General features: G+C 39.3%; 3 protein-coding genes, 1 long non-coding RNA gene and 3 pseudogenes across 15 annotated transcripts in view; 4 read left to right on the top strand and 3 right to left on the bottom strand.

The window, feature by feature from the left end:
• Positions 1-14,640, top strand: part of LOC104715055 (uncharacterized) — a 15,006-nt gene extending 366 nt beyond the window's left edge. Inside the window, exons 1-3 of the mRNA XM_087465271.1 lie at positions 1-1,229; positions 13,661-14,058; positions 14,560-14,640. The exon at positions 1-1,229 is cut by the window's left edge and continues 366 nt beyond it. Coding sequence (XP_087321397.1) covers positions 1-1,229; positions 13,661-14,058; positions 14,560-14,640 — 1,708 coding nt within the window. The remainder of the gene's footprint in view (positions 1,230-13,660; positions 14,059-14,559) is intronic.
• A 3,216-nt stretch (positions 14,641-17,856) lies between these two features.
• On the bottom strand, positions 17,857-18,365 carry LOC104710592 (S-protein homolog 17 pseudogene; annotated as a pseudogene).
• Positions 18,366-20,362: 1,997 nt separating this feature from the next.
• LOC147937802 (uncharacterized) lies at positions 20,363-26,705 on the top strand. Its single transcript, XR_015566118.1, has 2 exons — positions 20,363-20,403; positions 25,149-26,705. It is a non-coding gene; the product is annotated as an uncharacterized LOC147937802 (long non-coding RNA).
• A 7,929-nt stretch (positions 26,706-34,634) lies between these two features.
• LOC109126364 (uncharacterized) lies at positions 34,635-46,848 on the top strand (annotated as a pseudogene).
• Positions 46,849-50,729: 3,881 nt separating this feature from the next.
• Positions 50,730-51,246, bottom strand: LOC104710591 (S-protein homolog 17 pseudogene; annotated as a pseudogene).
• Positions 51,247-59,016: 7,770 nt separating this feature from the next.
• On the top strand, positions 59,017-60,803 carry LOC104710589 (uncharacterized). The gene is made up of 4 exons (XM_087465144.1): positions 59,017-59,580; positions 59,859-59,948; positions 60,175-60,347; positions 60,443-60,803. The coding sequence occupies exons 1-4, from the start codon at positions 59,274-59,276 to the stop codon at positions 60,635-60,637; spliced, it is 765 nt and encodes a 254-aa protein (XP_087321270.1). The 5' UTR covers positions 59,017-59,273; the 3' UTR covers positions 60,638-60,803.
• Positions 60,804-61,418: 615 nt separating this feature from the next.
• Positions 61,419-65,580, bottom strand: LOC104710588 (uncharacterized). 12 transcript variants are annotated; one of them, XR_015566943.1, is made up of 9 exons: positions 65,358-65,539; positions 64,847-65,104; positions 64,179-64,274; positions 64,048-64,093; positions 63,887-63,969; positions 63,377-63,454; positions 63,158-63,208; positions 62,895-63,051; positions 61,419-62,788 (listed from the first exon to the last, which is right to left on the bottom strand). XR_015566943.1 is itself a non-coding variant. In XM_087467247.1 (9 exons), the coding sequence occupies exons 2-9, from the start codon at positions 65,090-65,092 to the stop codon at positions 61,586-61,588; spliced, it is 1,938 nt and encodes a 645-aa protein (XP_087323373.1). In that variant the 5' UTR covers positions 65,093-65,104; positions 65,358-65,580; the 3' UTR covers positions 61,419-61,585. The 12 variants fall into 12 exon arrangements, 11 of the variants coding, with proteins under 11 accessions (XP_087323373.1, XP_087323375.1, XP_087323377.1 ...); XM_087467247.1 differs by having other exon boundaries at positions 62,895-63,029; positions 65,358-65,580; XM_087467249.1 differs by having other exon boundaries at positions 63,158-63,228; positions 64,179-64,321; positions 65,358-65,569.
• Between the last annotated feature and the right edge of the window lie 6,509 nt (positions 65,581-72,089).

Here is a 72,089-nt window from a genome sequence, read left to right as displayed (position 1 = left end):
AATGTTTGATTATTTTGGTGGTGACGATATGAAATGCGAAGTGTGTGGTTTGCCCTCGGGAAATGTCTACCTTTGCCCTCTTTGTAGATTTATGGTTCATGAGAAATGTGTCTCCCTACTTAATTCACCAGAGATCACTCACTCGTCTCATAGCAGACACCCTCTTAAGCTTGTTACTGAAGGAGCTCCTGGTTACACAGATCCAAAATGTCATCTATGTGAAGAAGACACTAGAAGGTTCATATACCATTGTGATATGTGTAAGTTCAATCTAGATATGGTTTGTGCGATTGAGAATCCTCCACCAGTTGCTCTTTCAAATCTGAAGGTCCATGAGTATCCACTCACACTCATGCCAAGGCTGATCTCCTTTGTTTGTGATGCTTGTGGGACAAAAGGTGACCGTTCTCCTTATGTGTGTCATCAATGCGATTTCATGATTCATCAAACGTGCGCATATTTACCACGTCTTATTCACGTTAATCACCATGACCACCGCATTTCGTACAAGTATCCTGTTGGTGTTCGAGAAGTGAGATGTGGAGTTTGTTGGGAAGATATTGATTGGTCATGTGGGGCTTATTCTTGTTCTCTTTGTCCTCGTTATGCTATTCATTCACAATGCGCAGTAAGGGACGACGTGTGGGATGGGGAAGAGCTCGATAGAGTACCTGAAGATGTCGAAGATATCGAGCCATTCAAGAGGAATGATGACAACACAATCACTCATTTCGCTCATCAACATAACCTCATGAGCCTCAACAAAGACGATGAAGAAAACAGCTTGTGTGGAGGATGTGTTCGTCCCATCGGTTCTTACACATTCTACAAATGTTCAAAATCAGATTGCAGTTTCATTCTCCATGAAACGTGTGCTAATCTTCTTAAAAAGAAACGACATTTTCTGAGCCCAGAGCCTCTCACTCTTTGCCTCCAAAGCCAACGCTACACAGAAGCTTGCCGAGCTTGTCGTCAAGTTTCTTGCAAAGGATTCATGTACTTTACAAATTATGAGAATCAAAACTTTGACTTACTATGCAGTTCGATTACAGTGCCATTTATCTATGGAGGTCATGATCATCAACTACTCTACCTCAAACTACAAGAAGATGACGTAAAGACGTGCCAGAACTGCCTCATCGACGAAGGAGAAGTCGTCATAGGCTATAAAAGATGCGATTACTATTTGGATTTTCGTTGCGCGACTCTACCATTAACGGTAACTGTTGGTGCGGGAATTAGCACCCCAACATACCGATCTATACCCGTTAAAGGAACCGGTTATTTAAACCGAGAGCTCGACCTAAGTTTGGACTTCATCTCTGAAGGCCCAATAACACCGCGAAGCCCATTGCCGAGGTGACGAACCGGCACTTCAACTCGCCCTGCGGCTGACCTAGCAAAAAAAGGAAGGACTTTCCTAATCAGTTCGCCTATAATTAGGAAAGTCAATATATTCAGTGTATCTTCTAATATATTCAGTAGATCTTCGAAAACCTATAAATAGAGGGCAATCCTCTCATTGTACGATCATCCAACATTTAATACAAAAACCCTAATTTCTCTTTGTTCTTGAGAAAAACCTAACTTGTTTCTCAAGTGATTTCATTTCCTCTTTGCTTGTTTACTTTGATTCAAATTCTTCAAGAGATTGTTACTGAATTTGTTTCTCCTTTAAACAAATTCATTGTGTGAAACACCAGTTTCTACAATTGGCGCTAGAAGGAGGGGACCTAAGTTCTACAAAACACTTCTCTTTTAGATCTCATCACAAACAAGCAAGAGCCAATACCATGTCTTCAATCCCCAACAACGGTGCCACCAACGTGACCGCCCCACAGCAAGATGACCCAACCATCCGGGCAACCAACTCGCAGGATGTCACTGTAAATCCGCCTGTTGCTGCATCCACCATGCGCGTCTACGCACGGACGGGCATTCGCCGCACTTCGGACAACCCAGCAGACGAGTCAGCAGCACCTCCTGACGGAGTGGAGGACGTTAAGATACCCCACCACGGGGCCCAGGAACATGACGAAGTGCCACCAATCGATGGAACTGTCGATAGACAAACTTCGTCTGCGCAGGTCGCCCAACCTTCCCAGTTCGTCACCATGGACGACCTCCGTCACATGTTCGGAACGATCTCCAAGGATCTCTTCCAGGCGATCTCCGCAACAAATAAACGGTTGGACACAATGGGGCACAGCGCACCCCCGCCACTTCAACAGAACGAGGCACCATCACAGGAGGTTTGGAGGCCTCTAAACCGTCGCCTGTTCAGCGACCCGCCGTCTTCGGCTTTCCGGTTCCCGAACCAGCACGTACCATCGGTACTCGCCTTGGAGGTACAGCCTCAGCTGGGGCAACCCTCTCGGAGAGATCCGGCCGCACCTTCCTGCCCCGAGCTAGAGGAAATGCACCTCAAGATCAAAGCTATGGGATCCCTCCTCCACCGAGCTGTAAGCTCGGCACCTGAGATCGATAGAATTTTCGAGGCCACGCAGCAAACTCCATTCACCCAGCGCGTCTTGGAAACATACGTTCCGAACGTGAAGATAAGAGTTCCAACTTACGATGGAACGAAGGATCCAGTGCAGCACCTGACCTCGTTAATGGCTACCATCGCCAAGGCTAGGTTCACCGAGGAGCAAAAGGACGCCGGCCAGTGCCAACTGTTCGTTGACAGCCTGATAGGAAACGCACTAACATGGTTTTCCCATATCCCCCCGAACATAATCGACTGTTTCGAACAGCTGTCGATAGCCTTCCTGCGGAATTACCGGGTATTCATACAACGCAGCGCTTCCAGTGCCGAGCTATGGGAGATAGTCCAAGATCCCGGCGAACCCCTGCGGAAGTAACTCACCCGATTCAAGCAAAAGTACGCCACCGTAACAGTCGCCGAGGACGTCGCCATCGCTGCCTTCAAGAAAGGCCTCATTCCTGGCTCCCGACTGCACGTGGACCTCAATATTAGAGAAGCCACTGACCTTGACGAAGCCCTTCATCGAGGGTCTCGCGTCGCTTACGTTGAGGAAGACGAGGAGAAACGAGCCAACAAGATCCCTCCTCCTCGCCCAGCCACGGCTAAAGAAAAGAATCGGGAAACCTATCATGAGCCCCGGAAGCATCACGGCCCGAGGGACCCCAAGCGCGGAGTGGTCAACGCGATATCCGAGGATGAAGGACAGAATACCGCCTCTTCCGACACACAAGAGGAGCTCTACTGCGATTTCCATATGTTCGGTGGCCATTCAACAGCCGAGTGCAAGCACTTGTCCAATTACTTATTTGAGAAGTACCTATCCGGCGAAATCAAAGCTGTTTATCAACCTAAAGCTTCTCGCGGCGGCCGCGGAGGAAGAGGTCGAGGAGGAAGGTTCGGGCGATCCAACCCTGGTCGAGGTCAGAAGGGCACCAACCAATCCAATAATGCGCCAGATACTCCGCAGCTGCCACCTCCCGCCGAGCAGCAGAATCCGGCACCAGCGGAAGTCCTCCTCCCAGCACCATCCAAGCGTCAAAAAGGACAGCAGAGCGATCAAGCGGCACCTCGGGGTGGTATGTCTATGATCATCGGTCAGACCGATGAATGCTCGGACTCCGTCCGAGCCCTAAAAAAGCGAGCGCGCCAGATCTGTAACGTTCAGGCGATTTCCGAAGAGGATGCGCTAAGTGCTGACCCAATCGCGTTCACAGCTGAAGACGCCAAGGGGATCCATCACCCTCATAACGACCCTCTAGTCGTGGAAGTCAGGATGGGCGAGTTCGACGTAGAACGAGTCTTAGTGGATACCGGCAGCACGGTTAATGTCTTGTTCTCACAGACGTTGGAGAAAATGGGTGTCACACCGGAGCAAATCAAACCAGGAGGCAGAACGCTGACTGGGTACGATGGCGTAGCCAAAATGTCGATGGGCGGCGTGAAGCTACAAGTCCAAGCTGGTGGCGTAACACGCAAAACCAAATTTGTGGTCATAGACGCCCCACCAATCTCAACGCCATCTTAGGCTCACCTTGGATCTACTCCATGCAGGCAGTCCCTTCCACCTATCATCTCTGCTTGAAGTTCCCAACGGTTGCGGGAATATATACGCTGTACGGCGATCAGAAGATGGCCAGGACCTGTTCCGTTCTCGAGAAAAACCAGAGGCGGAAGGACGATGCATAGCAATTACAGGGTGAGGGTCACTCCGGCGATCCTCATAACCCAGAGCGAGATCGGCCGAAGGCCACAAGATGCCAAATCATACAAGTCAATATCGACGGAGCAGACCCCTCCCGAACTGTCAGAATTGGGGCCGAACTCGATCAAGGACTCAAGACCGAGCTGGTAGAATTTCTGAAATCGCGATCCTCGACGTTCGCCTGGTCCACTAAAGATATGGTCGGTATTGATCCGTCAGTCACCTGCCATAAGCTAAATGTCGACCCCACTTTTAAACCAGTTCGGCAGAAACGATGGCGTCTCGGCACCGATCGAGCAAAGGCGGTACAAGACGAAGTCGAGCGACTCCTGAAAGCCGATCAAATAATGGAAGTACAGTACCCCGACTGGCTGGCCAATCCGGTGGTGGTCAAGAAAATGAACGGCAAATGGCGAGTTTGCGTAGACTTCACTGACCTTAATAAGGCATGCCCGAAAGACTGCTTCCCGTTACCTCACATCGACCGACTCGTGGAGGCCACAGCAGGTAACCAAATCCTCTCGTTCATGGATGCGTTCATCACAGATAAAGAGACATACTGCTACAAGGTGATGCCATTCGGCCTGAAAAACGCGGGGGCGACCTACCAACGCCTGGTCAACACGATGTTCGCCGACCTGTTAGGGAAAACAATGGAAGTCTACATTGACGATATGTTGGTCAAGTCCCTTATAGCAGAATAGCACATCCAGCACCTCGCCGAATGCTTCGACATCCTGGATCGATTCCAGATGAAGTTAAATCCCACCAAGTGCACCTTCGGGGTGACCTCGGGGGAATTCTTGGGATATATCGTCACAGAACGTGGAATCGAGGCAAACGCAAAGCAGATCGAAGCAGTGCTGGGACTCCCATCGCCATCCAACAAACGAGAGGTACATCGCTTAACAGGTCGAGTAGCCGCGCTGAACCGTTTCATCGCCCGATCGAAGGACAAGTGTCTCCCATTTTATCAGCTTCTTCGGGGCAATAAAGATTTTCATTGGGACGACGCCTGCGAAGCTGCCTTCGGACAACTTAAGGAATACCTGACCAATCAGCCGGTGCTCGTGAAGCCCGAAGAAGGAGAGACGTTATACCTCTACGTCTCCGTTTCCAGCTCGGCAGTAAGCGGGGTGCTAGTCCGAGATGATCGCGGCGATCAACGACCAATATTTTACACAAGCAAGGCCTTCAATGATGCGGAGACACGCTACCCAACCCTGGAGAAACTCGCTCTCGCCTTGATTGTTGTCGCTCGGAAGCTACGACCTTACTTCTAGTCGCACTCCATTGTCGTGCTAACCGACCAACCGCTCCGGACGGTCCTTCACAGCCCCCTTCAGTCCGGGCGAATTGCAAAGTGGGCAATCAAGCTAAGCGAATACGATATTGAATATCGTTCCCGCCCGAGCTTAAAGTCACAGGTCCTAGCGGATTTCATCACAGAACTATCCCCCGACCTCAAAGAAACCATACCTAAGGAGGAACCCTGGACGTTGTTCACCGGCGGCTCCTCTTCCAACCAAGGATCTGGCGTCGGGATTATACTCCGATCTCCAATAGGCGAAGTTCTCGAGCAAGCATTAAAACTCGGCTTCAAAGCATCAAACAATGAGACCGAGTACGAAGCCGTCCTAGCTGGACTACGGTTAGCCTAGGGTATGGGGGTAACTAGCATCCAAGTTTTCTGCGACTCCCAGCTAGTGGTTAGCCAGTTTAGTGGGGAGTACGGCACTAAGAACGGGCGCATGGAGGCATATCGCCAGTTACTCCAGACTCTCTCTGCACAGTTCGCCTCGTTCGAACTAATCAAAGTTCTGAGAAGCGAGAACGCGTCAGCAGACGCCCTCGCCGCCCTGGCGAATTGTTCTGACCCAGAGTTGCGGCGAACGATCCCAATCGAGAGTATCGAAATTCCCAGCATCGATCATACCGATTTAACATACGCCATCAGCGACGCTGCAGAACCAATGGATATCAACCCACCCGTCCAGGATCCCGCGGAGATAGCACAACCCCCAGACGACTGGCAGCTCGAAATAAGAGAGTACATCGAGGATGGCAAGATCCCGAAGGATCACTGGCAAGCTCGACGTTTGAAAGCTCGATGCGCGCACTACGCCATGATGAGAGGCAGCCTCTTCCGACGTAGTTCATCCGGAGTCCTTCTCACCTGTGTCGATCGAGAGGAAGCAGAACGAATAATGATGGAGGTCCATGAAGGTAACGGCGGAAACCACTCCGGAGGGCGTGCACTCGCGTTGAAAATAAAGTAGGATGGACATTACTGGCCAACCATGGTCGACAACTGTGAGGCATTTTCGGCGAAGTGCGAAGCATGTCAACACCACGGACAGATGAAACACGTACCTCCCGAGCTGCTAAACACCGTCACCGCGCCATATCCCTTCATGCGTTGGGCGATGGATCTCGTCGGCCCGCTACCCCCGTCGAGGTCAAAGAAGTTCCTTCTGGTCCTGACTGATTACTTTACCAAGTCGGTGGAGGCAGAATCGTTCAACAAGATACAGTCACTAGACGCCACCAACTTCATCTGGAAGAACATCATCTGCCGCCATGGGCTCCCTTATGAGATCGTCACAGACAATGGAACGAAGTTCACATCTCTCATCACCAGACGCTTCTTAGGCAAATGGGGGATACGTTTGAGCACCTCGACCCCCCGCTATCCCCAGGGAAACGGCCAAAACGAGGCAACCAACAAGACCATCATAGACGGATTGAAAAAACGTCTCGGGCTCAAAAAGGGAGCGTGGGCAGACCAACTCGACGGCGTGCTTTGGTCCTACCGGACCACCCCACGGCGAGCTACCGGGCAATCTCCGTTCTCGTTAGCATACGACATCGAGGCTCTGGCCCCAGCCGAAGCTGGAGTACCAACATTGCGCCGCGCTATGCTGGTCGACGATTCTGAGCTGAACGACAGCATGCTGCTCGACAACATTGACTTCACTGAAGAATTACGCGATCAGGTCCTCGTCCAAATTCAGAACTACCATAACGCCACATCCAAGTATTACAACAAGGCCGTCCGTCAACGACGATTCAACAAGGGCGACTTGGTGCTACGTGAGGTGTATGAGAACACAAAGGAGATCAACGCTGGCAAACTCGGTGCTCGCTGGGAAGGCCCGTATCTCATTTCCAAGGTAATTTGCCCGGGAGTTTACGAGCTCCTGACCATGGAAGGCAAGCAGATCAAAAACTCTTGGAACGCGGCTCACCTCAAACGTTACTACTACTAGATCATTTGATCAGATTCAGTTTTTGAAAGTATGTATACTATGAACTACGACTGGCTTGATCCCAAATTTTGGGTACGTAGGCAGCCCTTGATTTCTTTTAAAAGATTTCGAGGGCACAGCTAGAAAAATAATAAGATTTCTTTTATTCCGAAAGAACTTGTTATTTTGATCTCGTCACATACAAGGAGTATTCGACATCGGCATATCGCCCACCTAAGAAAGATGATAAAAAAAAAAGCTAAAAGCAATAGAAGGTGCCGATTTAATGCTAGGATAGGTCTTGTAGTCTCGGGAAGCAGATGCGAAGTGTGACCCCCTCCTGTGATCTCAACGTCTTCGGCGATTCACAGGCGCAGAGCTCGAGAGGTCAGACTCCAAAGGCTCCTCGACGGCTATACCTTCCAGATATGTCCGCCAACGTCGACGCTCCCGCCTCAGTTCTTCTAGCCGGCCTGCTGCCACTTCTGCCCCCCTATCCGCCATTTCTTCGAGGAACGCGCATGGAACTTCCACGGTATGACTCTCTCGAAAATGGTGATCTGTGGCTTCCAGGTGAAGGATGTAGCGCCGCAACCTTTCTATACAACCCCTGTAAATCGGGATTTCCGCAACATGCAGATTCTCCGATTCGCCTAGCGGCTCGTAGTCACCCTCCGGCAGATCGGGTAACAAGGTCCTGGCGATCTCCCCCTCACATCGGTCACGGTCGGCAAGTAGCCGGGTCATGCGCCAATTCGCCAGATAGAAGCCACTGGCGATGAGATCGTCAAGAACCGAGATGGTTCCTTCCAGACGGCAGAGCTGGTAGATGAGATCGTATTTCAGACAAAACGCCTTGATATACAAACTCATCCGCTGACAGCGAGCTCGGTAGATGCGAATTTCTCTTTGCAGTGGATCCTCCTCAGTTTCTGCGACAAGTTCGTGGGATGGGTGCAGAGCCGCCTCTTCTATGGGAAGAGCGATATTCGACGCTTCCGGGTCGAATCCGCTGACCCCGGCGGCAGTCAGCTCTCGAGCTCGCCTCAACCATGCGGATCGAGTTGTGATAGGCATGCTTTGCAGTTAATCTTTCTGAAGTTTGGATGTGAGATGCTCAGTCATCCTCCTCTTCACCTATTTACAGGGGGAAAGGGGGAGCTAAATGCTGCGTCCCGAAATTTTTCCACCAATTAGATTGCATTGTAAAACCGCATCCGTATTAAATGCAACGGTTATGCCTCGGGAATGAGCAAAAAAAAAAAACAGACTACTACGTCTACTCGGTTCGGAACCGAACTACTCGATATCTTGGCCAGATGATCGACCTACTCTCCAACGTGAGATAAATCGAACCCAGAGAATTCTTTTGGAATTGTTTCGATTATATGTCTCCAATGCGAGGTGCATCGAGCCCAGAGAATTCTTTTAGAATTGTCTCGATAACTCCTTGACGAGAGATAAACCGAACTCAGAGAATTCTTTTGAATTGCTTCGTAAGTTCCAGCTCGGACGAATGTAAGCCGATCCCAGAGTTATAAATTTTGCTTTTCGCTTTCCGAACTGGGGCAAAGAGGGTAAGCCGAGGCATCATACCTCGCCCTTTGTTTAAAGAGCACACTTATGTTTGGGCTAAAATTGCCCTCACAAAAGATTATTCAGTGTAAGCCAGGAGACGTCTCGCCTGAGGTGAATTTCCAAACTAAAAAACGATATTGCAAGAATAAATTGTTTGAACAGGACTAGTTCGACGGAGAATTAAAAATAATAAAGCATAACGAGAGGATCAGATCGCCAAAGCATATCAACCATCCAGATCAAGCTCGGCGGCGATCTTCTGGGTATCCGCTTTAAGACGCTTCGGCATAGGCCATAGGAGCTGAAGTCCCGTTTTCTCCCATTCAGCAAGATGCGACTCCAATGCCCTGATCTTCTGTTCGGCCTCGTCCAGACGAGCGATGGTTCTTCCTCTCTTCGCCCTTAAGGTGGTGATCTCGGCATCCAGTACCGCCAGGCGGTCATCAATTTCGTTCTTTTTCATGCGGTGATAGTACAGCTTGTGGCATTGTTCGCGATGCACGGATTCGAATTTTTTAACAAATTTGCATAGACAAAGTTAGGAGATGCTACCTGACGAACGAAGGCATGAGCAGCAGCAGCTTCAATGTTGTTGGCACGTCGGCTCATATAGAACGTCTTCACCTCGGAAGGCATGAACTCGCCACTCAGAGAAAAACTCTGTTCGCTTGGAATCGAGTTCGCCGAATGATAGCACTCATTGCAGTAGTCGATCAAGCACCGCGGCATGTCTGCCACTCTGTCCAGACCGTTTTCGATCCAGAACCTTGGGTGGGATTCAAGCAGTTTAAGTTTGAAAAGCAGTTCACTTCGCGTCTGCTCTATTGCGGCAAATCGACCACAGTACTCGGAATGGCGTTCTGCGATGCGAGAGAGGAAGGTCTCTAATTCCAATCTCTTCTCCGGACTAACACAAAACATTAGCATCCAGGGAGCTCGGGTATTCGGGTAAAAGGGCATCCCTCGCTCAATGGCTTCCGAGTTTGAAAACGTCGGGACATTGTTCCCAACCTCGACTAAAGAATCAGTACTACCAACGTAACTCGGCATCTTGAAATGTTTCGTAAAAGTTACGGTGAAATCAAGCGTGGAGCAACCATATTTATACTAATCCTAGAAGAAAAATTTCCAATTTCGAAATTGCGAGGTTACCATTTTCATTATCTAACAAAAAGGAGATATTCCATGCAAGTGTAAAAGGGAAATTTCTAAAAAACAGGAGTCGGCCGCAAAATAGGTAGCAATATCACAAAATCTTAAACAGGAAAATAAAAAGGAACACAGCAAACGTTCCCAGAAGACGCAGTCAAGAGGCTACAATCAAAGTTCTGGAGGATCAGTCAGATTGGCTTGGAAAAGCGCGGCGTTGGAACCGTACGGATGTCGAACGGAGTCTGGAGCTGCAGCCCCGGACTGAAGTAATCCAAAGCCGAGCTTGTCTGGAGACATGTTGAGATCGCCTTCTCCGACCTCTAAGAGATCCAGCGCCTCCACCTCATTCTTAGCGACCTCTCGCTTTTCCTTGATCTCATCAATCAGGTTGTCGGGAATGGATGCTCCGTTCTCCAGAAGATAATCCATAATCTCCTCGAACCCGCTTGCCTGGTTGAGAACATCTTCCTTCGGACGGGCCATCTCCTGCTCACGCAGGTAGTCCTTTACCTTGTTAAGACGGCGCTGCGCTTTCCTCATGGTACCTTCGACCTTGGCTTGGCGATCTAGGCGAAGTCGTCTCATCTCCGACTCGAGCTTTGCCCCAAGATCATCGAACTGCCTCGTCAGTTCGGCCTTCTCTTCCCCTAGAACTTTTTCTTGTGATTCCAGCTCGGCAACCCTTTCCTCCAGGTTTTTGCAGTCTTGTTTTTTATTCGCAAGAAGATCCTTCAGCTCCTTGATCCTCTCATTCTTCGACCTGTCCGCTTCTCAGAGATTCTCCAAGCATTCTTTTATTTTGTCGAAATCGGCCTCTGTAGATGCCATCGATTTGACCCGCCTATCGTACATAAGAGTGAGTGTAGACATGTAGGCGGCGGTCTGCATTTCAAAATAGAGCAAAATGAGAATCTAGGTTTGCAAACAGAAAAATGAAAAGGGCGATGCGATTCGAACCTGAAGGGCGGACTGAGCGGCTTGGACGTATTGGTCTCTGAATTCCATTTCGTCAAACGGCGGTAGCATGACTGAAGACACCATAAGTTGCCTGCACAACTCCCCGGCGGCTTCTTTGTTGCATACAAGAGGCGTCTCCTCAAAGTAGTCGAAGTGAAATTGATCATATCGACCAGTAACCCGTTCAACTCGGAAGCGGTCAGAGGATTCGAGTCCGGCCTCTTGCGCAGAACGTTTCCGACCTGTCCCCTAGGCGGAGCCTTTTCCCTTGCCTTTCTCCTTGCTTTTGTCTTTGCCGTTATCCTTTTTGGACTTCTTCTTTTTGGAGCCGCTACTCGGTTCAGAGGCGAGCTGCACTGGGATGATAGGTTCAGTCGGTGGAGGAGGAGATGAATCATTGGGAGCTACGTTTTCGCCCTCAAGATCAGGAGCCGGGAGCTCGTCACCGTCCTCAATATCGATGAATTCATTCCCCGCTTGCTCCGATTCGGGGTCTGCGATTTGTTCCTCGTGTGGATTCACAGATCGGAGCATCTTGGCGGCGACAATTATGGTCGGTGGGACCTCGGAAGTTTGACCCAATGAGCTTGCGAAACTGGCGAACTGCGTTCTCGCCTTAACCATTGCTGCTTCCACGCGACGTCGAGAGATTTGATTCTAGCTACGGTCTGCTACACCGAAAAGAGAATCCTTAACGTGTTCAAATCTGGAAGATAGTCCCCGAGCTGAAGAAGGGCGAGCTGTAAAACACATCAAAATTCAAAATCAGGTCAGAACAAGATTGTCCGATTGAGCGAAATAAGGAACGAGATGATACCTGGCGAATCGTTCCACACTCTTCGGCGGCCGTATATCGGATTTTCAAAAGAGCGGTCATCAACTCGGACAAAGAAATAGCAAGCTCTCAACTTCTTGAAGTTACTGACTTTTTCCCCCGGAAGGAAGTTATGAGCTGGCTTCGTGTTAACCATCCACAATTTGCTACCCTGGCTATTCTTAAAATTTGTCAGCTGTTCAAAGTATTCGATTCCGAGAAAAACCTCAGCTTCGTCCGCGATTGTGAGGGCAGCGACGAAGTTGCAGATACTTCCTGGGGTAAGTTGGCATATCGGAATTTTACGGCGATGAGCGTATTGGGTGAGCAAATTAGGAAGAGGGAACCACAACCGACATTGGGAGAAGAATCCCCCATATAAGCAAATATACCCGAGAGGCGGATTCCATGGACGCTGGTGATCTCCGGGAATAATAACATGGACACCAGAATTGGACAGGCCACATGAATTTAACAGTGTGCGTACCGATTCAGTGGTGCTGGTCGTCTTCTCGCCCCCAATTTCACCTCGGTGATCTCAGAGAGGAAGGATGTCATTGATCATGACGTCATCAGGAGCAAGTCGGACTGTTTCACCATTCGAGTTGTCAGGTGGGAGATCGGAGATTGGTGCAGCGTTTCCGTGACCTTCGCGATCCTCTTCATCGATCAAAGAAGGGATCAGAATCTCGTTGGATCTGAGCCTTGAGGAACATTCGGCCTCGTCTGGTCTATTCGGCATCTCGCCTTGGACCGATCTAACGGCGTTCAGAGGTTCCCTGTTGGAATTCTTGCAGATCAATGGTTTGCTTGTGGTAGCCGACGAGGAAACCATGGCCGAGGTGAAGAACAGTGCAGATCGGCGAAGAGTGTAGAAAAATTGATAAACAACAAAGTAATTAAGGGCGAAGAGAGAGAGAGAGCAAAGTAATTACCTTTGACGATGCGGCGAAAAGTGAGAAAAATCGGTGGATATCGAGTATTTATAGAAGGAAGTGGGCGGCAACCCTACGCGGAGTCATAATTGCCTATCTAACCTACGCGATGCTTCAGCTTCCGAACTGACATATGCGACGCATCGGATACGTGTCACCCGACTAGAGGATGGCGAAGCGGCGCGACGATCAAGGAGATTAGATTCAGATCTCTTTACGGATTAAATCGGATATTCTCTCTTAAAGTCCGGCCATTCGAATTAACTTCTGAATGTACCGAACTGAGGGGGGGACTAATTGTTGGTTCGGGAATTAGCACCCCCAACATACCGATCTAAACCCGTTAAAGGAACCGGTTATCTAAACCGGGAGCTCGAGCTAAGTTTGGACTTCATCTCTGAAGGCCCAATAACACCGCGAAGCCCATTGCCGAGGTGACGAACCGGCACTTCAACTCGCCCTGCGGCTGACCTAGCAAAAAAGGAAGGACTTTCCTAATCAGTTCGCCTGTAATTAGGAAAGTCAATATATTCAGTGTATCTTCTAATATATTCAGTAGATCTTCGAAAACCTATAAATAGAGGGCAATCCTCTCATTGTAGGATCATCCAACATTTAATACAAAAACTCTAATTCCTCTTTGTTCTTGAGCAAAACCTAACTTGTTTCTCAAGAGATTTCATTTCCTCTTTGCTTGTTTACTTTGATTCGAATTCTTCAAAAGATTGTTACTGAATTTGTTTCTCCTTTAAACAAATTCATTGTGTAAAACACCAGTTTCTACAGTAACGCTTCCAAGGTATGATGATCATCCACTTACTCTATGTTATGGTGATGAAAAGGCAAGTGGTAAGTACTGGTGTGATATTTGCGAAAGAGAAACAAATCCTAAGACTTGGTTCTACACTTGTAAAGACTGTGGAGTCACTTTACATGATTTTTGTGTAGTTGGGGATATCAGATACGCCAAACCAGGTGAAAAGGTCGAAGTCACTAATAAATTGGTGGCTAATAATAGCTCTTCACGGCCGCTTTGCGACACGTGTCGTTGTCGTTGCCCAGGTCCCTTCATTCTCAAGGAGAGAAAAGACGTTTTTTTTTGTTCTTATTTTTGTTGCGTAACTCCATCCAGTAAGAGGCACTACGAAGTTAAGTTCAGATGTCCTCCGTGGGTATCAGGATACTATTGATGGAGTCGCGAAACCACCAATCAAAACCACAACGGAGAACATCTAACCGGACCAAATTTCTAAATCGGAAATACATGAAGTTTACGATTTATGTTTTCTTCTCCTAATATTTAAGCAGCCATCTCTCCACTCTTTTATATTTTCCTTGATTGTATTTGTAGGAGTTACGATTCCACTTTGCTTCCTGTTTTGTCTTCTCCTATGTTTTCATGAAACTTGTTTATGCAACTTATCACAATCTTTTATCTTTTCAAATAGTGTCTTTCTGCATGCTGACTGTAGCCTACACCTTCATTCTTTTGTTTTATGTAAGATTCAAAATATATATCATTGAGTGGAAACTGATCAGACTCGTGGCATCAACATAAGTACCTAAACCAACCTTTCCAACATCACTATTCTAGTTTTTGTAACTCAGTGGAACTTTTGTACTTACACTGATGAGGTGGTAGTTAACGTCCGTGTTTGAAAGTAATTTTTTATGTGTTTTATGAGCTTGAATTGATTGCTGTTGTCACTACTCACGAAAATTCTTTGTCTACCTACATTTTACATTACCTGACAACTATAACATGATGATCATATCCTGGCATCCTGCGATCATGTGTATGTTTCCGAGCCTCGATGGAGCTTTGGCTCTGGCACGATCCCTTCTATATATGGTGTTTCCTACGTATGTTAGCCTACAACATCATTCTTTGATTTTTTTTTTTTTTTTGTATCAATCAACAACACAACAATTAATACAAATATTCATGGTATACGTGAAGTTAACACTCATACATTCACATAAGTTGGTGTAGCCTAGCTACGATAACACAACGATCTTGTTTAGTCTATAATCTCCAAGATTGGAAGTCTTCTTATTCCGTTCAAAATGCACTTGTTCTAGCTGTAATAAAGATAATTTAAAAAAGAAAAAGAAAAGATATATAGTCTATTCTATATATAAAAGTAGAAGTTATCTTGATGCAAAATAAGTTTGGGGAGGCAAATTGTTGTACATAGGAATCAAACCCTTTACTTTGAGTATCTTACTTGTGGATCTCTAACCATTTAGCCACTAGATTTATTTTGTTTAGTGTAACAATATTGACTATTTCTATTTTACTGGTGGTATAAGTACTGCACCCACAATCCACAACATGGATTCGCGAATGCTCCTTATACGGCTATACCATCCACCTAAACTTTTAAATGACCAATCAAAACCAATTATCTCAATATTCACATTTATTTCTAAATTTCTTGTCATTGCATTGATTTCATATATAGTATAAAATATTTTTATGATAAGAAACAAGAGAGGACTGAACGAAACCCACTTGAATGATTTTTTTTATATTAATTTCCAAGGCATCATCGTCGGCTCAGTGAACTTTTTGACTTCTTCCTTCGTTGATCTCGATTGATTCAATAAAATATGAATACTTGCTTATTGAGAGTTAAATAAAAAAAGGCAAAATAAGAAAATAAAAGATGTCAAGTAACTAACATGGCAGACAACCTGAACGGGACAATCGAAATTAAACTAAACAAAGACTAACGACTTGCACTGTTGCACACTCGTTGTATTGTATTACTATAGATTCGTCAACGTATATTATAATTAGATCGAGTGTACAGAGGAACAACTATATTGATCCATTTTTTATTACACACTAAACTGAAGTCGGGTAAAGTACTATTACACAAACATTAATTGCATACTCTCCTAACCGCAACCGTCATGACTCATGAGTTCCAGCTTACAAGGACACAAGAGAGCATCGTGTATCCTACTTTTACAATGGTGATCGTTTGGAATGCGAAGCTTGCGATCGATTGCACGATGTTCGCTACTTATGCGGCGAATGCAAGTTTAATATCCACTCCAAATGTGCATTTGTGTTGAACACACCAGAGATATGCGACCACCCTTCTCATGTTGGACATTGTCTCAAGCTTCTCATGACCGGGGTTCCTGATCACACCGGCCCAAAATGTCATCTATGCGGTAAAAACATCAAGCGCCTTTCTTTTTTTTTTTTTTTTTTTTTTTTTTTTTTTTTATATATTTTATATCATTGCTATGATTGTAAACTCAATTTGGACATTGGTTGCATAGTTGATCACATAACTTTCCCGTTCTATTTTTATATACCGTGGCACCACCACCCTCTACAAGACTACAATTATGTTATTTTAGATCATTACGTACTTGCGACTTTTGTAACGAATCTGGTGGACAAGGCTATCTCTGCCTTGACTATTCATGAGCAGTGTCTATTAGGATAATTAAATGGAAAAATCTGATTTGACTTAAAAATAAGCTAAGAAACAGGTCTTCGAGCTTTAGAGTCATGAAAGCTGGTTGGATAACACAGTATTTGATGTAGGGTTGAGCTATAAGATATCAAAGATATTCTTACAAAATTTGTGTGATACATCATTGAGCTATAGCTCAACCCTACATCAAATACTAAGGGATTAGTATTAACTCTGTTATATGTCTCAAGCTTGATTAGTACTTACAAGCTCACTTTATATATAATCTAACGCTAAGGGATTGACATGTAACATACTATGTAAAGTAGTGCAGGTACTTTGAAATTATCTCTTGTTAAGGTCTGTTTATTTATCTGATCTCATACATCGAATCTGATAAATCCTATGTTTCTTTTTGTAGAGTGGGCACTTTTGGTATGGAGGGAGAAGAAAAATTGTTCAACCCTCTGTCCAAGATTTCTCTAGCTCCCAGAATCTAAGGTACTTTCTTATTGTCTTATAAATGGCATGAAATCAAGTTCCCTTCTTAACTAGTTTATTTATTTATTTATTTCATTGTGTGTGATTCTCTAAGCACAGTTAGATATATGTATGCTTAATGTGTGCTCTGGTTTAAAGCAATTATTGTAGGATGCACGCCCACTTCTCTGGATATTGCTGAAAGGATTTATATTCTACAGGAGGAGTCCTTTTAAAGTTTTGAAGATACTTACGGGCAAAAGATAAAAGTTTTGAAGATATAAAATTGTGGATAATATGTTTACATGAAACATTTATACATTTATGTGTAAAATTTATACGTTTGATTAATAGAAATTTAATTTGGTCCACTATAGTTTCTACTTTCAAGGTTTTCGTTGACTACTAATTCTTTTTATATTTAATAAATAATAATCAGAAAATTTAGCAATAAAGAATTGATATTAACACAATGCGTCGGTTTATATAAACGACGTAAGTATTAACGTCAATGAATCACCGACGTTAATTACTTATAAAACCGACGGTAAATTTATGACGTTAAACATAGCGTCACTTGCTAAACCGATGCAAAAAAAGTTAACATCGAAGCTTGTTAAGTCGGTTTGAAAACCGACGTTATATTATTAAAGTCAGTCACTAACCGACGCTAGACATAAAAAAAACCGACGTTAAACGCCCATTTTTTTGTAGTAGCTATGTGGGTGCAACTAGACATCTCAATACCCTTTTCTCAATCTAATTCACTGACTATGTTGGGTTTATATCTTTTTGTTGGCTCGTCATTGCTCGACTTGGATCAGAAATGCACCAAAGCGTATTAAAAGATAAGAGTTACTTTCTAACTATCTCTCCAGAGATCTAAATCCCTCCATAGCTCCAAACTATGATGAACAAACTTTATTTATATCAGTAATTCATATGTAGCAAACTCTCACACCCTTTCATCGAGTATATGCATTCCAAGACTTTTCAATTCTTGTTTGAGTCAATCTGGGTAAATTTCAGTTTTTTATTTATTTGATTTTTAACTAGTTGATAGAATACTCGATATCAAGATACTTTTATATATTTCTTTCTTCTTTAAAAACGTAATACAACAACTTTTGTAAGATATCTTGTTAACTTTTTTAATTTATCCAATCATACTCTTTATGCAGATTAACTGGATTCTGAACAAAATATTCATGTTCTTTCACTAAATAAACTCCATCTTCTTTAGCTCTCCAATCCCATAGGCCTCCGGTATCTAAATTACTGAAAACCTTGAATGCCGTAAAACTCTGATAATGTTCATAATTAGGACCTTGTTTCAAAGTACACATAAAACGCGTTGTACGAAAAAAGTTAATACCAAAATAAAATGAATAATCTTGTCCCATTGGTATTATTTTTGGACCAGTAACATCATCTTTGGAATAACATCTCATCCAAAGATTTTTGTTGAATTTAAGTTCGTTCGCGATCCTGACTCCAGCGCCGGATACATGGTTGAACACGCAGAGACTTAAAACAAATAAAAAGACTGAGAAATTTTTCATACTATTTTTGGAGTAAATATTTAGTTCTTTTGTTTTGTTAACTTGGTTTTTGTGTAGCTGGTATTATATACACACATATGTATAACTATGGTGGGAAAACGTTTTCTTTAGGAATTATTTGTTTCTAAGTTTTAGCATACACGATATATGTCAAATGGCATAATATCTTCCATGATTATTTCATATATGTAAATGTATCCTTAAAAAATCAATATTAGGTATCTGTATCTATTAAAATCGAAGTTTGAAATAAAAAGGATAAATCATATAACTATAATTGTGTATATCAGTTAATGCAATACGAAATACTCCTCTAAGAACATCAGAAGAAAATAGAGCTGTGTGCATAACTATATTCTCAGAGATAAATTTGTAAAATAATATCAGTGACTTATACTGAAATATCAAACATAATCAATTATATATCCGAATTTCAACGTAATCAATGATACTAAGATCTTATATCTTTAAAATATATCTGTATCTTTAAAAATATCAACAAAATCTATTTTCCAAATCCATTCAATTTTAGTCAGTTAATTTTTAAATAAATATTATTTAAAAACATGAATTAATAATTCATATTGACATATATTTATAATTTATATGATAAAAAAATAAGTGAAAAGGGAAAATCTGAAAATGTAATATTTTGTTTCCAAAATATCTTTATAACTAGGTACTAACTCGCAGAAAACCGCGTGCTGAGCTTTTTTTTATGAAAGTTTGTAAGAATTTATTTTGTTATTATTTTATTTATAATAATTTGTGATTAAAAATTCAGTTTGCTTATATTAATACTTTGTATTTTAAAAATGTTTGGTGAAAAACTGTCAATAAAACAGTTGCATGTAATGAATAAAATTGTTTAAACATTTGCCAATTAAACCAATTCTTGTTATAGTTGTGAAGTAAGTAAAAATATATAACTGACATGTAAAAATGGCAACTAAATATAGTTAGTGATGGTTATGAAAAACCTCTTTGAAAACAACATTCATTGTAATAAGCATCTTCAAGCATTAAATATATTTAAATCTCAACTTAGTTTTATTTTTCTAAAAAACGGTGGCTAAAAGAAAAATATAACTTTTTAAAATAGATTAAATACTATATTTATATCTTTTATCTTTTATTTATTAATTTTTAAAATCTAAACCGTTAAACGGGAATGTTATATATTTTATTCGATTAGATTTTTGATAAAAGTTTTAACTCGTGTTTGAAAAGATTTTTGATATAATTTGTAGTTATATAGATTTTATTTGATTAGATTTTTAAAATCTTAGCTGTTAATTTTTTTTTAAGTATGAATTAGTTTTGATTATAATAGATTTTTTTTTTACTTTTCTACAATTTATTTTATTTTATGTGCCCCTAATTTTCGTTTTTAATTAATTATATTTATTTATTTAATTAATTAATCTTAATTAAGTTTTTTTTTAAATGGAAATTGAATGTAATTTTTTACACATTTTAAGATTAGTTTCATATTTTTACTTCCCAATTAATATAGTAGGATAAAGAAAAAGTCAGAACATCATTTTGATTAATATACATATATTATTGTCTTATATGAAGTAAGGAAACAATATAAAATAAAGTCAATAGACAATAGTATATAACTTGAAACTTCGTTTCCGTTGATTAAATTCTTGAGTGGATTTCCGTGTTTGCTACGATCCGACAATACCCACAAGATATTAGTTAAACAGAATTGTATTTTCATTTTGAACCGATGAACTGTTTTAGTTATATATAAGCCAAGTGATAAAGGAGATTTTCGGAATGGCTTGTGGGAACAACACTGATCCTATTGAGCTTCGAATCTGGTTATAATTGTGTTTGGGCGAGAAGCAAGGTTTAACAACATTCCTTTTAGCGGTCCAAAATTTAAAAGATCCTATCAGTTCTAAGTTTTGACTTATATTAACTGGCATAAAATATTATGTGTGAAGATATTCTATGATAATCATACTAGATAGTAGATATATAGATAACAGATAAAATGATAAGAGAGCAATGTGCGAGAAATAGAGGCACGTGATAGGTGGAGCATGCCTTATGTTCCATATCTTAGGTGACTAAAGATATACACAATAAGATATGGAACATATCCTTTTCCTTAACACTCCCCCTCAAGGTGGAGCGTGTAAGTCGAGAACGCCCAACTTGGACCGTAGATACTTGAATTGATCACAACCAAGAGCTTTAGTAAAGATGTCAGCCGGTTGTTCTTTAGTAGGAATGTGAGTAGTAGTTATAGTACCGGAAGTGATTTCATCACGAATAAAATGACAATCACTCTCAATATGCTTCGTACGTTCATGAAAAACAGAATTGGCTGCTATTTGAAGGGCAGCTTGACTATCACTGAATAAACGCATCGGCTGAGTATGATCGACACCAAGGAACTGCAAAACTTCTTTAAGCCACAAGAGCTCCGTACAGGTCATAGCCATAGCGCGATACTCTGCTTCAGCCGATGAAAGAGAGACACGACTTTGCTTCTTTGTCTTCCATTGAAGAGGATAATTGCCAAGCATAACCATATAACCCGTAAGAGACCGTCGAGATGAAGGACACTTGTTGAAATCAGAATCACAATAAGCATTCACTTGAAGAGGAGCCGTGGAAGAAAGAACAACACCCTGACCAGGTGAAGATTTCAAGTAACGAACCAAACGCTGAGCAGCATCCCAATGATCCAGAAGAGGTGTCTTCATAAACTGTGCAAGAATATTGACAACATAACTTAACTCAGGACGGGTGTGGGTGAGATAAACAAGACGCCCAACAAGGCGTCGATATTGACCCGGGTCCGAGTACGGTGCATTCGTAGAGTCCAACAACATATGATTTTGCTCCATAGGAGTATCAGCCGGACACGAACCAGACAAACCACACTCGTCGATTATATCATGACAATATTTCCGTTGTGAGAGAAAAATACCATCAGGTCCACGAGCAACTTCAATTCCAAGAAAATATGTCAACAGAACAAGATCCTTCATCTTGAAACAACGAGATAAATAAGCTTTAAACGATTTGAGAACTGCAGAATCAGCACCACAAATGATCAAGTCATCAACATAGACAAGAACATGAAGAACAACACCACCACGCCGATAGGTAAACAGAGAATTATCTTTGTGAGATCGAACAAAGCCGTAGTCAAGGAGAGCAGTAGACAACTTTGAAAACCAGCAGCGAGGAGCTTGCCGTAGACCATAAATGGACTTTTTAAGCTTGCACACAAGAGATGGATCAGCGGGAAGAAAACCGGGAGGTGGTTTCATGTAGATATCCTCGTCAAGGTCACCATCTAAGAACGCGTTGTGAACATCCATCTGATGGAGTTCCTAATTCTTAACCGAAGCAACACCAAGTAAGGTCCGGACAGTTTGAAGTTTCGCAACCGGAGCAAAGGTCTCCGAGAAATCAACACCCTCTTTTTGGTGATTACCAAGACCTACTAATCGAGCCTTATACCGTTCAAGTGTACCATCCGAATTAAACTTAAGCCGATACACCCATTTAGAACCGAGAGCTTTGACACCCGGTGGAAGACGTTCAAGCGTCCAGGTCTCGTTAAGTTCTAATGCGTCGATCTCCTTGCGCATAGCATCACACCATTCCAATATTTGAACTGCTTGCTTATAAGTAACCGGTTCGTCGACCATTGTTACGGCTGCAAGAAACTTTTGATGGGCAGAGCTAAAATTTTCACAAGAAACATAGTGTGCTATAGGATAGAAACAGGTACCTGAAGATGCTGGATCAGACGAAGGCTTGAGAGAGATGAGGGTTTCAGCGTGACGTGCAGAATAGGCAACATAAGGTTTAAGGCGAGTAGACAGAAACTTTGTGCGATGACCACGACCTAGTGGTTCAGTACCAACATCAAAGTCATCAGAGTTCTCATCAGAAACAGCAGCGAAATCAGAAGGTGTGACAGCCGTAGTAACGGGAGCCGGAGAAGAGTCAACCACTGTAGTAGATGTAGAATCAAGAACCGTAGTAGTAAAAGGAGTAGGAAGACTCCCCCTGGATTCGAGAGGCAGAGGTGCAATTTCATCAACTGAATCATTAGCGGAGATAAGTGGCAGTGACAAAGCCGGAGATACAATTGGCGGATCGAAGACGGTAGAGGAACAGTATGGAAAGACATCTTCGTTAAAGAGAACATCACGAGAAACAAAAATGTCTTCGGTTTCCATGTCATAAACCCGCCACCCTTTTTGATTAGGAGGATAGCCGAGAAAAATACATTTCCGGCCACGTTCTTGAAACTTATCACGACTAGAAGAATGACGTTTGGCAAAGCACAAACAACCAAAGACACGAAGTTGTGCAAAATTCGGAGGAGTAGAGTGCAAAAGCTCATGCGGAGTTTTGCCTTGTAGAAGAGGAATGGGTGTGCGATTAATCAAATACGCAGCAGTGAGAACACTCTCGCCCCAAAATTGAACTGGTAAGTCGGCTTGAAAGAGCAAAGAACGCGCCATGTTGAGAATATGACGATGTTTACGCTCAACTCTCCCATTTTGTTGTGGAGTATAAACGCAAGAAGTTTGATGAAGAATGCCATGGTCTCTAAAGAAATGACGAAGACCAAGAAACTCACTCCCATTGTCACTACAAATTATTTTGATCTTTTTCCCAAATTGTTGATGACCCATGGCCACAAATTGTTTGAGATGAGTAGCAACTTCGCTTTTGGCAAGAAGAAGAAAGGTCCACACAGCCCAGGAATAGTCATCCACAATAGAAAGAAAATAGTGTGCTCCACACATAGAAGCAGTTTTGTATGGTCCCCAGATATCACAATGAATCAAAGAAAAACATGTATCAGCTTTATTCGTACTTTCGGGAAAACCCAACCGTGTTTGTTTAGCTTGAATACAAACTTCGCAAAAATCATTATTATCACTACTATGGTGTGTAGAATCCGGTAAAGTAGATAAAAAACTAGATAGAATCTTCGTAGAAGGATGCCCCAAACGTTCATGCCAAATAGTTCTTGAGGATTTCTTGACATTATTGACGCGTGCTGAAACCGCTCCACGAAAGTGATAAACCCCATCTCTCTCTTCACCTGCGCCAATCAGCATCTTCGAAGTGCGGTCCTGTATAACACACAATGTATCAGTAAATAAAGCGTAGCAAGACAACTCACGACAAAGTCTAGCAAGAGAGATGAGGGTTGTAGAGAGATCAGGAACATAAAGAACACGATTCAATTTAACATGATCTCCAAGAATCATCGTCCCTTCTTTAGTAGCAAAAGTATGTTTTCCATTGGGAAGGACAACGATACTTCAAGGGATGTCATGCGTATCCACAAGAAGATCATCATCACCTGTCATATGATGAGACGCTCCAGAGTCAAGTAGAAACTCAACACAAGAATGCTTACCGGAGAGCTTATCGGAACCAGAAGTTTGGTCAGGTTTTAACAAGTTCACAATGGCAGACCATGTGGCCTTACTGACACCAGGTAAGTGAGGGAGATCATCTTCGGAGAAAGCTTGAGCATTGTTAGCACGGTAGGAAGTAGACGAGGAACGCCCACGACCTCGTCCTCGGTAAGAGCCACGGCCGCGACCGCGAGTAGAGTCTGATCAGGATCCTCCTCGAGTATCACCATGTTTCTCTATCCACCACTCGGGCAAGCCATGAAGTTCAAAACACGTATCAACCGTGTGATTGGTACGGCCACAGTGAGTACATAGTCCTTGAGGAAGACGTGTAGCGGAGGCAATAGCATTGACACCAGCTTTCACAGCAAAGCCAACGGCATCAATACGTTCTTCTTTAGATCGAGCAACAATCAGATGACGTTCTTCAGCAATGACTTCAGAGTAAACATGATCAAGTGTCATGTCAGTTTCGCAGTTGAGACGGCTAAGGATGTTGGTACGTGTAGTACCAAACCGAGAAGCATCGAGACCCATGAGAAATTGGCGTATACGCTCAAGATCTCGACGTGCTTGCTGCTTGAGACGTTGAGGACAGGACGGAGAGTTGCAACAACAGTCAATGAATGGTTCAAAATCATCGAGATCATCCCACATCACCTTGAGTTGACCGAAATAGTCAGCAACAGACTGACCGTCTTGAGCACATCTAGCAATAGAGGATTTGATTTGGTGAACACGAGAAGCGTTCCCAATATAGTAACGAACACGCAAGTTGTCCCAAAGAACTTTTGCATTGTCAACAAACAAGATAACCTTTTGGACTTGAGGATCTAAGCTTGCATAGAGCCAGCCGCATAACATCGAGTTGACTTGAACCCACCGTTGGTAATCGGGAGAATCAGTTGCAGGTTTGAGAAGAGAACCATCGACAAGCCCAAGTTTATGCTTTGCTGCGAGATTGTTGCGTGCGATCTTAGCCCACTTCTCATAATTTTCGCCATTAAGAAGAAACGGGGTAAGGACATGGTGTGGCTGATCATTAGAAGATAGATGGTAAGGAGAAGAGGTAATCAATTCCTTAGTAGTAGTAGTAGAAAGGGCTGAGTCTGTAGCCATCAGATAAGTAGAGAAAATAAGTAGAAAAAACTTGTTTCCTTTGAAAAGAAGAAACGGCGGAGGAAAGAAAAAAATTTAGATTTTAGGGTTTTCTAACTTGGCTCTGATACCATGTAAATTCTCTGAGAAAGTGTTGTGTTTCTTATTGATATGTAAAGAGTATATATAGATACAATAGACTTGATGCACAAGTAGAGAATATTGACTAAAGATATACACAATAAGATATGGAACATATCCTTTTCCCTAACAATAGGAGCTAAAAAGAAGAATTTAGAGTATAAATAGAATAAGAGTAAGATTGTGAACATTATCCTGCGTGATCATTAATGTGAAAAGAGAAATTAGAGTTTATGTGCTCTGTTCTTAGGTGATGAGATTGGAGAACTGTAACTCCAAGCTTATCAATTAGGGTTTGAGATTGTATTGTGGATTGAGAAGAGATAAGAGAGAAGATGTCTTAGTTTCATTCTTATCAATTGGTGCGGTGAAACTGTGATCCACGCGAGTGAAGAATTAGGTTTTGTGAAATTGGGGATTTTGATTGCAATGTGTCTTGAGGGATTTCCCATCTTCGATGGTGTTGCCGATGAACTACGACAATGGATTTCATGGCTGGAGGATTTTTTTGTTCAAGAGAATTTCACGACGGATGAGAAACTGAATCTTGCACATAGTCTTCTCGAAGGTGAAACAGACGCTCATGTTCAATGGCGACAATCGTTTATTCCTTTCCAAAGCTGGGAAGACTTGAAAAATGTTTTGGTACTGGGTTTTGAAAAAAGAGGTGATCCTAAAAAAGTGAGGATGATGCCTGAGAACAAACGTAAGATACAACAGTTCATCAAGAAGCAAAGAGACGATCTAGAGGCTGACAGGAGTGTTGAACCAGAATTTGTGGTGGCTGATATGATTCACAGTGACGAAGACTCGCGTCAGGAGAAGAAAGCCAATCAAGAAACATTTGTTTCCTCTGTTTCCAATGATGTGTATCAACAGCAACTTCTGCTGCAGAAAAAGTTACGATTCACAATGAAGAAGCAATTTTTCACAAAGAATCGTTGGTCCAAAATCAATTCAACCCGCAACATCAGGTATTGATCTTTGACTTGGAACCTAGCCGTAGAGTTGATCAGTTAGGATTTTCTGGAATGGATTCGATTGTGGCAAATGGGAAACTTGGGGAAAAGCACGTTGAGAATCCAATCTTTGAAGATCTAAATGAAGGTTCACATAAGGAGAAGGACTCCTCTGAAGAGAAGCATTTGATTCAGCATGAAGACTCTGTTAGAGTGAACACATTATGTCAGCATCAGGAAGTGGTTGGTGAAACATAATCGTGCTTAACCTTTTCAATGACTGATTCTAGTTACAAAAAAGAATCAAAAGAATCAGTAACTTCAAAATTGGCAACAAATGGTGTTCTCCAATCACAGAAAGTTGAGAATTCAGTCTTAGAGGATCATCGACTTGCATCATTGGATCAATATAAGTCACAACCTGAACTAGTTTCTAATGCTTTACACTCTGGTTTTTGCATAGATATATTGAAAACTCAACAAGAAGGGGTATTAGAAGTTTCAGAATTGCTTGTGTGTTATGAGAAGTCGTCAGAGGTCAACACTAATGATGTTACATTCAAACAAGCTTCAAACTTGGTAATAGCTGGCAAAGGATTTCAGGATAACATCAAGATGGTTTCGATAAAAGGTGGTGGTAAGATGTTTCAGAATTTGAGTAGTACCACAACATATTGTTCTCCATACCAAATGTCCAGGCCATTGTCTACACAGACAGAAAGATTGAAAACAAAGAAGAGAAGGAGAAATTTGAAATCATGGATGTTCAAATACAAGCCAAAGAGGGTACGGCTTAGGAGACAACACGATCATGATTACTCACACACTTGGAGTAAAATAGTAAGTTGGAAGAGATACAAGAATCTGCAACAATTGCATCATATGAGATTACTTGATTTGCAATTTCAAAACAGTTTGGTGGATTCTCCGCAAACGGTGATTGAACATGACAAAGGGAATTGGCCTGTATGTCTTTACAAGAGTGGCATCAAGTATATGATTGTTAGTTTTCTGGTTTAGTTTCCTTGTAGTGATGTTTTACATGGCTCATGTTCTACTGCAACTATAGACAAGATCGACTACTTTTCAGTATGGCATCGTTGGAGAAAGAAGAAACTGCAGAAGACAATCTCAAAACCTGCAACTACGCTATGGTGAAGAGAACTAATGTGTGTGCAGTAGCTCTACCATGGCAACATCGATTGTATTCATTTGTTTCTATCTTCACTGCTACTTCACAGCTTGAAGACAAGCTGTTTTGAAACGGGGGAGTATTGATAAGAGAGCAATGTGGGAGAAAAAGAGGCACGTGATAGAAGCTAAAGAGAAGAATTTAGTGTATAAATAGAATTAGAGTAAGATTGTGAACATTATCCTGCGTGATCATTGATGTGAAAAGAGGAATTAGAGTTTATGTGCTCTATTCTTAGGTGATGAGATTGGAGAACTGTAACTCAAAGCTTATCAATTAGGGTTTGAGATTGTATTGTGGATTAGGAAGAGATAAGAGAGAAGATTTCTTAGTTTCATTCTTATCAATTGGTGCGGTGAAACTGTAATCGGAGGGTCAACGCGAGTGAAGAATTAGGTTTTGTCAAAATGGGGATTTTGATTGCAATGTGTCTTGAGGGATTTCCCATCTTCGATGGTGTTGCCGATGAACTACGACAATGGATTTCTTGGCTGGAGGATTTCTTTGTTTAAGAGAATTTCATGACGGATGAGAAACTGAATCTTGCACATAGTCTTCTCGAAGGTGAAGCAGATGCTCATTTTCAATGGCGACATTCGTTTATGCCTTTCCAAAGTTGGGAAGACTTGAAAGATGTTTTGGAAAAAGAGACGATCCTAAAAAAATGAGGATGATGCTTGAGAACGAAAGTAAGATACAAAAGTTCATCAAGAAGCAAAGAGACGATCTAGAGGCTGACAGGAGTGTTGAACCAGAATTTGTGGTGGCTGATATGATTCACAGTGACGAAGACTCGCGTCAGGAGAAGAAAGCCATTCAAGAAACATTTGTTTCGTCTGTTTCCAATGAATGTGTATCAATAGCAACTTTGTTGATGTAAGCTTGCAATAAAAGGGATAAGGCCTAGTATATTTAGGAGGATCTAAATATACTTTGTGATAAGGTCAATTATGTTTTAGGAGAATCTAAAATATATGTTTAGAGTTATCCAATTGGGTTTTGGTGTTTTGAGTTTTCCTCTATATAAGGATGTGCTAGCTTGTGGCACAACTTGTGAGATTAAGAGGCTTAAGGTTTTGAGTAATTTTCCTTGAGATTAATAAGAGAGTTATTCTTATTAAGTACATGTGCTCTGTTCTTGATTTCTACACGTGGTATCAGAGCTTGATTCAATGGCTGGAGAAGACGTTAAGACTTTGATGGAAGGAGAAGAAGGAAAAATCTTGGCGACAAGAAAAGATGATGAAACCGGATCATCATCATCGACTGAAGGAGGATCTTCCTCTATCAAGTGTCCCATGTTGAACCCGAGTAATAACACTGTGTGGTCCATGAAGATGAAAATCTTACTCAGGGTTCACAAAGCTTGGGACGTGATCGAGAAGGGAAATATTGATGAGACAAAGAATGACTTGGCGATTGCTCTCATTGTGCAATCGATTCCTGAATCCCTCACCCTTCAGGTTGGTGTTCTAGAGTCTGCTCGAGAAATATGGGAAGCCATAAGATCAAGACACATAGGAGTAGATATGGTTAAGGAGGCAAGACTGCAGACACTAATGGCTGAATTTGATAGGTTGAGAATGAAAGGCACTGAAAAGATTGATGAGTTTGTGGAAAAGCTTTCAGCAATTTCAACTAAATCGGCTGCTTTGGGAAAAGAATTGCCAGAACCTATGATAGTCAAGAAGTTCATGTCAAGTCTTCCTCGAAAGAAGTTTATTCACATAGTTGCTTCTCTCAAGCAAGTACTTGATCTGAATAAAACGAGCTTCGAGAACATCGTAGGTCGTTTGAAAGCTTATGAGGAGGGAATCGGAGAAAAAGAGGTAGATCACGAAGATGACCAAGGCAAACTCATGTTTGCCAATACAAACTCATTCGGTAACTACAGAGGAAGGGGACGAGGAGGTCGTTCTTCCAGAGGTAGAGGACGTGGAAGATTTGGCTTTCAACCGAAGGATAAGGAACAAGACTTGTCTCATATTACCTGCTTTCGATGTGATAAGCAAGGCCATTATGCCCCTGACTGTCTAGATAGACTACTTAAGCTGCAAGAGGCTGTCGAGAAAAAGGAGGAGGATACTCACATAGCTGATGAGCTAATGATGCATGAAGTCGTATACCTTCAGGAAGACAAGGTAAAACCAAGTATTTTTGAGTCAAGTATGGATACCAATGACATATGGTATCTAGACAACGGAGCTAGTAACCACATGAGTGGAAATTGAAACTTCTTTTATGAACTCAATGAGGACGTTACGGGAAAGGTTCGATTTGGAGACGACTCGCGTGTTGACATCAAAGGAAAAGGATCCATCAGGTTTCTGCTTGAGAACGGCGAGAAGAAAGCCTTGCATAATGTTTACTTTATACCAGACTTGAAGAGTAATATCGTTAGTCTAGGCTAAGCCACTGAGGCTGGATGTGAGGTGCGAATGCTGGGGAACAAGTTAATGCTCTTTGATCGTGCTGGTAAGATGATTGTGAGAACAACAAGATCCAAGAACCGTCTCTACAAAGTTGTGGTGGAGGTTGAAGGCATCAATTGTTTACAGTTGGTCACTGCAGGTGAGTCATCTACATGGCACGCACGACTAGGCCATATCGATGCAGACACAATGAAGCTGATGATGAGTCGAGACTTGGTAACCGGCTTACCAAACATCAAAGTGGAGAGACAAACTTGTATGTCGTGCTTGCTTGGAAAACAAACAAGGGACCCTTTTCCAAGAGCGACCTTGTACAGAGCTGCTCAGCCTCTAGAACTGATACACGGTGACCTTTGTGGGCCTATCACACCATCGACACCGGCTCAGAAAAGGTATATTTTAGTGATCATAGATGATTTTACTCGTTATATGTGGACAGTCCTACCGAAAGAGAAGAGTGAAGCACTGGAAAAGTTCAAAAGCTTTAAAACACTTGCTGAACGAGAGACAAAGTTTGCAATCAAGACCTTCATTCTTTCTGTGAGAAAAATGGATTAACGAGACAGTTGACAGATCCATACTCTCCTCAGCAGAATGGGGTTGTTGAAAGGAGAAATAGGACACTTTTGGGGATGACAAGAAGCATCCTGAAACATATGGAGCTGCCAAACTTTCTGTGGGGAGAAGCCGTTAGACACTCCACATACTTGATTAACAGAATTGCAACTAGGTCTTTGGTTGATAAGACTCCGTATGAGATGCTGAAAGGACTGAAGCCAAACCTTGATCACTTGAGAACATTCAGGTGCATTGTGTACGCAAAAACAGAGTCTGTGGGGAGAAAGAAACTAGATGACAGATCAAGAGTTCTGGTGCACTTAGGAACTGAGCCTGGCTCGAAAGCTTACCATTTACTCGACCCTTCCAATCGGAGAATCATCGTCAGTCATGATGTACGTTTCGATGAAAGCAGAGGATGGGATTGGAAGAGAAGTGAAACAGAGGAACAAGGGAATTCTGCAGGTTTTTCTGTTAATATTGGTGCGTTTGGGAACAGAGGAGTTCACTTGTTAGGACAAACACAAGGAGAAGAAGAGAACAATAATGAGATCCAGGGTGAAGAAGAAAGCGAGTTAGAACATGGACTTGATAAGGAGGTAGATGGCAGTGAATTGAATGGAAAGGGTAGCATAGAATCGCAACAGTCAATGGTTAGAAGATCAACACGACCTTCTAAGCAGCCAAGTTATCTGTCGAGCTATGTTACACAAGATGAAGAGCTAGATCGTCTTCTACAGTCTTTGAATGACGAGCCCTGGGATTTCGTAGAAGCCTCTGAGTTGGACGTTTAGATAAAAGCTTGCGATGATGAACTCGCCTCCATTGAAAAGAACAAAACCTAGAACTTGGTTGATCTGCCGTCTGGAGTTAAGCCTATTGTTTTAAAATGGGTGTTCAAGATAAAGAAAAATTTAGATGGAAGCATAAACAAGTACAAGGCGAGATTAGTTGCTAAAGGGTATGTTCAACAATATGGAATCGACTATGACAAAGTCTTTGCACATGTGGCTCGTATGGAAACAATCAGACTCATAATCGGTCACTCTGCTTCATATGGTTGGGAGATAAATCACTTGGATGTAAAAACAGCGTTCTTGTATGGTGACCTAAAGGAGGAGGTGTTCGTTACTCAGCCAGAAGGGTTTGTAGTAAAGGGAAGTGAGAGCAAAGTTTACAAGCTAAACAAAGCTCTCTACGGCTTAAAACAAGCACCCAGAGCTTGGAATGCTAAGCTAAACATGACTCTCAGAAGAATGGGTTTTCAGAGGTGCTCTAAGGAGCCATCTTTATACTACAAGAAGAGAAGAGATGAGCTTCTTGTTGTAGCGGTGTATGTCGACGATCTACTGGTCACTGGCTCTGATCGGTCTTCAATTTTTGACTTCAAGAAGAGGATGGCTGAGCAATTCGAGATGAGTGATCTTGGATTACTTACCTTTTATCTTGGCATCGAGGTAAAGCAGCTTGAAACGGGCATTATCATGAAACAAGAAAGATATGCGCTCAGGATACTTGAGGAGACTGGAATGAGTGAATGTAATCCCACTCATATACCGATGGACATGAATCTGAAGCTATCCAAGTCACATGATGAAATGGCTGTTGAGGAGCAAAAGTATCGCAAAGTTATAGGATGCTTGCGTTATTTGATTCACACACGACCAGACCTTGCATACAATGTTGGTGTGTTGAGCAAATATATGCAAGAACCTAAGGAGTCACATGGTGCGAGTTTGAAGCAAGTACTCAGATATCTTCGTGGAACAAGCTCGTTTGGTCTGTTTTACAAACGCGCGAGTAAGGTACGACTTGGGGAAAAGCACGTTGAAGATCTAAATGAAGGTTCACATAAGGAGAAGGACTCCTCTGAAGAGAAGCATTTGATTCAGCATGAAGACTCTGTTAGAGTGAACACATTATGTCAGCATCAGGAAGTGATTGGTGAAACATAATCGAGCTTAACTTTTTCAATGACTGATTCTAGTCTCAAAAAAGAATCAAAAGAATCAGTAACTTCAAAATTGGCAACAAATGGTGTTCTCCAATCACAGAAAGTTGAGAATTCAGTCTTGGAGGATCATCGACTTGCATCATTGGATCAATATAAGTCACAACCTGAACTAGTTTCTAATGCTTTACACTCTGGTTTTTGCATATATATATAGAAAACTCAACAAGAAGGGGTATTAGAAGTTTCAGAATTGCTTGTGTGTTATGAGAAGTCATCAGAGGTCAAGACTAATGATGTTACATTCTAACAAGCTTCAAACTTGGTAATAGCTGGCAAAAGATTTCAGGATAACATCAAGATGGTTTCGATAAAAGGTGGTGGCAAGATGTTTCAGAATTTGAGTAGTACCACAATATATTGTTCTCCATACCAAATTGGCTTGTATGTGTTAACAAGAGTGGCATCAAGTATATGATTGTTATTTTTCTGGTTGAGTTTCCTTGTAGTGATGTTACACATGGCTCCTGTTCTACTGCAACTATAGACAAGATCGACTACTTTTCAGTATGGCATCGCTGGAGAAAGAAGAAACTGTAGAAGACAATCTCAGAAGCTGCAACTACACTATGGTGAAGAGAACTAATGTGTGTGCAGTAGCTCTACCATGGCAACATCGATTGTGTTCATTTGTTTCTATCTTCACTGCTACTTCACAGCTTGAGGACAAGCTGTTTTGAAACGGGGGAGTATTGATAAGAGAGCAATGTGGGAGAGATAGAGGCACGTTATAGGAGCTAAGGAGAAGAATTTAGAGTATAAATAGAATTAGAGTAAGATTGTGAACATTATCCTGCTTTATCATTGATGTGAAAAGAGGAATTAGAGCTTATGTGCTCTGTTCTTAGGTGATGAGATTGGAGAACTATAACTCCAAGCTTATCAATTAGGATTTGAGATTGTATTGTGGATTGAGAAGAGATAAGAGAGAAGAGTTCTTAGTTTTATTCTTATCATAAAACTGATAGGATATACATGACTTTATTGGTTGCAGAAAACTAGTCAAACCCCTAAACTAGCTTCTGAAATGCTCCAGAGCTGTGGTTCTCAATAGCATCGATCAGAATTTGTTTGCTAACGTGCAAATATCATATAAATGAAGAGTTGGTTTTTCAACCTATACATTGGTTTCTTGGGAAAAAAAAATAAAACAAGAAAGCAATTGTGCACAAAAAGGCAGAGATAATTGATTCATTGCAACCACAGTCCCATAAGGTTCTTGAACCGCTTATTCAGCTGTCTTGCGATGATTGAGTTTCTGAAGTTTCGATGCATCCCAGGTCAGCAATCATTGTTGGAATCCCCATTTACCACCGAAGAAATAAGAGAAGCTTTTTCATCACTGCCCAGGAACAAAGCTAGTGAACCAGATGGATACACGCCAGAATTCTTTTGCGGTTGCTGGTCTGTAGTAGGAGGGGAAGTCACAGAAACAGTGAAAGAGTTTTTTAGGACGGGAAAGCTTTTAAAGCAGTGGAATGCCACAAATCTAGTCTTGATCCCAAAAATCCCAAACGCATCCAACATGACTGATTTTCGGCCCATCTCATGTCTCAATACAGTCTACAAAGTAATCTCAAGGCTTATAGCAGGTCGACTTAAAGAAGTCCTTCCCTCCATCATCAACCACTCTCAATCAGCTTTCATGCCAGGCCGCTTGTTGTTAGAAAATGTGCTTATCGCAACTGAAATTGTGCAAGGCTATCACAAAAAGGATGTCCTACCGAGTGCAATGCTAAAGGTGGATTTAAGAAAAACTTTTGACTCAATCAGGTGGGATTTCATTTTTGCTGCCTTAAAAGCTGTTCAAATGCCAGATAAATTCATAGGTTGGATATATGAGTGTATCTCTACGGTCTCCTTCTCGGTTATAGTGAATGGTCAACCGGATGGGTACTTCAGGAGCTCAAAAGGACTAAGACAGGGAGACGCTATGTCCCCGTACTTATTTGTCCTAGCAATGGAGGTCTTTTATGGGCTGTTACAATCTCATTATGAATCAGGCTATATCTCTTACCACCCGAAAACAGCTGAGCTAGGCATATCCCATTTTATGTTCGCAAATGATGTAATGATATTCTTCAATGAGGATAGTTCTTCTCTCCATGGCATTTACAAAACTCTTGAGGATTTTGCTGGTTGGTCAGGCCTCCAAATGAATAGGGAGAAGACTCAGTTGTACCACGCAGGTTTGAGCCATACTGAATCCACCGCATTGGAAAGCTATGGATTCACAAATGGGTATCTACCTATTAGACATCTTGGGCTACCTCTAATGAGCAGAAAGCTGAAAATTTCTGAATATACGATGTTAATTGAGAAGATATCTGCAAGATTTAAGTCATGGGCAGTACGATCTCTCTCTTTTGCTGGAAGGGTCCAATTTATTGTCTCGGTAATCTCAGGAATTGTCAACTTCTAGATCTCCGTTTTCATCCTTCCGTTAGGATGTATAAGGCAAATAGAATCTATGTGTTCAAGGTTCTTGTGGTCAGGGCAGATTGAAAAAACAGGAATAAAAAAGGCTGCTTGGGCCCAGGTATGTTTACCTAAGAAGGAAGGAGGGTTGGAATTATGAAGGTTTGCCTCTTGGAACAGAACCTTATGTCTCCGTTTGATTTGGCTCCTTTTCTCGAATAGTGGATCCTTATGGGTGGCTTGGCATAAGCATCACAATGTCAGTTCGACAACTAGTTTCTGGAACCAAATAGAAAGAAGCTCCGACACCTGGAATTGGAAGTGTATACTAACGCTAAGAGAGCAGGCAGTTCACTTCATCAAGTGTAATATCGGAAATGGAAGAGAGGCAAATTTCTGGTTTGATAATTGGACTCCGCTTGGTCCCTTGATCAAGTTCATAGGTACGGGGGGTCCTCGGAGCTTAAGCGTACCAGCAAATGCCAAAGTAGTTGATGTGTGTAATCACGAGGGCTGGAATTTAGCAGATCCAAAGTCAGAACAAACCCTAGCTCTTCATGCCTATCTAAGAACAATAAACCTGCCTAGTGACTCGCAAGGAATGGATTCTTATGACTAGGTAGTAGATGACAATTCTTGCGAGGGTTTCTCCACACGGAAAACATGGGAAGCACTCAGGCCAAGAGCAAATCCTGTAGATTGGCGCGACTCAGTTTGGTTTAAAGGAGCTACGCCCAGGCACGCTTTTAACATGTGGATAGCAAACCTGGATCGCCTCCCAACTAAGTTGAGATTGACTAATTGGGGATCGATCAACTGTTGCATGCATTAATGCAAGTGTGAGGTTTTCTATCGGTAAAATTGATGTATTTGGTTCATTTTGGTTTCTCAATTTAAATTAGAAAAATAATAAACAAAAAACAATATTAATTAAATTGTTTTTGTGGCTTAGTAAGTTTTAAGATATTGTGTCTTAAATGTCTTGGTGAAGACATTTATTCTTTAATGTCCTATGTTTAAAGACACCAAAATAATTTAATTAATATTTTTTTTTATCTATTATTTATACTATTAAAAGGGAAGCATTTTTAATAAGTAGACATAGAGTTAGAGATTATTACAATGAAATGCCATTCAAATAAGAATAAGGATATGTGTAATCCTTGAAGCCAAACATAAATAATTAATGAGGAAACTATAAAACCAAACAAATATTATATGTGATATGTTTAGCCACAAAATCGGAACCAAACAGATTACTATTTAAGTGTAATAGCCAAACAAATATTAAATGATTATTAATACATAAAAATCGGAAATAAAAAATATGGTAACACAATATTCGTTTGTACATGCCATTAAATCTAAACTACTCTATCCACATAAATTAGGTACTACACTTAAAGAAAAGAAAATCAACCCACGTAATTAGCACATCATACTTTATTTCTTTCCTTATAACATTAGAATTATATTGCTAATATTAGGATCAATCTTATAATATCTTCTACAAAAGTATATATGTGATTAATTAAAAAAAAACATATTTGACAATTTATACCAAAATTTCGGAATTAGAAATATTCTAATTTACAAAATCTTAGCAGCTTACCAAATCTTAGCAACTTACATTTTAAACAACTTTTTTGTTGTTGTATAAATAATGTAGTAATTAAATCATTTTGAACTTAACAAAAACTCTTAAATCTATTTTATTATAAAACCAAAGCCTATTAGCTTCTTGTGTTCTTTGTTAAATATTTTTTTTCCAGATTGTTATATGCATGTTAATATTTTCCGTTTAATCTATGTCTCTCTTTTTATTTATAATTATTTGTTCTTTGTTAGATTTTATTTAAATAAGCTAACGACTACAATGTGTTAATGTAGGTTTTAGAGTAAACATAGCTTGAGAAGCCTAAGGAGCCGTCTCCTAATTTAAGGTCACAAGTTTAAACTTTTGTATACAAAGATTATAACATATGCTAATTTTCAGGGTGATCTCAATTTTCTAAGTATAGGTTTAAGAGCATGAAGAGATGGATTATTTTTGAATAAGACAATGAATTCTGAAAGTATTCCAGAATCTGTATGGGTTATCATTTTTCTATATTATTCTGTTTCTGTTTTTTTATTAAATAGTTTCTGTTCAATTTATAAAGCAGATGAGAAGTTAAGAAAATTAATATTTCTCACCTCTATTTGTATAAAATGGCATGAGCATGCATATGCTTATCTTTTTTTGCTTCCTATTATGATTTACACCAATCAATCTTCACACTTATAAATTCTTTATTAATATGTCAACAAAAAAATTATTTGGTGGATGTAGTGTTTTGATGTTGGGGGATGCTATTTCAGGGAGGATTTGGGTAGGTCACAACATATTGTGGTTTGATTGTGCAGGGAAGATTTGGACAGATAAGTAGTGTAGAGATTGATTCTTTGGATTTGTTTAGAAGTTCTTCAAAATAATAGTTGGTGATATAAATTTATACAAACAACTAAAAATTCCTAAAGTTTAACATTTTTGCGAGATTAGAATGTTAAATGCTGTAATTTTTTCTCGACTTTTTAAAGGTGATTTTTGTGTTTTATTAATTTGTGTGCTTTGTTTTTGTAGATGGCAAACTTTGGATCGATATATTTGACTCAGAAATCAAAGTCATAGGTGTGTTTTACGCATACATTAACATTAAGAATCTAATTATTTGGTATTTGTTATGTCTTATTTAAATTAGCTAATAATTAGGGTGTCTTTATGCAGGGTTCAAGGTCAACATAGTCGAGAATTCTACAGAACTGTCTTCTAATCTCAATCTCATGTTAATAAATTTTTATATTTTAAAAATATAATAGAAATTTTCCAATAAATATTTAAATGGTCGTCACAACCTTCTAAATACAAGTTATAAGTGTAAAGGTTATTGACACAACAATAAAATAGATATCTTATGTTTTTGTAACAATTGGTTATTCATTTCTAATTTATTAGCCATTTAGTCATTTACATTATGTAGTTAAATTATGTTACTTTATGGTTAAACAAAGATTAAATCACTACTAAACCTGAAAATTATGTAAAAATCCAACTCAATATAAAACAAGGATCACACAAGAAGCAGGGACGAAACTATTTTAAAACAGCTTGGGTGCAGTCATCAAATTCACATAACCCCTGATTGTTGAAGGCTTTTAAGGCTTTAAATAAAAGCATTTAAAAGACTTAAAAGTATTTTATTTGCCAATCAGGCTTTTATGATTTTTAAAAAAATTAAGGTTTAACAGCCACATATTTTTAGGTTATTTGCAAACTTTTGGAAATAAACAAAATATATAATTAAATACCTAATTTTCAGATTTATATTATATAATATATAATATTAATACAAGTTTAACACATTACTAATCCGGTTCAAATGCATGCCTATCGTGATGGGTTTGACCGGCTTGAAAATTTAGATCATTCGGTTTTGGAAGTTTTAATCTTTTTGACAATTTTTTAATCCAGTTTTATAGCTTGTACAAATCTGACCAGTCACTAATCCATTTCACATTCTATTCGGATCTATCGTCGTGTGAAATTTAAATTTATGTTAAACTTTTATTATTTCAAACATTGATAAACAATAATTATACAAATAAATATAACATCGTACATATATAATATTTTATAAAATTTAAAGAAAATTTAGTTTTGAAATCAACCCCGCACACGTACGTGCGGGTCCGAATCTAGTTGTTTTTAATGTAAAGACATTTCCCTCTAAAGATGAACATAGTGTTCTTAACATTATTATAGCACAACATGATCTTTTTTAAGTAATGTATCTCATCGACTGCTCAATGTTAGCTGTCGTGACTTTTTTGACTTATTCCTTCTATGATCAAGATTCATACAACTAATGAATGAATAAATTTTCTTTTTATCTTCAGGGTCTTGAATTTTTTTTGTTATTTAATTAAATAGAAAGAAACTTGGCTGTTGAGAATTAGGAAAGCAAAGATAAAGAAAATAAAGAAGTCGGAGTAAACAAACTAACATGGCAGACAGAGGAATCGTTACTAATTTTTATATGGATGAGACTCCGTTCGTCGATGTATTTCGTGGAATACTTGATAGTCTTATTTGGTCGGAGAGTTTTATTTTATTTTATTTTATTTATTTTTTATATATATATTTTTTAACAGTATACATGTTCAAAGTTCAAACTAATTGGTTATTTTGTTTATCTTATGTAATTTTTCTATATAGAGTTGCTTGGGCGTATCGTCAAGGTTGGCACACTGTCAAGTGTTTGAATAATCTGATATCAGTGTCTACAGATATACGTTTAGCATAAAAGACCATGATGAGTTTGTTTTATTATTCCTTCTAATAATTTTCTAAATAATATATATTGAGATATTTGTGTTCTAACTTTTTTTTTTTTTTTTTCTTAAAAACACTTCAAATTAATAGGAAGCGAGTTCTCAAGTGCTGTGCATATATGGAGAGGTTGCTATCGTTTGCTATTAACTTTTTAGATATGTAACTTGTGTTAACGAGATACGTGTCTTGCGTTGGTGGAAAGTGCAACAATTTCTTGAGGGTTCCAACTTCTAAGCACGTCCGTGTCTAGCGATCCTCCATACTCCAAAATCTTGGTTAAGTCTGAAATAAATAAGGCTGAAGTTCTTCAATATATACATATATATACATATATATATATATATATAACATTTTGTTTTTTTTTGGTTGTCAAACATACATACCCACTTTATGTAAAATTCGATGCATATTTAACTTATGTTTGTGGTTAAATCTACAGGTTGGCTTATAGATTCAGAAGAATTCTCGACTAACGTTAACGTACGATCTAAGTCGAGTTTGGCGTTTCATTTTTTATTTATTATTACTACAAGACATTTTGATTATTTTTAACGTGGCATGGACTTATTGTCTTCATTTTCTTACAAGTTATTATCAAATACTTTAAATCCACATAAACCAAATAGGCAAAGAAAAATGATTTGATGACTCAGAAGTTAGTATACTTAGCCTATCATATTGTCTGGTATTTTTGTATTTCTTAGACAATATGTGGTAACCAATCTTTCTGTGAAAATCATCGAAAAACTCTTACGGTATTTGATTTAGGTCTATCATTTAATTCTCGATGTTTTAATTCTAATGTGACAGCATTAACATCAAATATAATGGACTGGTTTGGTTTTGTTAAGTTCGTTATTTAGTTTTTAGTCAAACACAGTATTATGTCTATATATTTCAGATATTGATTTCTCATATCTTCATTTAAACCTCTTTAAGAAAGGGCTAGATTAGGACTTAAAGAAAAGGAAGAAAACATGCATGTTGCGGATTAGATGCCTGTTTCGTATCGATACGAAATTAAAGAAGTCGAAATAATTAAACAAACTAACATGGCAGCTGACAAAAACCTAAACTGGACAAACGATATTAATTAGTGTTTAAATTAAAGTAAACAAAGACTATATCCGTGCCCACTAGTTGTATTAATATATATTTGTCAACGTCAATATATGAAAATTTATAACTAGTAGCATCGATATAACAAGTATGTTGATCCATTAACACGAAACCGAAGTGAATCAGTGATATTACCAAAACACTACTTTGCATTTTCTTATGGGGTTATTCTTGTTCTCTTTGTCCTAATTACGCTATTCATTCATTGTGTGCAACGAGGAATGACGTGTGGGATGGGAAAGAGCTTGATGGGGTACCTAAAAAAATTGAAGATATCGAGCCATTCAAGAGGAATGATGACAACACAATCACACATTTCTCTCATGAACATAATTACCTGATCATGAGCGTCAGCAAAGACGGTGAAGAAAGCAGCTTCTATGGAGCATGTGTTCGTCCCATCGGTTCTTACTGTCAAAACGATTATGGATTTGGGCTGGTGGACTTAAACCGGAAATGGGCCTTGCTGTGTTGAGCCCATTAAGAGGTCGGTTTAGAATGAAGTGGTCCACGTCTCTTGTATGAACACAGGTCTCTGCATCCTGTCGAGTAGCGGATTACGACAAGCTTCGGCGTGGAGCTCAAAAGAACCTGCTACAGGGTAAAAACGGGAATTAACAGAGGGGACAAGGAGGTTTTAAAGGGAAGGACAATCAGACAGTAGAGTAAGACAACAAAGAGAGTTACTTTAGTATAGAGAGCGTTTGAGAGGGTTTTGGGTTTTTTTGGTGAGAGTTCTTCATCATCTTCCTTATTTCTTCTTGAGGGTTTAAGCTTTCTGTACGGGTGAGTGATTCTTGGTTGTACTCTGTTCTTTGTTCATATTGGAACCTCTAGTGAGCGGTCAAGCTCACCGAGACGTACCTTGGCTGGTCTAAGCCTTGGGAACTCGTAAATCCTCTGTCTCTTTACTTCTTGTTCTAACCTGCAAACAACAAACACAACATAGATTAAGTAACAGACCAAGTAAAGAGCTAAACGAAGTTTCAACAAGTGGTATCAGAGCTTCAGGTTGCAGCTCAAGCGAGTCTGAGGTACTAAATCTAAGAAAGGTGCGAACTTTGTGGGTTTTCTGGGTAGTAGTTCTATAAATGTTTGTAGATCGGTAACTCCTGGGTTGTAGTGGAAGTTATTCACTTAGTTATCTGGTAGAAGAACTAGGTGAGTATGGAACCCACTCAAGGAAGGTTTAAAGTAGAAAAGTTTGATGGTGAAGGAGATTTTGCTTTGTGGAAACATAAGATCCAGGCTCAGCTAGAGATTCTGGGACTCGAATCTGCTCTGTTACCTCCCTCGGCGTTTGTAAAAACTGGAGAAGATAAGGACAACGTCAAGGAAGGGGAAGATGGAAAACAAGCAGAAGAGCGAGTCAAATCTGATCCAAAGTGGCTGGACAAGGATCGGAGGGTGAGGAATCTCTTGAGCATGAGCCTACACGATATTGTTCTGAGAAAGGTCATGAAGGAACCTACAGCACACGACATATAGAATGCATTGGAATCTGAGTATCAAGTTAAGACACTACCTCACAGGTTTTACTTGAAGCAAAGGGTTTACAGCTTTAAGATGGATGGTTCAAAGAATCTAGACAAGAACCTTGACGTGTTTAACAAGTTGATATCAGATTTGTCGAGTGTGCATGTTGAGATGAGTGACGAGGATCATGCAGCAATTCTCATGAACAGCTTGCCGAAGCAGTTTGAAAGCCTGATTCACACTCTCAAGTACAGCAGTGGAAGAAGTACTATCACCAAGAAGGAAGTTATTAGGGCAGCCTACTCTATTGAGTTGGAGCTGAAGGATAAAGGGATATACAAACTGCAGTCAGAGAGTGAAGGGTTGGTCATTCAGGCAAGAGGAAGAACAGAGAAGAAAGGTAAAGGAAAGCAGAACAACAGTAGGTCTAAGTCAAGACCGAAAGGCAGAGAGTGTTGGATATGTGGAGAAGAAGGACATTTTAAAAAGGATTGTCCTAAAAAGAAGCAGTCATCAAACAATAGTAAACACGAGGTTGGAGAAGCTAGTGTTGCAAAAGCTGAATGGGCAGAACCTGTGATGCTATCAGGCTCGGTAAATGTTGCTAGAGAATAGTGGATTCTGGATTCAGAATGTTCATACCATCTGACATTCAGAAAAGACTTGATGTTTGATGTGGAAGAAATCGATGGAGGGAGAATTCTAATGGGAAATGATTCCTACTGTGAAGTAACAGCGATTGGGAAAGTTAAGATTGTTAATTACAACGGAACATCAGTTGTATTAACGCAAGTCAGGTATTCAGCAACAGCTAGAAGAAACTTGATCTCTCTGGGACAATTAGAGACACTCGGGTGTTGGTTTCAGTCAAGAAACTTCAGGATGCAAGTTTTCTATAAAGAGAGAGAAGTGTTAGCTGGTGATTACAAGGACACTCTTTACTTCCTAGATGGTAAACCTGAGGTGGAGCAGGCTAATGCGGCTGTCAAGTCAGTGAATACAACCGACTTGTGGCACAATAGATTGGGCCATTTGAGTGCAAGAGGACTACATCAGTTAGTAAGGAAGGAGCTAATAAGCTCAAGCACGTTTAAAGACTTTAAACAGTGTGAATGTTGCATTCTTGGTAAGGCTCACAGGAAATCATTCAAGACAGGAACTCATACTTCTAAAGAACCTTTGGAGTATGTCCATTCGGATTTGTGGGGCTCTCCTAATGTCACTCCAAGTTTGTCTAAGTGCCAATACTACATGTCATTTGTTGATGATTTCTCAAGGAAGGTATGGGTCTGTTTTCTCAAGACTAAGGATGAAGCTTATGAGAGATTTGTTGAGTGGAAGACAGTCACTGAGAATCAGTGTGGAAAGAAGTTGAAAGCCTTAAGGACGGATAATGGTCTTGAATACTGCAACAAGACCTTCGATGACCATTGTAAGCTTCATGGGATCCTAAGGCACAAGACGTGTCCGTACACCCCTCAACAAAATGGAGTCGCTGAGAGGTTAAATCGGACCATACTGGAGAAAGTAAGAAGTCTCTTAATTGAGACTGGATTGGGTGAATCCTTCTGGGCTGAAGCTACATCTACGGTGGTGTACATGATCAATAGAACGCCATCTACACCACTAAACTTTGAAATTCCAGAAGAAGTGTGGTCAGGGAAAGAACCAAATTATTCACATATGAGGAGGTTTGGATGTCTAGTCTATTACCATGTTGATCAAGGGAAGCTCAAACCTAGAGCTAAGAAGGGAGTCTTCATGGGTTATCCTCAAGGTGTGAAAGGTTATAGAATCTGGAGTCTTGAAGACAAAAGGTGCATTGTCAGTCGTGACACTATCTTTTGTGAGGATATTGTCTACAAGGATATTGGGAAACAGTCTACTGAGCTAGACAAGATATCAGATCCAAAAGGGAAAAAGAAATTCACATTCGAACTCCCTGAGGAAGACAATGCCGGTGAGTCAAGTACTACAGGAGAAACCTCTGGTGAAGGTGGAGCTACGCAAGTTTCTGATCAAGAAGAAGAAGAAGAAGACTCGGGAGAAGAGTCTGAATATGAAGTCTCAGATTCACCTCTTGATAACTACCTATTGGCAAGAGATAGAGTGAGAAGAAATGTCAAGAAGCCAAGTAGGTATATCGAGGCTGATATAACTGCTTATGCTCTAAGTGATGCGGAACTGATGGATGATGATGAGCCTAATACTTATCTAGAAGCTATCTGTGGACCGTACAAAGAGCAATGGATAGAGGCAATGAAAGAGGAGATGGAATCTCATAAGAAGAATCACACTTGGAAGTCTATTTCAAGAGCTGAGAAGCAAAGAACAGTCGGTTGCAAGTGGGTATTTAAGTCCAAACCAGGGATTCCAGGGGTTGAGGAGCCTAGGTTCAAAGCAAGGTTGGTTGCTAAAGGCTTTTCACAGATAGAGGGAGTTGATTATCATGAGGTTTTCTCACCAGTGGTTAAACATGTCACTATAAGGCTGTTTTTATCAATGGTAGTTGATCGTGATATGGAGTTGGAACAGTTAGATGTGAAAACGGCTTTCTTACATGGAAGGTTAGATGAAAGAATACTTATGGAACCGCCGGAAGGTTTTTCAGAGGGTGATAATGAGGTGTGTTTGCTACAGAGATCTCTGTACGGGTTGAAACAATCTCCAAGACAATGGAATTTGAGGTTTGATCAGTTTATGAAGTCACAAGGGTACTCAAGAAATCAATTTGATACATGTGTGTACTTCAAGTGTTACAAGGAGGATGATTTTGTGTATCTACTACTCTATGTAGATGATATGCTGGTGGCTGCTGAGGATATGTCAGAGATTGTCAAACTGAAGACAGTCCTAAGCAGTGAATTCGAAATGAAAGACTTAGGAGCAGCAAGTAGAATTCTAGGCATGGACATTTCGAGGGACAGAAGTAAAGGTGTGTTGAAGTTGTCACAGCAAGGCTATTTGGAAAAGATTCTTAAGAAGTTTAGAATGGACAAGTCTACGCCAGTTCAAACACCTTTCGGTTGTCAATTTAAACTATGCAGTACAAAGGAAGAAGATAAAGCTAAGACTGCAGCAAGGATGAAGAACGTACCTTACTCTAGTGCTGTTGGGAGTTTGATGTACGCGATGGTGGGATCTCGCCCAGATCTTGCCTATGCAATCAATATGGTCAGTCGCTTTATGGGAGCACCTAATGAAAAACATTGGGAAGCTGTTAAATGGATACTCAGATACATAAGAGACTCTAAAGACTTGAGTCTGACATTCAAGAAATCTGAGAAATTTAAAGTGAAAGGGTACTGCGATAGTGATTATGGAGCTGACCGTGATAGAAGTCGTTCGATCACAGGTTATGTGTTTCAGGCAGGAGGAAACACAATCAGCTGGCGCTCAGGACTGCAACAAGTAGTAGCTATGTCATCAACGGAAGCTGAGTACATGGCTCTAGTAGAAGCAGGGAAAGAAGCGTTGTGGTTAAAGGGAATTACCAGGGAATTGGGATTTCCTCAAAAGAGTGTAGAAATCTGCAGTGATTCTCAAAGTGCGATCTGCTTGGCGAAGAATAGCGTGTTCCATTCGAAGACTAAGCATATGGCTATTCGTCTTAACTTCATTCGAGACGTGGTAGCGGATGGACTAGTGGTTGTGACTAAGATCGGGACTTTGGAGAATCCGGCTGATATTCTCACAAAATCGGTACCGGTGTGGAAGTTTGAAGAAGCTTTGAGTTGTCTGAGATTGCTCAGAGACTGAATCGGCTCCGGTTGAGGAGCTATGGTTCCGGCAGGTAAATGTCGGAGGTTGGATCCGGCAGGTGAATGTCGGAGGTTGGAGTCGGCAGGTTAATGTCGAAGAAGGAGGAGAGACGGTAGAGTATCTCGGGTTTGTGCCCTATCCACAATCAAGGTCGAGAATGTCAAAACGATTATGGATTTGGGCTGGTGGACTTAAACCGGAAATGGGCCTTGCTGTGTTGAGCCCATTAAGAGGTCGGTTTAGAATGAAGTGGTCCACGTCTCTTGTACGAACACAGGTCTCTGCATCCTGTCGAGTAGCGAATTACGACAAGCTTCGGCGTGGAGCTCAAGAGAACCTGCTACAGGGTAAAAACGGGAATTAACAGAGGGGACAAGGAGGTTTTAAAGGGAAAGACAATCAGACAGTAGAGTAAGACAACAAAGAGAGTTACTTTAGTCTAGAGAGCGTTTGAGAGGGTTTTGGGTTTTTTTGGTGAGAGTTCTTCATCATCTTCCTTATTTCTTCTTGAGGGTTTAAGCTTTCTGTACGGGTGAATGATTCTTGGTTGTACTCTGTTCTTTGTTCATAGTGGAACCTCTAGTGAGCGGTCAAGCTCACCGAGACGTACCTTGGCTGGTCTAAGCCTTGGGAACTCGTAAATCCTCTGTCTCTTTACTTCTTGTTCTAACCTGCAAACAACAAACACAACATAGATTAAGTAACAGACCAAGTAAAGAGCTAAACGAGTTTCAACACTTACACATTCTACAAGTGTTCATAATCAGATTGCAATTTCATTCTCCATGAAATATGTGCTGATCTTCCTAAAAAGAAACGACATTTTCTGAGCCCACAACCTCTCGCTCTTTGCCCCCAAAGCCAAAGCTACAGAGAAATTTTCGGAGCTTGTCATCAAGTTTTTTGCGAGGGATTCATCTACAAAACATATTGGGGCGAGCTCTTTGACTTAATATGCAGTTCGATTACGATGCCTTTTATCCATGGAAGTCATGATCATCATTTGCTCTACCTCAAACTAGAATTCGATGACATGAAGACTTGCCAGAACTGCGGCATCGATGAAAGAAGTGTCGTCATAGGTTGTATGAAATGCGATTACTTTTTGGATTTTCGTTGTGCAACTCTACCATTAACAGTAACGCTTCCGAGGTACGATGATCATCTACTAACTCTATGTTATGGCGATAAAAAGGCAAGTGGCAAATACTGGTGTGATATTTGCGAAAGAGAAACAAATCCAAAGACTTGGTTCTATACTTGTAAAGATTGCGGGGTCACTTTGCATGTTTTCTGTGTAGTCGGGGATATCAGGTACGCCAAACCAGGAGGAACGACAAAAAAACATATTGAACTGCTGTCGAACAGTAGCTCTTCACGGCCGTTTTGTTACACATGTCTATGTCGCTGCCCAGGTCCCTTTGTTCTTATGAGAAGAAAAAACGGATTCTTCTTTTGTTCTTATTATTATTTCGCATCTGTTAAAACTAAGAGGGCCTCCACATTTAAGTTCAGATGTCCTCCACCATGGGCATAGTTTAAGTGTTCAAGGGCCTCTATTAGATTTTTTTTTTTTGGTATTATATTTACGAGCTTCTCTACTAATTGTTCCTTTCTTAATAAACATTTGTATTGAACTATTGATTGTTGGTAGCGGTACGATGACTCTTCACCATTAGATTTGACCATCGTTTATATATCTAGTTGTCTATTATATACAGTTTACGAATAAATTATCACAAGTTCATTTGTGTATTTTTTTTGGTAATTAGATCTTTTTATTATCTTCACAATAGAAGAAGACCCACGCGATGTGTGAGATTAATTTAAGGACAATATACTTCCTTATAAAATAAGAAAAAAAAATATGTATACATAATTGTAAAATAAAAAATCCAAATCGCTATTTTATAAACCCAATATATAATTTCGTTCTAATTGTAAAATATGAACCCTAACCATCTCATTTGTAAATTCAAACCGTCGAAACTGACATATAATTCCGTTCTAATAGTAAAATCTAAACTCTAACCACCTCATTTTGTTCTAATTATAAAATTTAAACCTTTACCACCTTATTTGTAAACTCAAACCGACATATAATTTCGTTTTATTTTTAAAATGTAAAAAAACCTAATCACCTCATTCGTAAACCCAAACCGACATATAATTTTGTTCTAATTGTAAAATCTAAACTGTAATTTTTATTTATAAACCCAAATCGATATATAACTTCGTTTCATTTTAAAATCTAAACAAAGCTAATATTTAACTTTCTTTAATTAAAATGATACATAATTTGTTTTCTTAATTTGTTTTGCTTTTTAATTTAATTTCGATTTATTTTTAAATGAAATATTAGATAGAAAATTCTGATTGGCTGAAAGATGAGAGGGTGAATAATATGAGCATTCACCCCTAGGGGGGGTGTGAACCTAAATATTTTATTTTTCTTAATTTAAATCTATTTTAGTTAAAATATTTTTTTTTCAAATAAATCAAGATAAATGATATTATAATAGTGCAATTAGCTAAATGTAAATTCTAATCTGCTGGAGGATTTCTCATTGCTTCGAAGTTCCTTTCCCTCCTTCTCCCTCTCCAGGATTCCTCGCGATGACAATGTCAGGGCCGATTGCCTCGCTCGATCTTCACGAACCCTACCTTCAGTTTCTACCTTTGTAAACTCGTATCCTCTTGTTTGGGCAACCAATCATGGAGTTCTCTTTAATTTTTAATATAGTTTGGTTGAAAAAAAAAAAAAAAGGAAAGAGATAAGATCGACAACTCTCTTTTTTTTCATTCATTTTCTAGTTATCTTTTTTTTTCATTCATTTATCTTTTTTTTTCATATATTACACTCTTAATATATACAAACTTCCATTTATCTTTTCACCTACTTAGATATATACCTCAATTGAATGCATGATTTCCACTAAAACAAAATTGCAGCGTTTAAGGCAAAATTTTATTCAATTTTTTCCCCCAAAAACCAAAAACCTTCCTAAGTTGTTGACCCTAATATTTGAACCTCTCGTGCTATGGGGATCGTTTAATATCCCTTACATTGCATATGAACCAAAAATACTCTTATTCTGGCATTGGGATGAGAGAGTCTTTCTCATGTAATGCTCTAGAGCTTGTTCTCAACACTCAACAGCATACGCTTCCCTGACCAATTATCTGTGAGATCAGACTTCTTCAATCGGTCAACTGTTACATTAATGCGAGTGTGAGTGAGGTTTTTTATAGACAAAAATTTTGTCACAAAATTGATGTTAGGCTAATTGTAGTTTCTTTTTAGGGTGAATTAGCTGTATAACCAAATGAAAAAAATTATAGAAAAATATAGCATACTATTTTAAAATTTTTAAGAAAGTAACATAGAGGTAATTAAAATTACCAGTTTAGTGTTGTCTTGGAGGGAGTGATGATAATGGGATGGTGGCTGGCTGGAGGTAGGATGGCCGGAGGTGGGTAGGGGTGGTGGCCGGAGGTGTGCAGTGGTGGTGGCTGGCTCTGTCCCACTTATTTCTCTATCTCTATTCTCCTCTATCTCACACCACCCACTTTTTTCGATTGTAAATAGTATATGTATCATAATTCTAATTATGTTTCACAAACGTACTAAAACGCCAAGATACCCTATAAATTACTACGTTTCTTTCTTCATTACTGCCTTCGTTTTTTATCAGTTGGGACTTGGGACGAAGATGAACAAATCTCTCGCTCCATCCATGGATATGACTCCTTCACCAGCTTCGGATCCCATATTCCCATCACACGCTTACATATGTAAGTTAATTATTATGTACATGTAAGAATATTAGTTTTAAGTTTTTAACCGGAGACAACATGTCATGCCAAGTCAAATTTCGTCATGTTTCGGTTTTTAATATGTATATTTTTAAAACCTTGTTCTAAGTTTTAGATTTGTGTATATGCAGAGCCACCTAGCAACATGCTAGTGATACCTATGCTTGTGAGTTCGATCGATTCCTTATACAATTTTGCCTTAATTTTTAAAAATTAATTTAAAAGTCGGTCCAAGATAATTATGGAATAAAGGATTGTAGATAGCATACTTGGTAACCAAGTAACTGGTAAGAATACCTTGATGAATAAATAATCCATTGAGCATCTACAACTCCAATTAATTTCTCATGTGGCTTGGTCTCTGAGGTATGTACTCCAAAAAGTGAAGGAGGTTTTGGGCTTGCCATCAATAGAATAGGCAAACAAAGTGAGCATTAATTTTTTGAAGTGATTTGGCGTATTATATCTGGCAAAGGCTTGCTATGGGTGGATTGGATGATAAAATATTTCTTAAATCTACACAAGCTTTCTTAAAACCTTGTCGAGGTAGAAGTGAGAAAGCAAAGGCTTACCATGAATAATCAGATCAGACAATTGCTTTATAAAGAGGCACGAACAAACATCACCCCTCCTAATAATTAGATTATAATTATTTTATATCTCATGATCTGGTTTAAGATACAGAGGTTAATTTTATAGTTTAAATAAATATAGAACAAATCTCAAGCTTCTCATGGATTTGTTCATGGGACGAAGATGAACAAATCTCAAGCTTCTCATGACCGGGGTTCCTGATCACACCGGCCCAAAATGTCATCTATGCGGTAAAAACATCTAGCGCCTTCTTTATCATTGCTACGATTGTAAACTCAATTTTGGACATTGGTTGCATAGTTGATCACATAACTTCCCCGTTCCATTTTTATATACCGTGGCACCACCACCCTCTACAAGACTACAATTATGTTATTTTAGATCATTACGTACTTGCGACTTTTGTAACGAATCTGGTGGACAAGGCTATCTCTGCCTTCGTTGCGGGTTGGCTGTTCATGAGCAGTGTCTATTAGGATAATTAAATGGAAAAATTTAATTTGACTTAACAATAAGCTAAGAAACAGGTCTTCGAGCTTTAGAGTCATGAAAGCTGGTTGGATAACACAGTATTTGATGTAGGGTTGAGCTATAAGATATCAAAGATATTCTTACAAAATTAGTGTGATACATCATTGAGCTATGTGGGTGCAACTAGACATCTCAATACCCTTTTCTCAATCTAATTCACTGACTATGTTGGGCTTATATCTTTTTGTTGGCTTGTCATTGCTCGACTTGGATCACAAAGGCACCAAAACGTATTACAAGATAAGAGTTACTTTCTAGCTATCTCTCCAGAAATCTAAATCCCTCCATAGCTCCAAATTAGCATATGAAACTATGATGAACAAACTTTATTTATATCACTAATTCATAAGTAGCAAACTCTCACACCCTTTCATCGAGTATATACATTCCAAGACTTTTCAATTCTTGTTTGAGTGAGTCTCGGTAAATTTCAGTTTTTTATTTATTTGATTTTTAACTAGTTGATAGAATACTCGATTTTCGATATCAAGATACTTTTATATATATATATTTTTTTTGTTTAAAAACGTAATACAATTTTTTTTGTAAGTTATTTTGTTAATTTTTTTAATTTATCCAATCATATTCTTTATGCAGATTAACTGGATTCTGAACAAAATATTCATGTTCTTTCACTAAATAAACTCCATCTTCTCTAGCTCTCCAATCCCATAGGCCTCCGGTATCTAAATTACTGAAAAGTTTGAATGCTGTAAAACTCTGATAGTGTTTGTAGTTAGGACCTTGTTTCAAAGTACACATAAAACGCGTTGTACGAAAAAAGTTAGTGCCAAAATAAAATGAATAATCTTGTCCCATTGGTATTATTTTTGGACCAATAACATCATCTTTAGAATAACATCTCATCCAAAGATTTTTGTTGAATTTAAGCTCGTTCGCGATCCTGATTCCAGCGCCGGATACATTGTTGAACACGCAGAGACTTAAAACAAATAAAAAGACTGAGAAACTTTTCATACTTTTTTTGGAGTAAATATTTAGATATTTTGTTTTGTTAACTTGGTTTTTGTTAACTTGTTAACTCGGTTTTTATGAAGCTTAACGTCAGTTTAAATCTGACTTAAATATTATAACGTCAGTTTTGTAACTGACGTATCAAGGGGCCATGCTAACATTGTTTACTTCGGTTTTAAAATTGACGCTAATTTAACGTCACAAACTTGCTTCGGTTTTTTCTTTTGTTTTTAAAGTAATGTTAGGTTTAACTTTATGTTTACGTCGGTTTGCTAGGTAAAATCCATAATTTTATTGGCCATTATTTTAAGGGAATAATCCCTATATAATAAAATGGAAGTACACAACATTGTTTTGTATACTATATATACAAATAGGTTATAGATTAAGTTTTATATTATTAGTGTAGTCTGGATTTATTGTTTCCAAAAATCTTAAAGTAAATATTCTAAATAATCATTTGATATCATCTAACTTACCATATTAATTTTCTTTACTAAATTATTCATCAAATAAAATACTTTGATATCTAACTTAACATATTAATTTGTTAATTATTATTATACTCCACCTCTCATTTTTATATATGAGTCTATTTTGTGAAACAAATAAATTATCATATTAATTAAAAAATAGTTTTATTTCCGGATAAACCATAATTTGAATATTTAAAAACAAATATAAATGATTCAATCTATAAAAAAATCAATTTTTATTAATATAATTCTTAAAAAATAATATCTATTGAATTAAAATTTAACTGAGTAACGAAAATTTGAATATTTAAATTCAATTTCATACTTTTTTGAATTTTATAATTTTATACAATATAATAAACTTTAAATAAATTATTTTGAAATATTTTTAAAATATTGAAACTTGATATTAAAGCTAGAAACTATAAACACTCTAAATTGGTTTGTTATAGCAATGTCAATAATATGTCACTATAATATGAAAGAATTTAAAAAAACCAAGTATAATAACTCGCATTTTAAAAACCAAATTCACAAAATATAATAACTCAAAAAAAATATAACAATATATTAAATTACTCATAATATAATAACTCGCTTTTTATAAAACCAAATTCACAAAATTATGTCTTATAATGACATTCAAGTCATGAGGTAGAATATAGATTATTGAAATAGCTTCAAGTACATAAACTAATACAATATATTAAAATTTTATTTTTAAATAGAAAATATACAAAATTTTGTATTAAATAAAATTTAACCAGTGTTATAGCACGAGTACTTATCTAGAATCATTAACAATATAAAACTTACAAAATAAATGTCTTTTTCAAGTTATCATATTTAGCATATGCTTTTATTACATAATATTTTATCCAAAAAAACTTTTAAAATTAATCACATAAATTATATTTTATAAAAAATTACAATATAAATAAAATGAATTTCAACCCGTGCTCTAGCACGAGTCTTAATCTAGTTAAGATGAATTATGTGTCAAATTATAAATAAATTAATGTAATCCAATGAGACCATAAAAATTATATTAATGAAATGATAAATACGTTTACATCAAAACATATATATATAAATATATCTGTCTTATATACAATGGTAGACAATCCACAATATCGTAACCTTTGACATCTTCAAATCTTTGAACTATTGAAATCCATGCCTGAAAACATTGACAAAATTCTAATATTTATGTAAGAAAATGACATAAACAGTTGTTTACCGAAACACTGGAATTTTATTTTTGTTTTAAAATGTAATTTTTTTTTTTGGAATTATCTACCGGATCACTGGAATTGCTTGATGATTGACGATTTTACACCAACTTCAGACTTCACTCATGTAAAATGATGTAACGTAGTATTTTCTGCAAAAACAAATCATGTCAAACCTTCTTTTGCCTAAAACCATAGAATAATGAACCACAAATCTTGACCTCTCTCAGCCATTTCAAAACTCTTCGACAACACATTCTCTACTTATAATCCTCCAATAGATAGTGTCTCCTTTCAGCAATGAATAGAGAACCGCAGTTACTTATTTGTCTTCTCTTCTCATTCTTTTACTTTTAACTGAAGGAAGTGACTCAGGTTTTAGTCTTCAGTGTGGCTAAGTATAAAGAAGACTCTTGGTGAAAGAGAGGCTTTGATCTCTTAAGCAAAAAAGGAGTAGCCCGTGAGAAGCACATGGGACGGTTGACAAGTTTATTCGCTGTTGACTAGCTTATAGGCTGATCTTATCTCATTCAGGAAGTAAGAAGAAGTTTGTTACGATCTTAAGTTTGTTAGATCGAGAGAGAGAGTGAGAAAGAGAGAAGCTTGAGAGATCTTGTAATCGGAGTGATTAAAAGGTTCTAGTGGATTCCGAAGTGAACGAAGAGTTAACTCGTTAAATTCGTGGTGTCTTTTCATTTGTTTTCTCTCGTTCTTGTTTTCATTCTGTTTCGTATCTCAAACATTTGATTCGACGGCGTTGTGAGTAATCGGAGAGTTATATCCTCACAAATTGGTATCAGAGCTTACGGTTGTTGAGCGGTGGTTTTGAATCGAAGATGTCTGGGGTTCCTATTGCGGCCTTTGATGGCTCCGTCGACTTCTCTTTATGGAAGACGAGGATTCGAGCACATCTGAGTGTAATCGGATTGAAGGATGTGCTTGTAGAGAAGTCTCCGGTTCCTCGACTCTCGGAGGAAGAAGAACAAGATCTAGAAAAGAAAAAGAAGCGTGAATCAGATGAAGCGGCAAGGTTAGAGCGATGCGATAAGGCGAAGAACGTAATCTTTCTCAATGTCGCTGATAAGGTGCTTAGGAATATTGAGCTATGTGATACTGCGGCGGAGGCTTGGGCCACGTTGGACAAGATGTTCCAACCTACATCTCTTCCACATCGGGTTTACTCGCAACTTAATTTCTACACATTCAAGATGCAGGACAGTAAGAAGATTGATGAGAACATTGATGATTTCTTAAAGATTGTAGCGGATCTGAATCATTTGCAGATTGAAGTCTCTGATGAGGTCCAGGCTATTATTCTTTTAAGTTCTCTTCCAGCTAGGTTTGACAGTTTGGTTGAGACGCTGAAGTATAGTACCGGAAGAGAGAAACTTAGGCTGGATGATGTTATGGTAGCTGCGAGAGACAAAGAAAGAGAAGTAGCTCAAAACAGCAAGTCTGTAGGAGAAGGTTATTTTGCTAGAGGTAGATCGGGAGTTAGTAACAATGGATCTAAGAATAGAGGAAGGTCTCAATCTAAGTCTAGAGAAGGGAAAGGAGTTTGCTGGATTTGTGGTAAGGAGGGGCATTTCAAGAAACAATGCTATAAGTGGATTGAAAAGAATAAGGGAAAGTCTGCTCGTTCTGAAAAAGGAGAGGTTAGCCTGGCTAAGGCAGGAACTGGTACAGATCATGCGATGGTTTTAATGGCTAAAGATACATCTTTACTTGTATCGGGCAATTCTGATGAATGGGTCCTTGATACGGGTTGCTCTTTTCACATCACCCCAAGGAGAGACTGGTTTCAAGAGTTCAAGGAGTTGGATGCAGGGCTTGTGAAAATGGGGAATAATTCTTATTCTCAAGTTAAGGGAATAGGGAATGTCAAAATAAGAAATTCTGATGGGATACAGGTTGTTTTGACAGAGGTTAGATACATGCCTACGATGTCAAGGAATTTAATTTCTTTGGGAACTCTTGAAGACAGGGGATGCTGGTTCAAGTCACAGAATGGTATTCTGAGAGTCTTAAAGGGGTGTTCAATGATTTTGAAAGGTCAGAAACGAGAAACGTTGTATATTCTTCAGGGCAAAACAGAAACAGGAGAGTCGAATGTTTCTGAGAATTCTAAGGATGAAACTACACTTTGGCATAGTCGCCTGGGACATATGAGTCACAAAGGGATGGAGGTTCTTGTTAAAAAAGGATGTTTAAATAAGGAGGTTATCAGTGAGTTGAAGTTTTGTGAGGGTTGTGTGTTTGGTAAGAATCATCGGGTGAGTTTCGCACCAGCTCAGCATGTGACTAAGGAAAAGTTAGGTTATGTGCATTCAGATTTGTGGGGCTCTCCACACAATCCACCGTCACTAGGTAACTGCCAATATTTCATCTCCTTTATTGATGACTATTCATGGAAAGTGTGGATTTATTTTCTGAAGAAGAAGGATGAGGCTTTCGAGAAATTTGTTGAATGGATAACGATGGTGGAGAACCAGTCAGATAAGAAGGTTAAGAAGTTACGGACTGACAATGGTTTGGAATATTGCAATCATCAATTGATAACTATTGCAAAGATGCTGGTATTGTAAGGCATAAGACATGTGCATACACCCTGCAACAGAACAGTGTTGCAGAACGATTAAATAGGACTATCATGGACAAAGTGCGAAGCATGTTGAGTGAGAGTTGTCTTGAGAAGAAATTATGGGCAGAAGCAGCTGCAACTGCGGATTATTTGATTAACAGATCACCCTCTACGGCTATTGACTTTGCTTTGCCGGAAGAGAAGTGAACTTCTGCAATACCTGATATGAGTATGCTAAGGAGATTTGGCTGCTTGGTGTATGTACACGCTGACCAGGGTAAGCTCAATCCAAGAGCTAAGAGAGGAATTTTTATGAGTTATCCTGAGGGAGTTAAGGGTTTTAAGGTATGGCTTCTGGAGGAGAAAAAATGCGTGATCAGTCGTAATGTGATGTTCAGGGAAGAGATCATGTATAAGGATCTGAAGAATAGTACTACGGTGATTCCATATGAGACAGATTTTGAGTTTGTTGAAGATAAGTCGGATGATACTGATCGAGGTGGAGTGGAACAAGTTGTTAATGTTCAAGGTGGAGCTTCTCTTGGTTCGGATCCGATGGTTAGTGCTACAGATCAGGCTGAAAATTCAGAGGTTCGACAAGAAAGTCGAGTAGAGTCAGATTCAGAAGAAGATCGAGAAGATCTTAGTGATTACCAGCTAATGAGAGACAGGGGAAAGAGGGTAATCAAGTTCAATAAGAAGTACAATGAGTCCAATATGGTGGGATATGCTTATTATACAGAATATGGTGGTAAGTCAGAACCTAAGTCTTATCAAGAGGCTCTTTTGGATCCTGATTGGGAGTTTTGGAATGAAGCTATGAAAGAGGAGATGAAATCTATGAAGAAGAATCATACTTGGGATCTCGGAGACAAACCAGAGGACAAGAAGGTAATAGGGTGCAGATGGGTTTTCACCAGAAAAGCAGGAATACTGGGTGTTGAGGCTCCGAGGTTTAAAGCAAGGCTTGTGGCTAAGGGCTTTACACAGAGAGAATGTATCGATTACACAAAGATTTTTTCACCAGTTGTCAAGCATGTTTCCATTAGATACATTTTGTCGATGGTTGCACAGTTTGATATGGAATTGCAACAAATGGATGTGAAGACAGCTTTCTTGCATGGTTTTCTGGATAAAGAGATTGTTATGGCACAGCCTGAAGGATTTGTTGATCAAGGCTGTCCAGAAAAGGTATGTTTTCTCACGAGGTCTCTCTATGGCTTGAAGCAATCGCCTAGGCAGTGAAATCTTAGATTTGATGAGTTTATGAGAAGCATTGGTTTTGAAAGGAGTGACTACGATAGTTGTGTGTATTGTAAGATGTCAGAAAATGATACACGCATCTAACTGTTCCTATATGTCGATGACATATTGATTGCTTCGATTGACAAGGCTCAGGTTAGTGGATTGAAGAAGCTATTGAGTGAAAAATTTGAAATGAAGGATTTAGGAGATGCTAAGAAGATCTTGGGAATGGATATTTCTAGAGATCGTGCTGCAGGAACTTTGACTTTGTCACAAGAGGAGTATGTCAAGAAGGTATTAAGAACCTTTAAGATGGATCAGTCAAACGCAGTAGTTACTCCAATGGGAGTACATTTTTAATTGAGGACAGCTACTGATCAGGAGTATGAAGATCAGTTTGCTAGAATGAAGGTTGTTCCCTATGCAAATACTGTTGGTAGTGTGATGTATTCGATGATAGGTACTCGACCTGATCTTGCCTATCCAGTGGGTGTTATTAGTCGATTTATGAGTCGACCACTAAAGGAGCACTGGCAGGCAACGAAGTGGGTTCTGAGGTATATGAGGGGAACAGAAGGGAAGAAGCTTTGTTATCGGAAGAATGAGGATTTTCTCTTGAGAGGCTATTGTGACTCGGATTACGCGAACAATAGAGACAGCAGGAGATCAATCTCTGGATATGTTTTTACAGCAGGTGGCAACACGATTAGTTGGAAGTCGAGGTTACAGAAGGTGGTTGCTATCTCGTCAACAGAAGCAGAGTATATGGCGTTGACAGAAGCTATAAAGGAGGCTATATGGCTGAAGGGTTTGGCAGAGGAACTTGGTTTTCCTCTAGGTGCAGTGGAGGTGCATTGTGATTCTCAAAGTGCTATAGCGTTAGCTAAGAATTCGGTGCATCACGAGAGGACTAAGCACATTGATATCAGGTTACACTTTATTCGAGATATCATCAGTGAAGGTATCGTGAAGCTTGTGAAGATAGCGACAGAGTGTAATCCGGCAGATATCTTTACTAAGGTTTTACCGGTGGACAATTTTGATGGAGCTTTGCAAATGCTCCGGGTTCGTGATAATTGAAGAGGTGAGTTAGTAAGAGAACTGAGCGGTGAAGTTCAGGGAGGTTGTGGAGCGGTCAAGCTCAAGGACAAGAGTGGTTAAACTCTAAAGTTAAGAGTGGTGAAGCTCAAGTATTGGAGGTGCAATCCAGAGTCTAGAACAGGGTAGTTGTTTTGGAGGCAACCAGAGTCAAGGTGGAGAATTGAAGGAAGTGACTCAGGTTTTAGTCTTCAGTGTGGCTAAGTATAAAGAAGACTCTTGGTGGAAGAGAGGCTTTGATCTCTTAAGCAAAAAAGGAGTAGCCCGTGAGAAGCACGTGGGACGGTTGACAAGTTTATTCGCCGTTGACTAGCTTATAGGCTAATCTTATCTCATTCAGGAAGTAAGAAGAAGTTTGTTACGATCTTAAGTTTGTTAGATCGAGAGAGAGAGTGAGAAAGAGAGAAGCTTGAGAGATCTTCTAATCGGAGTGATTAAAAGGTTATACTGGATTCAAGAGTGATATCTCCGGCGAGACGTAGCGTTCCGGTTTGGGCGTGAACTCGTTAAACTCGTGGTGTCTTTTCATTTGTTTTCTCTCGTTCTTGTTTTCATTCTGTTTCGTATCTCAAACATTCGATTCGACGGCGTTGTGAGTAATCAGAGAGTTATATCCTCACATTAACATCTAAAGACATATGGTTCGGGGTTGGGGGTTTACTTTGCACTTTCAAGATGTGTGAGATACATAAGCTAACCCATCACCCGTGGGGTTCTTAACCTCTCTTAGCCATTTCTGTTTTAGACTTTTAGTTATATATAAGCCAAGTGATAAAGGAGATTCTCAAAATGGCTTGTGGGAACCATACTGATCCTATTGAGCTTCGAATCTGGTTATAACTGTGTTTGGGCGAGAAGCAAGGTTTAACAACATTCCTATTTGCGGTCTAAAGTTTAAAAGATCCTATCAGTTCTAAGTTTCGACATATATCAACTGGCATAAAATATTACGTGTGAAGATATCCTATGATAATCATACTAGATAGTAATAGTAGATATATATAGATAAAGGATAAACTTGATAGGATATATACATGACTTTATTGGTTGCAGAAAACTAGTCAAACCCCTAAACTAGCTTCTGAAATGCTCCAGAGCTGTGGTTCTCAACTGTTGCATGCATTAATGCGAGTGTAAGGTTTTCTATCGGTAAAATTGATGTATTTGGTTCATTTTGGTTTCTCAATTTAGGTTTGGCTAATTACTTTCATTATTATTATGTGCTAGTCCCAAACAACACAAAGGCCTGGCTGGGCTTGTATTTTATTTTTCTTGTAATTTAAATTGAAAAAAACCTTAAAAACAAAAGAAAAAACAAAACAAAACAAAAACCTACAAAACGACGCCGTTACGACTTATCTACTTCCATTCAGCAAAAGTCTCCCAAACTCAGCCGCTCCAAGATCAAGAAACAATGCAACTCTCACTGGTTCAAGTCCCTTCAGTGTCCTCCTACTTGAGATCTCACTACTCAACGATCCCTACTCTCTCCAGCTCCAGCTCCAACCCGTCTTGTTCACTTCTTCAGAAGTCCATCTTTCCTGGAACCAAGTTAACCCGCCATCTAATTTTTCGTTATCGGAAGAAGAAAACCTCAAATGGGTCTCCTCCTCGTGCTTCCTTGCTTGAGACCCCTGTATTATGGGCTGGTCGAATTTGTGTCTTCTACGCTCTCGTGAAAGCTGGTTTTGCTGGATCCAAGTCTAACCCTATCGTTTCTGGTTTGTGTGGTTTTTAATCAATTACTTACTTACTCTCAATGGTTCCTTGTTTTGAGTTTTGAGTTTTGAGTTTTGAGTTTTGAGTTTTGAGTTCTTCTTTTTCAATGGTTCTTCTTTTTTAATGGTTCCTTGTTTACTCTTAATGGTTCTTCTTTTTTAATGGTTCCTTTTTTAATGGTTCCTCAATTAATCAATTACTTGCTTACTCTCAAGGGTTCTTCTTTTTCAATGGTTCCTTGTTTTGAGTTTCTTTTTGTTTTATGTGCATAATCTTTTAGGTTTGGACAGCGGTGGTGTTGATGTTGAAGATGATGGCGCTGATCTTGGTTTTTCAAAATGGCTTCAGCACATTAAGGGCAACAAACCAGGTTTTGTTTCTGTTTCAACTACATCGTTATGCTTATGTTACAACAACACTTAAGACGACTCATCTGTCTCTATAGGATTTGTGTTCAAGTCTAAATTTTTAATCCAATTTCACACATAGTACGAACAAGAATGAGATTGCTTGATTTTTATCTAGCTTCAAATGTTATGTTAAGGAATAAGGAGTATGAGACAATCTTTTTATATTTGTATCTATATATGTTTCAGAAAAGGATGCAGCTGATAAGAGGAAGCTAGTGAGCAAATGGCACCCGACAACAAAGGGAACACTTAGAAGGAACTACAGGGTACCTTCCAAAGGTGAAGGGAACCGTCTGCTTAAAGCCATTGCGTCGCTTCTCTCAGATGATGATCATTTTAGAGATGCTACATCTCACAAGGTAACAACAAAAAACACATCTAATCTATAATTACCACACACACACTTGTTTTTTATTATTCTATGTTTCGGTAAACGTAGATACTACTATTGCAGGGTTGTCAAATACGGAGGGAGAGTGCGCATGGTCAAAGCGTGTGTTGCAACAATGTGAGAGCTCTGTTTGATGAGTTACCAACTCCTCATTTGGTGGTGGAGATCACACCTTTCCCTGCTGGACCCCTTACAGAGAATGATTACCTCAAGGCCGAGAAGCTTGAAAGGATTCTTAGGTCAGGCCCCAACATCTGAACCCTCTGGCACTCAAGAGATAGTGTTCTACTTACTATGTGTCAAAAATCTAGAATCTGTACATACTCTACGATGTCGTCTTATTTTGCAGACGTTCAAATGTTTAGACTCTATGAAAGTTTTAGTTTCTTGTGAAAAATGGAGTTGCAGATGACTCTTTTGCAAATGATTAAAATTTCAAAATTATACGTCATAAAGATTTATATGTTGAAGATAGACAAAGAATTTCTCAAGTAACCTTTCAATGTAACTGATTTGCCCAATTGTGGCAAAAAGGGACAGTTCATACTAAAATTCAGCAGTCCCTAAAGTTCTACCTGTGGTCTACCTGTGTTCTGTTTCGATTCTCAAAGGATTGAAACCAGTTCTACGAGCGTTAGGGAAAGAGAAGCTAGCTGATATTTCTCTCGAAGAACAAAGGAAGCTCATGATGATTTGTGCGACAAGCAAGTACAAACATTAGATGGTCCATCGATAAAATGAAGCACGAGAAATGAAGGATTATATCTAGTTGGAATGTGAAATATATAAAGTGATCTCTAAGATAACTGCAGTTAGAACAAAAGAAAATCTTGCGTCTAATGATCAGTCTGCTTTTGTAAAGGAAAGGCTACTATTGATGGAGAATATTCTGATTGCTACCGAAATCGTCAAGGACTATCACAAAGACTCCTCCCTCCCCGTTGGACCATTAAAATTGATATTGCCAAGGCTTCTGGTTTAGTTCAATGGGATTTCTTTCTTAAACAACATTTTAGAGGCTTTGAATTTTCCGGAAAGGTTTGTTCAGAGGACTTCCAACGAATTTTACATTCAATACAACAACAAAAGAAAATCTTGCGTCTCCTGAAATTAAGTATGAACGTGAACACACGTTTCGTAATTTCTGTTCTGAAAATAACATACAATGTCCTATCCTTCACATACAACTGAAAACAGACTACTGAATTAAACATCACCGGGTGAAAACGGGTCATACACTTGATGGACTCCAGAGTTGAACCGGTGGCGAATCTGTGGCTGGCCACGCGGTACTAGGTTATCATGATGAAAGACTGGTCTTGGAGGGAAATGAGTAGAATGCTGAGGGAATTGAGCTCCAGGGAAGTTCCTCGGCATCATCTGATGAGACGATGGTGGTCCAAAGTTCTGCAAGTTGGAAGATCTCGCGTTACCATGAAATGGCGTAGATGGATGGCTCAAGGGTTGTTCCATCTGCCTGTCGAAGTGCTGTAATCTTGTGAAATTTTGTCCAAGATGTCGAGGGTTTAGAGTGACGGATGGGGCTTGAAATGACAGATGAGGGAGATGAGCTGATTGAGAGTTGGGTCTAGGAGATATATGTGGTGTGGAAACAACGTTTGGCTGTTGTGGTAGGAAACCAAAATCTCCGGAAAATGGCCTAGGAGCTGTATTTATGGGACGATCTTGGGGAGGATAAGTAGGAGCAAGACCAGCAGGCCTGCCAGTAATATGTGCTGACACTGACATAGGACGCATAGAACCACCAGAACCATATTCTGCTAGATGTTTCAGATTTATACTTGTGGGAAAGGGAATTGATGGTGGTTGTTCAGTATCTTGCTGATGAGCTACCGGATGTGGACTAAAGTTATGAGCCAGAGGCCGTACTGATTGGGCCATGTTGCTTGAGACTATGTCTGGCAACAAAGTTGGTCTATGTACAGGTTGGAAAGTAAATAGGGTTGATGGCCTCATAGTAGAATGTTGTCCTATTGGTTGTATCTGACTGCCAGCATATGGAGGCGCAGTCACAGAATAGGCCCTTGGTGTGTTGGAAAGGTTAAAAGCGAACGAATCTGGCGGTCGAGGCATGTGGGAACCAGGAGGTAATGGTGTGTCATGAGGAACTGGATATGATTGTTGAGCAGAAAGAGGATTCAGGTTCATAGAATTGGATGGCAGTTCTTGCTCCTGGATACTATAACCATGACCTGAAGCAGAGGGTATAAGAGGTGGATGAAATGGAGCTTGATTTGAAGCCCAAGGAAAGGAAGAACCATGCTGTTGGAGTTGGCTTTCAGGAGGTTGTAAAGAGCTATCAGTTGGCTGTTCGGAGGTCAGGACTGGAGTAGTTGAAATATCTTCAGATCTGGAAGATGAAGGAGCAGCACCAGCTCCCGTGTTTCCCTACAAAGGAAAATAATATACTTTTGAGTATTATTTGATTGAGACTTTAAATAACAGAATGCTATATCATACTTCTAACTCTCTTATAGAAGATTTAGGAACTCACAGAAACGGAAGACATAAGTAACTCAATTACAGCAATTGCTGCATCCACTTTTTCGTAAGTGTCAGATGATATCTGAAAATACAACGTTTGCCAGGGCGTCTGGATCTCATTTTCATGTGAAGGAGAGAGTTCAACCTGCACGATTCGATTCATAAACCTTCGCAATAAGAATTTTGAGAAGTTTTAGGGACCAACATGGAGAAGCAGAACAAAAATGATAGTCTATTATGGTTAACTCGATGATATTGTATTCCAATATTTACCTTCTCTCCTCCTGTTTTAGTACCAAAAATTTGTACTTTGGCTCCCGTCTCCTGTTCCCATAATGAAAATACTTAGCTCGTATGCAGAGTAAAAATGGAATGATAACAGTAAGTCAATAAGAAAGAAATGTTAGAAAAAGACACAGAAGGATGTTGACTCAAGGCAGGTAAGGAACCTGTAGTTTTGAATAGCAGCAATGACATTCATAGGTGACTTACTTTTTCGAGCCGCTTTTGTGTATCACCTTGGGAACCAAATATGATACTTAGAAAGGTGAAATCAGAATGTTCTTTAACCTGCAAAAGCATAGGTCCATATACAATATAAGCTGTGAAAAGCTGAGTTATCACATAACTTAGAAAGCAGAATCCAAAGGATGTTGTATAGGTTTAAACAGCTTGATATATTAAACCCTCAACTGATATATAAAATATGGTGGAATAATAGATAAAAGTCATCAAAAGGATACATAATTATATTCCACTTTTGACATGACTTTAAACAGGACTAGAATGAGAAAAGAGAAACACACTCCGAAATAAGACCTATCCTTTCTTTAAACTCAATACATTCTCAATACTCTCGCAAGATACGACATGATCCATCTCTCAAACAAATGTACAAGACTTTCTAGATTCGGTGAGATAGGTAGTAAGGCAACACTCCACATGAGAGAACAAATGCATGATTCGATAAAGGTTAAACCATCTAACCAAGCAAGAACTTACATCAATCGGTAATCTAGCTTCTTTTAGCAATGGCTTATAATCACGTGGAGCCTTGTACCTCGGGTTCAGCTCGAGTATCTCCCCTAGACGTAAAGAAACTATATATTACTTGAGGGAAAGCGAATGTCTACATGGAATGAGGAAAATTTACTGTTACATACCGATTGCTTCGCGCTTCTCAAACTCCAGCTGTTCAGCAATACTCATCTATGAACATATAAACGGCAGATGAGTTTACATTGCTAAAGAATCATAAATGGAGAAGAAAAAAAAGGTACTGAAAATCACTTACATCATTGCTGTTCTGTGAAGCTAAAGCTGATTCTCTATTAGTCTCCACTTCAAGAGTTCCCGATGCCAGTCGCTGTGTAATTTGATCCAGGCGTTTCTGCTCAAAATTGGTCACCAAACACGCAGTTTATCACATAGTGGTACCTGACATTGGATTTTTCCATTTTGGACAATTCACAGAAGACGCCGATGCGTGTTTAGTACCAACAGGCCAAACTAACATGACATTATTAGTCCTCTCGGCAACTGAATAAGGACTAAAAAGTCGAACATTGAGCTTCAACATATAATGTGGGCCAAATACGAGATATTATCTACAATATAGCACCACGTTGCAAAAGGAATCTATTACACTTATCAAAAAACTAACATTTCAATTGCAAAACCTGTGAACACTCTTGACTTCACAGCAAATTTGTGCAAAAGCACCCAATTATATTCAAACATTAAAACCAGTCCTAGCAAAATGTTCAAATTCCATACATAAAGCTACCATATCTCTATATATGGGGCTCTACTCATATCATATTCCAAAGCTTAATCTCAATATTAATCAACTGATTATCAAAGACACATAAAGCTAACTTGTCATTGTATAAGAAACTGTTCACAATATAGCATCCAAGTAACAGTCAGTTGTACACATTAACATTTCATTCAATTTTATACCTGGTAAGCTAAAACTCGAGCTTTCTTGACTCCAATATCTTGTGACAAGTCAGGACCCCATTTAGTCTTTCTCTTCCCCAGCTTCGAGTGAAGTCCACTATCTTTATCAGCACCTTCTAGGGTCTTATTAGTAGTGCCACGTTGAAAAATCGGGACTAATGATCCAGATAATTTGTTCTTAGGGATAACAAATCCAGTCTTGGCACCACCAAACATTGAGATCTTCGCACCGCTTGTAGAAGTCATCTCCTGGAGTAACTTAGCGGAGGAGAGAGATAATGGTGTCAACAATTGTAACGACTAACGAAGCATACAACACACAAAAGTCTGAAACTTGAATTAAGCATAGAACCAAATCAACAAAACTACAAAAACGAAAATTAAAAAAACTTGAATCCAAAAAAACCCACAAATCCCAATTCAAAAAAGCTACAAAAACAACTCACAAACTAAAACGAAATACAAATCCCAAATCTGCAAGAAACGAAAAGTCTGAAACTTGAATATGTACCTTGAGTACTGGTGGAGATTGTTGGAGCTTGAGAAACGGGGGTGAGATCCTGGCGGCGTAAGAGGAGTCGGAAGAAGGGTCGCTCGGAGTAGAAGCTGGGGTTTGCCGGAGGTTCGTCGGATATCTCTTTAGGTCTTTACCAAATACTCAGAACGCTTCGCAAATGTGTGTTTGACTGTTTTTCTCGTTTCTTTAGCGACAAACCTTAAAACGCCGTCGTTTCACTTAAAAAATTCAAAAGAAAAAACACAAATATAGACCCTGATTGGTAACGGCTGTTACTTTTGCTGTAAAGACTTTGACTTTAAAATTTTAACTGCAGAGAATTTGGTTGTAGATATTTTAACTGTAGAAAATTTAACTATTAAAATATGATTGTTTACCAACAACTTTTAAAGTTGTAGCTATTATTTTTATTATTATTATAAGTATTAATAATAAATATATATTATGTCATAAATTAATTTATATAACATTTTAATGACAAAATAAATTTTATTAATAATAAATTAAAATTTTAAAAAATATAAATCAATCAAATATGAAATATTGTTTGAAAACTAATTATAAACAAACAACTATAAGAATAAGAAATAAATAATTGAAGTTGTAGACATCAATTTATTAACTTATTAAATTTTAAATAATGCAAAAAAAAAAAAACTAGTGACGACTAGCCCACATAGCATTAGCAATCTCATCACGGACACTTTTCATGTATCAATGCATTGTTTGAATGTTATTCTCTTATTAATGATGAATTTCATAAATTCTATTATAGTATTATTAGTGATGATGATGAAAAAATAAAATTTATTATTGAAATGAGTCTTAAAAGAAAGAGAAAAAATGAGAATAATTAATTTATAAAAATAAAATATATAAAATATTTATATATACTTTTGAAAAGCTTTTAAATATAAAAGGGTGAAAAAAAAGAATGTTTTAAAAATTGTTTTGTTTTAAAGCATGAATTTGAGGCTTTAAAAAAAAAGGAAAACAAGGAAGAGAAAAAAAAAATAGTGACTTTCAAAACTTTAAAAAAATTAAAAGCCAAAAAAGCCTGATTGGCAAATAAATGATTGTCATGACTTTAAAAAATTTTAAAGTCTTAAAAGTAGGCTATCAATTAGGGCCATAGTTCGCTTCAAAAAGGTTCGATCTCGAACTTGAGATATTCTAGTACATACGCATCCGTGGAAATCATTCGAACCGTTGGACATTTGACAAAGCAATTACAAGCACATTATAAATTACTACGTTTCTTTCTTCATTACTGCCTTCGTTTTTTATCAGTTGGGACTTGGGACGAAGATGAACAAATCTCTCGCTCCATCCATGGATATGACTCCTTCACCAGCTTCGGATCCCATATTCCCATCACACGCTTACATATGTAAGTTAATTATTATGTACATGTAAGAATATTAGTTTTAAGTTTTTAACCGGAGACAACATGTCATGCCAAGTCAAAATTCGTCATGTTTCGGTTTTTAATATGTATATTTTTAAAACCTTGTTCTAAGTTTTAGATTTGTGTATATGCAGAGCCACCTAGCAACATGCTAGTGATACCTATGCTTGTGAGTTCGATCGATTCCTTATACAATTTTGCCTTAATTTTTAAAAATTAATTTAAAAGTCGGTCCAAGATAATTATGGAATAAAGGATTGTAGATAGCATACTTGGTAACCAAGTAACTGGTAAGAATACCTTGATGAATAAATAATCCATTGAGCATCTACAACTCCAATTAATTTCTCATGTGGCTTGGTCTCTGAGGTATGTACTCCAAAAAGTGAAGGAGGTTTTGGGCTTGCCATCAATAGAATAGGCAAACAAAGTGAGCATTAATTTTTTGAAGTGATTTGGCGTATTATATCTGGCAAAGGCTTGCTATGGGTGGATTGGATGATAAAATATTTCTTAAATCTACACAAGCTTAAAGCTTTCTTAAAATCTTGTCGAGGTAGAAGTGAGAAAGCAAAGGCTTACCATGAATAATCAGATCAGACAATTGCTTTATAAAGAGGCACGAACAAACATCACCCCTCCTAATAATTAGATTATAATTGTTTTATATCTCATGATCTGGTTTAAGATACAGAGGTTAATTTTATAGTTTAAATAAATATAGAACAAATCGAACTAGCCATTAACGTACGGTTAACATATATGACTAGTGTGTTTCTACAGAGAAAATTCTAAAAGTTTTATGTAAGGAAAATTTCAGAAATTTTATAAGAGCAATTCTAAACTGTTGTATTTTTATTTTTTTCTCTTTTTAAACAATTTTGTTATATTACTTGAAGCAATTTAAAACTAAAGTGACAATAATATATGTTGCTAATTTAATCTTTTGAGTATTACTAGATTTTGAACCCACGTGATATATTTAGATGAAATTATATATAATTGATGATAATTATGATATTATCTTATAAAAACTTTAAATTATTATTAAGGCAATAATTTTATTTCAAATACACAATTAAAGAAATATGAAAATCAATTGAGTTTAAGAATAAAATCTGATCAAAAAAGTTATGAACCAACTTTGTTTTTTCATATTCAATTGTATTTAAGAATCAAATCTGATCAAAAGAATCATGAACCAATTTTGCATATGCGTAGTGCGTCTGGTTTACCAAACGAACAGCACCCCAATCTATGTAAATGCTCACCTAAAACAACATCTCTGGGTCACAAAAAAAAGTTCCAACAATGTAAATACTAAATTAATTGAACTGTAAATTAGAACAAATATAAAGCCTCCATCCAATCTGACCTGATGAGGTCTATCAAGAGTGTTGATGGAGCTCCGGTTGCTATCCACAAGATGGGGTTTTCATAACCAATATCATGCAAACATATATAATTATGTGATGATCCTTCTTTATTCTTACACAACTTGTCAGATGATCATTTTTTATTCTTACAAAACTTGACCATATATGACAAGGTGCACAACAAAAAAAAAACACATGTTTTTTTTTTCCCCCTTTTCTCTCTCGTGAAGACTCGTTCGCCCTAGCCGCCGCCAAGGTTTCCTCCTCGTTTCTGACCTCTCCGGCCACCGGCGCCTCTCGCCGGAGTCGTGAGAGGGTCGTCCTATGTTTGCTTCCTTCATGTCTAGTTGTTGTTGAACCTTTCTCAGTCCTCTCCGGCGGATCTGGTTTCGAAGGTTTCGGAATGGCGTCAAGGTTTTGTTCTCTCCGTTATCGGTGAGAGCTCCCCGAGGTTCGTCTCCTTTTGGTCCGTGATGGTGAGCCGCGATTGCCCTGTCTCGTCGATGTTTCTATTGAATGAATTTTCAGATCTGGTTTTTCTTTGGCCTTGGTCGTTGATGATGATAGATGGTTTGTTCGGCTTCTACTACGGCCGAGATGTGTTTTGCCTTCTCTCCGGTAACATCTGACCTTTGTATTCTCCCGTCCTTGGTAGTGCTGCGTTAGGTCTCTTTGTCTAGAAAGTGTCTAGGTTACCTTTGGCTATATTCTCATCAAGTCAAGCTCGTTTGGTATATCCCCAGTTTGTTTTGTTGGTGGCTTTAGGTTGTCCTTGTTAAGTCAGCTTTTAAGTCTTTTAATTTGCGGTTGTTGATATACTTGGGGGTTTGAATCCAGAATTTTACTCTTCCTCTTCTTAGAGTCCTCTTGTTGGTTTGAGATTAGTTGTTGCTCTAGGTTCGTTCTTGGTGTGAGCCATTTGGATGTTAATTCGTTGCTGAGTCACCTACTAGCCTTCCTTCGAGTTTCCTTTTGGAAGTCTTAGAATTAGGTTTTAGTCAAAGCAGTGGATTAGTTCTCTAATTCTTCTCTTGCGAGGACGTCGTCAGTTTTAAGTCTGTAGGTGGCTGAAGCTGGTTCGACGAGTGTCCGCGTGTAAGAATAGCTGATCTTGCGTGGCTTGTCTCCTGTCGTTTTTAAGGTTTTTGCCTTCTCCCTAGTGTTTTTAGCTCTCTCTATTCGGCTGGTGAGGTGTGCTAGTAGTTGTATTTGTGTCTCTGGTCGTGTTTGTCTCCTGCTTTCTTCCTTGTCGATTTGCTCTCTAGTTGTCCTCGGTGTGTGGTATTCCGGTCTTCTAGTTCTTTCGACATAAACAGGGTTCTAAGGAAGCTTGGTGGGTTTCTCTCATGCCTTTGTTCAATATAGAGCTTAGTTCCTTTTATTTTCCTTGTATTATCATTAGTTTGTAATCTCTCTTGCCTCTTGTGGCTATTAGTCTCTGGGGACATTCATGTAGTCAGCCAGCATCTGTTTCCCTTGTTTGGGTATTTGGTTTCCTTTCTGTTGTAATCCACCTTGGTTTGTAAACCAAGTTTATCAATAAAATTCCAGATGACAAAAAAAAAAAGACAAGGTGCACAACCATTTTTCTAAACAATAGTAAAAATGATTCTCCTCAATTTCTGAACAGAAATATCTGAGGATGTTCGGGTGATGATCAGCTACCAGGAACACCTTCAACTACTAAGAAAACACTCCTTGCTTCTATAACCTTTCATGATAACGACATTTTTACTAATTCATAATTATATATGTAAAGTTATATTAACTTATTTATTCCATCAATTGCCATTCAGTTATTATTTTTTAGAAAAAAAAATTAATAAGGAGTATTTGGTATTGATAAAAAATTAAATTGGATCATCCCGTTAGTGAATCCAAGATCTGCGGCTATTTGATATGAATCTTACCAAAATAATAACTAAAAAAAAATATCATCAAAACATTTCATTATGTTTTATAGAATTCATCAACTAATTAAGAAATTTTGTTTTAATATATTTTTAAAAATTATTGATGTAATAACAGGCATTGTTTACTCTGACTGGCTAAAAGACTCAGAGTAAACCATCTTCACGTCTTCTGCGACTCACAAATGGTGGTTAGTCAGTTCAGCAGGGAACTCGACTCCAAAAATGAACGGATGGGAGCATTCGTTAGTCCGAACCCTTTCCGGTTAGTCCGAACCCTTTCCGATCAGTTCACCTCGTTTTGTTGATGAAAATCCCACAGAGTGAGAATGCATCAGCTGATGCCCTAGCAGCTTTAGCAACTTGCACAAATCCCACAGAGTGAGAACGCATCATCTCCGGCGAACTATCCTTGTCGAGAGCATTGAGCATCCGAGTATCGACTGAATGGACTTAGTCTCGGTGATCAATGATGATACTCTACCAATGAGAGTCGATAACCCCGTCGATGAGCTTCTGACGATGGATGGCAAGCAAGTTCAAAACTCGTGGAACGCGTCCCACCTCAAACGTTACTTCTATTAGCCTGAGACTTTTGGTGCTTTAATATAAAGTGATTCGGTAATCCGAACTCGACTTTCCCTTGTATGTAAGCAACCCCTCTCCTTTAGTAAGGACGAGCGGGTGCAACTATTATACTAATAAATACAAAATTAGTTTGGAGAGTAAAGAATTTTATTCATACTTTCGCATTTGAAGTGTTATCTTAAAATCTTAAGTCCTTGCGACATCGCCCTGCCGATTCCGCATCTAGGGAATCATACTTGGAAGATCGGTTTTTGAGGGCTCTTTGAACAAAAGCCTTTTGATCTCAGAGTGACAGAACTCGCGTTCCTCCCATAGTTCTTCCAGTTTTCCCACAGGAACATTCGCACCACAAGCTGCCATCTTCTCCAGAAACGCGCAGGGCCCTTCCACACGAGCACTTTCACAGAATATGTGATCAGTACTCTCTAAGTGGATAACGTAACAACACAGTCTTTTGAGGCGCCCTTGTAAGGCCCTGACATCAGCGATATGATCGAAGGCTGACTCGTCAAGTGGTTCGTAATCACCCTATAGGAGGTCGGCCACCACCACCTCGGCGATCTGTTCTTTACACCGAGAGCGTTTTTCAATCAGGTGTGCCCTTCGTCAGTCTAAGAAGATACCATCGGCAATTAAGTGGTTGAGGTATGTGACACCCCGGTTTCAGAGACTTGCGGAGAGGTTTAAAAAAATTATATGGCCACCTATGTCACCAAAGTGCACTTATATTTTTAGTCAAGGGTCCTGAGAGAACTCCTGAGTTAAGCGTTCTTGAGTTGGAGTAATCTCAGGATGGGTAACTTTCCGGGATGTGACTGTTGGAACTGTGCGAGTGAGGACAAAAACACTGGGAAAGATCATGTGTTGATTTGTAGAGACGGTAACAAGTCTTTCAAAACCTCTCGGACGTAGCAAACCGGCCGTCGAATATAGATGGGCTCAAGAGCATAGTGAGAGGACGTGACGCCCATTAAGGAAGATGAGCCTATGGACTAGGATTGGACATGGGCCCTACTAAGAGATGGCGGTCGGGGTGTTACAAGTGATATCAGAGCCGAACCCAAACGAGTGTGGAGTCAAGTGGACTCACACCGTCGGGGGTGACGGTCTTGGTGCGCAACGAAGATGTTGCAATCTGTTAGTGGGGGTGAGTTGTGACACCCCGGTTTCAGAGACTTGCGGAGAGATTTATAAGATTTGATTTGGCCACCTATGTCACCAAAATGCCCTTATCTTTTTCGGTCAAAGGGCCTGAGAGAACTCCACGATTAATCATGCTCATGCTGGAGTAGTCTCAGGATGGATGATCTTCCGGGAAGTGACTGTCGGAACTGTGTCAGTGAGGACAAAACACAGGGAAAGATCATGTGGTGGTTTGTAATGATGGTAACAATTCTTTAAAGCCTCTCGGACATAGTAAATCGATCGTCGAATATAGATGGTC

Source organism: Camelina sativa, chromosome 9, assembly GCF_030686135.1.
Source record: "Camelina sativa cultivar CO46 ecotype springtype chromosome 9, ASM3068613v1".
Taxonomy (NCBI): domain Eukaryota; kingdom Viridiplantae; phylum Streptophyta; class Magnoliopsida; order Brassicales; family Brassicaceae; genus Camelina; species Camelina sativa.
This window is presented reverse-complemented; position numbering and strand designations above follow the sequence as displayed.

Bases quoted from the DNA above. Each gene is read 5' to 3' on its own strand.
- LOC104710589 (XM_087465144.1), top strand. From the start codon at position 59,274: ATGCAACTCTCACTGGTTCAAGTCCCTTCAGTGTCCTCCTACTTGAGA. The intron at 59,949-60,174 runs GTTTTGTTTCTG...TATATGTTTCAG, and splicing joins CATTAAGGGCAACAAACCAG to AAAAGGATGCAGCTGATAAG. The intron at 60,348-60,442 runs GTAACAACAAAA...CTACTATTGCAG, and splicing joins GAGATGCTACATCTCACAAG to GGTTGTCAAATACGGAGGGA.
- LOC104710588 (XM_087467245.1), bottom strand. From the start codon at position 65,092: ATGACTTCTACAAGCGGTGCGAAGATCTCAATGTTTGGTGGTGCCAAG. The intron at 64,275-64,846 runs GTATAAAATTGA...AATTTTGAGCAG, and splicing joins CTCGAGTTTTAGCTTACCAG to AAACGCCTGGATCAAATTAC. The intron at 63,455-63,886 runs GTAAGTTCTTGC...ATGCTTTTGCAG, and splicing joins AAGCTAGATTACCGATTGAT to GTTAAAGAACATTCTGATTT.